The 72,089-nt window shown below is 49.6% G+C and overlaps 1 protein-coding gene across 1 annotated transcript; it reads left to right on the forward strand.

Annotated features, from left to right (window-relative positions):
• Window positions 1–12,576: 12,576 nt before the first annotated feature.
• Window positions 12,577–39,207, forward strand: AP1S1 (adaptor related protein complex 1 subunit sigma 1). The gene is made up of 5 exons (XM_066593767.1): window positions 12,577–12,735; window positions 25,552–25,730; window positions 29,461–29,569; window positions 34,638–34,775; window positions 37,972–39,207. Exons 1-5 carry the CDS (start codon window positions 12,733–12,735, stop codon window positions 38,017–38,019), a joined length of 477 nt encoding a protein of 158 aa, XP_066449864.1. The 5' UTR covers window positions 12,577–12,732; the 3' UTR covers window positions 38,020–39,207.
• The last annotated feature ends 32,882 nt before the right edge of the window (window positions 39,208–72,089 follow it).

Consider the following 72,089-nt stretch of genomic DNA (forward strand, 5'->3'; position numbering starts at 1 on the left):
AACGTTATTCTGCGGGTAGGCACCTGATAACGTTATTCTGCGGGTCGGCACCTGATAACGTTATTCTGTGGGTCGGCACCTGATAACGTTATTCTGCGGGTCGGCACCTAATAACATTATTCTGTGGGTCGGCACCTGATAACATTATTCTGCGGGTCGGCACCTGATAACGTTATTCTGGGGGTCGGGACCTGATATGATTATTCTGCAGATTGGCACCTGATAACATTATTCTGCGGGTCGGCACCTGATAACGTTATTCTGCGGGTTGGCACCTGATAAGATTATTCTGCGGGTCTGCACCTGATAACGTTATTCTGCGGGTCGACACCTGATAATGTTATTCTGCGGGTCGACACCTGATAATGTTATTCTGCGGGTCGGCACCTAATAGCATTATTCTGCGGGTCGGCACCTGATAACATTATTCTGAAGGTCGGCACCTGATAACGTTATTCTGGGGGTCGGCACCTGATAACGTTATTCTGCGGGTCGGCACCTCATAACGTTATTCTGCGGGTAGGCACCTGATAACGTTATTCTGCGAGCTGGCACCTGATAACGTTATTCTGGGGGTCGGCACCTGATAACGTTATTCTGCGGGTCGGCACCTGATAACGTTATTCTGCGGGTCAGCACCTGATACGATTATTCTGCGGATCGGCACCTGATAACATTATTCTGCGGGTCGGCACCTAATAACATTATTCTGCGGGTCGGCACCTGATAAGATTATTCTGCGGGTCGGGACCTGATAACGTTATTCTGGGGGTCGGCACCTGATAACGTTATTCTGCGGGTCGGCACCTGATAACGTTATTCAGCTGGTCGGCACCTGATAACGTTATTCTGCGGGTCGGCACCTGATAACGTTATTCTGCGGGTCGGCACCTGATAACGTTATTCTGCGGGTCGGCACCTGATAACGTTATTCAGCTGGTCGGCACCTGATAACGTTATTCTGCGGGTCGGCACCTGATAACGTTATTCTGTGGGTCGGCACCTGATAACGTTATTCTGCGGGTCGGCACCTGATAACGTTATTCTGCGGGTCGGCACCTGATAACGTTATTCTGCAGGTCGGCACCTGATAACGTTATTCTGCGGGTCAGCACCTGATAAGATTATTTTGCGGATCACCACCTGATAACATTATTCTGCGGGTCCGCACCTAATAACATTATTCTGCGGGTCGGCACCTGATAACGTTATTCTGGGGTTCGGCACCTGATAGCGTTAGTCTGCGGGTCGGCACCTGATAACGTTATTCTGGGGGTCGGCACCTTATAACGTTATTCTGCGGGTCGGCACTTGATAATATTATTCTGCGGGTCGGCACCTGATAACGTTAATCTGGGGTTCGGCACCTGATAGCGTTAGTCTGCGGGTCGGCACCTGATAACGTTATTCTGGGGGTCGGCACCTTATAACGTTATTCTGCGGGTCGGCACTTGATAATATTATTCTGGGGGTCGGCACCTGATAACGTTATTCTGGGGGTCGGCACCTGATAACGTTATTCTGCGGGTCGGCACCTTATAACGTTATTCTGCGGGTCGGCAGTTGATAATGTTATTCTGGGGGTCGGCACCTGATAACGTTATTCTGGGGGTAGGCACCTGATAACATTATTCTGCGGGTCGGCACCTGATAACGTTATTCTGCGGGTCGGGACCTGATAACGCTATTCAGCGGGTCGGCACCTGATAACGTTATTCTGGGGGTCGGCACCTGATAACGTTATTCTGCGGGTAGGCACTTGATAACGTTATTCTGCGGGTCGGCACCTGATAACGTTATTCTGTGGGTCGGCACCTGATAACGTTATTCTGCGGGTCGGCACCTAATAACATTATTCTGCGGGTCGGCACCTGATAACATTATTCTGCGGGTCGGCACCTGATAACGTTATTCTGGGGGTCGGGACCTGATAAGATTATTCTGCAGATTGGCACCTGATAACGTTATTCTGCGGGTTGGCACCTGATAACGTTATTCTGGGGGTCGGCACCAGATAACGTTATTCTGGGGGTCGGCACCTGATATCGTTATTCTGCGGGTCGGCACCTGATAACGTTATTCTGCGGGTCGGCACCTGATAACGTTATTCTGCGGGTCGACACCTGATAACGTTATTCAGCTGGTCGGCACCTGATAACGTTATTCTGCGGGTCGGTACCTAATAGCATTATTCTGCGGGTCGGCACCGGATAACGTTATTCTGCGGGTCAGCACCTGATAATTTTATTCTGCGAGTCGGGACCTGATAACACTATTCAGCGGGTAGGGACCTGATAACGTTATTCTGCGGGTCGGCACCTGATAATATTATTCTGGGGTCGGCACCTGATAACGTTATTCTGCGGGTCGGCACCTGATAACGTTATTCTGCGGGTCGGCACCTGATAAGATTATTCTGCGGGCCGGCACCTAATAACATTATTCTGCGGGTCGGCACCTGATAACGTTATTCTGGGGGTCGGCACCTGATAACATTATTCTGGGGGTCGGCACCTGATAACATTATTCTGGGGGTCGACACCTGATAACATTATTCTGCGGGTTGGCACCTGATAACGTTATTCTGGGGGTCGGCACCTGATAACATTATTCTGGGGGTCGGCACCTGATAACATTATTCTGGGGGTCGCACCTGATAACGTTATTCTGCGGGTCGGCACCTGATAACATTATTCTGCGGGTCGGCACCTAGTAGCATTATTCTGCGGGTCGGGACCTGATAACGCTATTCAGCGGGTCGGCACCTGATAACGTTATTCTGGGGGTCGGGACCTGATAACGCTATTCAGCGGGTAGGCACCTGATAACGTTATTCTGCGGGTCGGCACCTGATAACGTTATTCTGCGGGTCGGCACCTGATAACGTTGTTCTGGGGGTCGGCACCTGATAACGTTATTCTGCGGGTCGGCACCTGATAACATTATTCTGCGGGTCGGCACCTGATAACGTTATTCTGGGGGTCGGCACCTGATAACGTTATTCTGGGGGTCGGCACCTGATAACGTTATTCTGCGGGTCGGCACCTGATAACATTATTCTGAAGGTCGGCACCGGATAACGTTATTCTGCGGGTCGGCACCTGATAACGTTATTCTGCGGGTCGGCACCTGATAACATTATTCTGAAGGTCGGCACCTGATAACGTTATTCTGGGGGTCGGCACCTGATAACGTTATTCTGCGGGTCGGCACCTAATAACATTATTCTGCGGGTCAGCACCTGATAAGATTATTCTGCGGGTCGGGACCTGATAACGTTATTCTGGGGGTCGGCACCTGATAACGTTATTCTGCGGGTCGGCACCTGATAACGTTATTCAGCTGGTCGGCACCTGATAACGTTATTCTGCGGGTCGGCACCTGAAAACGTTATTCTGCGGGTCGGCACCTGATAACGTTATTCTGCGGGTCGGCACCTGATAACGTTATTCTGCGGGTCGGCACCTGATAACGTTATTCAGCTGGTCGGCACCTGATAACGTTATTCTGTGGGTCGGCACCTGATAACGTTATTCTGCGGGTCGGCACCTGATAATGTTACTCTGCGGGTCGGCACCTGATAACGTTATTCTGCGGGTCAGCACCTGATAAGATTATTTTGCGGATCAGCACCTGATAACATTATTCTGCGGGTCGGCACCTAATAACATTATTCTGCGGGTCGGCACCTGATAACGTTATTCTGGGGGTCGGCACCTTATAACGTTATTCTGCGGGTCGGCACTTGATAATATTATTCTGGGGGTCGGCACCTGATAACGTTATTCTGCGGGTCGGCACCTTATAACGTTATTCTGCGGGTCGGCACCTGATAACGTTATTCTGCGGGTCGGCACCTGATAACGTTATTCTGCGGGTCGGCACCTTATAAGGTTATTCTGCGGGTCGGCAGTTGATAATGTTATTCTGGGGGTCGGCACCTGATAACGTTATTCTGGGGGTAGGCACCTGATAACATTATTCTGCGGGTCGGCACCTGATAACGTTATTCTGCGAGTCGGCACCTGATAACATTATTCTGCGGGTCGGGACCTGATAACGCTATTCAGCGGGTCGGCACCTGATAACGTTATTCTGGGGGTCGGCACCTGATAACGTTATTCTGCGGGTAGGCACCTGATAACGTTATTCTGCGGGTCGGCACCTGATAAGGTTGTTCTGTGGGTCGGCACCTGATAACGTTATTCTGCGGGTCGGCACCTAATAACATTATTCTGCGGGTCGGCACCTGATAACATTATTCTGCGGGTCGGCACCTGATAACGTTATTCTGCGGGTCGGCACCTGATAACGTTATTCTGGGGGTCGGCACCTTATAACGTTATTCTGCGGGTCGACACCTGATAACGTTATTCTGCGGGTCGGCACCTGATAACGTTATTCTGCGGGTCGGCACCTAATAACATTATTCTGCGTGTCGGCACCTGATAACGTTATTCTGCGGGTCGGCACCTGATAACATTATTCTGCAGGTCGGCACCGGATAACGTTATTCTGCGGGTCGGCACCTGATAAGATTATTCTGCGGGTCGGCACCTGATAACGTTATTCTGGGGGTCGGCACCTGATAACATTATTCAGGGGGTCGCACCTGATAAGATTATTCTGGGGGTCGGCACCTGATAACGTTATTCTGGGGGTCGGCACCTGATAACGTTATTCTGCGGGTCGGCACCTGATAACATTATTCTGCGGGTCGGGACCTGATAACGTTATTCTGCGGGTCGGGACCTGATAATGTTATTCTGCGGGTCGGCACCTGATAACGTTATTCTGCGGGTCGGCACCTGATAAGATTATTCTGGGGGTCGGGACCTGATAACGTTATTCTGGGGGTCGGCACCTGATAACGTTATTCTGCGGGTCGGCACCTGATAACGTTATTCTGCGGGTCGGCACCTGATAAGATTATTCTGGGGGTCGGGACCTGATAACGTTATTCTGCGGGTCGGCACCTGATAACGTTATTCTGCGGGTCGGCACCTGATAACGTTATTCTGCGGGTCAGCACCTGATAATATTATTCTGCGGGTCGGGACCTGATAACACTATTCAGCGGGTAGGGACCTGATAACGTTATTCTGGGGGTCGGCACCTGATAACATTATTCTGGGGTCGGCACCTGATAACGTTATTCTGCGGGTCGGCACCTGATAACGTTATTCTGCGGGTCGGCACCTGATAAGATTATTCTGCGGGTCGGCACCTAATAACATTATTCTGCGGGTCGGCACCTGATAACGTTATTCTGGGGGTCGGCACCTGATAACATTATTCTGGGGGTCGGCACCTGATAACATTATTCTGGGGGTCGACACCTGATAACATTATTCTGCGGGTTGGCACCTGATAACGTTATTCTGGGGGTCGGCACCTGATAACATTATTCTGGGGGTCGGCACCTGATAACATTATTCTGGGGGTCGCACCTGATAACGTTATTCTGCGGGTCGGCACCTGATAACATTATTCTGCGGGTCGGCACCTAGTAGCATTATTCTGCGGGTCGGGACCTGATAACGCTATTCAGCGGGTCGGCACCTGATAACGTTATTCTGGGGGTCGGGACCTGATAACGCTATTCAGCGGGTCGGCACCTGATAACGTTATTCTGGGGGTCGGCACCTGATAACGTTATTCTGCGGGTCGGCACCTGATAACGTTGTTCTGGGGGTCGGCACCTGATAACGTTATTCTGCGGGTCGGCACCTGATAACATTATTCTGCGGGTCGGCACCTGATAACGTTATTCTGGGGGTCGGCACCTGATAACGTTATTCTGGGGGTCGGCACCTGATAACGTTATTCTGCGGGTCGGCACCTGATAACATTATTCTGAAGGTCGGCACCGGATAACGTTATTCTGCGGGTCGGCACCTGATAACGTTATTCTGCGGGTCGGCACCTGATAACATTATTCTGAAGGTCGGCACCTGATAACGTTATTCTGGGGGTCGGCACCTGATAACGTTATTCTGCGGGTCGGCACCTAATAACATTATTCTGCGGGTCAGCACCTGATAAGATTATTCTGCGGGTCGGGACCTGATAACGTTATTCTGGGGGTCGGCACCTGATAACGTTATTCTGCGGGTCGGCACCTGATAACGTTATTCAGCTGGTCGGCACCTGATAACGTTATTCTGCGGGTCGGCACCTGATAACGTTATTCTGCGGGTCGGCACCTGATAACGTTATTCTGCGGGTCGGCACCTGATAACGTTATTCTGTGGGTCGGCACCTGATAACGTTATTCTGCGGGTCGGCACCTGATAACGTTACTCTGCGGGTCGGCACCTGATAACAATATTCTGCGGGTCAGCACCTGATAAGATTATTTTGCGGATCAGCACCTGATAACATTATTCTGCGGGTCGGCACCTAATAACATTATTCTGCGGGTCGGCACCTGATAACGTTATTCTGGGGGTCGGCACCTTATAACGTTATTCTGCGGGTCGGCACTTGATAATATTATTCTGGGGGTCGGCACCTGATAACGTTATACTGCGGGTCGGCACCTTATAACGTTATTCTGCGGGTCGGCACCTGATAACGTTATTCTGCGGGTCGGCACCTGATAACGTTATTCTGCGGGTCGGCACCTTATAAGGTTATTCTGCGGGTCGGCAGTTGATAATGTTATTCTGGGGGTCGGCACCTGATAACGTTATTCTGGGGGTAGGCACCTGATAACATTATTCTGCGGGTCGGCACCTGATAACGTTATTCTGCGGGTCGGCACCTGATAACAGTATTCTGCGGGTTGGGACCTGATAACGCTATTCAGCGGGTCGGCACCTGATAACGTTATTCTGGGGGTCGGCACCTGATAACGTTATTCTGCGGGTAGGCACCTGATAACGTTATTCTGCGGGTCGTCACCTGATAAGGTTGTTCTGTGGGTCGGCACCTGATAACGTTATTCTGCGGGTCGGCACCTAATAACATTATTCTGCGGGTCGGCACCTGATAACATTATTCTGCGGGTCGGCACCTGATAACGTTATTCTGCGGGTCGGCACCTGATAACGTTATTCTGGGGGTCGGCACCTGATAACGTTATTCTGCGGGTCGACACCTGATAACGTTATTCTGCGGGTCGGCACCTGATAACGTTATTCTGCGGGTCGGCACCTAATAACATTATTCTGCGGGTCGGCACCTGATAACGTTATTCTGCGGGTCGGCACCTGATAACATTATTCTGCAGGTCGGCACCGGATAACGTTATTCTGCGGGTCGGCACCTGATAAGATTATTCTGCGGGTCGGCACCTGATAACGTTATTCTGGGGGTCGGCACCTGATAACATTATTCTGGGGGTCGCACCTGATAAGATTATTCTGGGGGTCGGCACCTGATAACGTTATTCTGGGGGTCGGCACCTGATAACGTTATTCTGCGGGTCGGCACCTGATAACATTATTCTGCGGGTCGGGACCTGATAACGTTATTCTGGGGGTCGGGACCTGATAATGTTATTCTGCGGGTCGGCACCTGATAACGTTATTCTGCGGGTCGGCACCTGATAACGTTATTCTGCGGGTCGGCAGCTGATAAGATTATTCTGGGGGTCGGGACCTGATAACGTTATTCTGCGGGTCGGCACCTGATAACGTTATTCTGCGGGTCGGCACCTGATAACGTTATTCTGCGGGTCGGCACCTGATAAGATTATTCTGGGGGTCGGGACCTGATAACGTTATTCTGCGGGTCGGCACCTGATAACGTTATTCTGCGGGTCGGCACCTGATAACGTTATTCTGCGGGTCGGCACGTGATAACGTTATTCTGCGGGTCGGCACCTGATAAGATTATTCTGGGGGTCGGGACCTGATAACGTTATTCTGCGGGTCGGCACCTGATAACGTTATTCTGCGGGTCGGCACCTGATAACGTTATTCTGCGGGTCGGCACCTGATAAGATTATTCTGGGGGTCGGGACCTGATAACGTTATTCTGCGGGTCGGCACCTGATAACGTTATTCTGCGGGTCGGCACCTGATAACGTTATTCTGCGGGTCGGCACCGGATAACGTTATTCTGCGGGTCGGCACCTGATAAGATTATTCTGGGGGTCGGGACCTGATAATGTTATTCTGCGGGTCGGCACCTGATAACGTTATTCTGCGGGTCGGCACCGGATAACGTTATTCTGCGGGTCGGCACCTGATAACGTTATTCTGCGGGTCGGCACCTGATAACGTTATTCTGCGGGTCGACACCTGATAACGTTATTCTGGGGGTCAGCACCTGATAACGTTATTCTGCGGGTCGGCACCTGATAACGTTATTCTGCGGGTCGGCACCTGATAACGTTATTCTGGGGGTCGGCACCTGATAACATTATTCTGGGCGTCGCACCTGATAACGTTATTCTGGGGGTCGGCACCTGATAACATTATTCCGCGTATAATGCAGATTGGGGACACCCAGCCCCCCCCCTCCTGCGTGTATAATGCAGATTGGGGACACCCAGACCCCCCCCCCCCCCCCGCGTATAATGCAGATTGGGGCACCCAGACCCCCCACGTATAATGCAGATTGGGGACACCCAGACCCCCCACGTATAATGCAGATTGGGGACACCCAGACCCCTTATGTATAATACAGATTGGGGACACCCAGACCCCCTATGTATAATGCAGATTGGGGACACCCAGACCCCTCGCGTGTATAATGCAGATTAGGGACACCCAGACCCCCCGCGTATAATGCAGATTGGGGACACCCAGACCCCCCGCGTATAATGCAAATTGGGGACACCCAGACCCCCCGCGTATAATGCAGATTGGGGACACCCAGACCCCCCGCGTATAATGCAGATTGGGGACACCCATACCCCTCGTGTATAATGCAGATTGGGGACACCCAGCCCCCCCCCCCCCCCCCGCGTATAATGCAGATTGGGGACACCCAGAACTCCACGTATAATGCAGATTGGGGACACCCAGCCCCCCCGTGTATAATGCAGATTGGGGACACCCAGACCCCCTGTGTATAATGCAGATTGGGAACACCCAGAACTCCACGTATAATGCAGATTGGGGACACCCAGCCCCCCTGTGTATAATGCAGATTGGGGACACCCAGACCCCCTGTGTATAATGCAGATTGGGGTCACCCAGCCCCCCCGCGTATAATGCAGATTGGGGACACCCAGACCCCCTGTGTATAATGCAGATTGGGGACACCCAGACCCCCCGTGTATTATGCAGATTGGGGACACCCAGCCCCCTCTGTGTATAATGCAGATTGGGGACACCCAGCCCCCCCGTGTATAATGCAGATTGGGGACACCCAGCCCCCTCACCCCCCCGCGTATAATGCAGATTGGGGACACCCAGCCCCCCTGTGTATAATGCAGATTGGGGACACCCAGACCCCCCTGTGTATAATGCAGATTGGGGACACCCAGACCCCCCATGTATAATGCAGATTGGGGACACCCAGACCCCCCTGTGTATAATGCAGATTGGGGACACCCAGCCCCCTCTGTGTATAATGCAGATTGGGGACACCCAGCCCCCCTGTGTATAATACAGATTGGGGACACCCAGACCCCCCTGTGTATAATGCAGATTGGGGACACCCAGACCCCTCGTGTATAATGCAGATTGGGGACACCCAGACCCCCCGCGTATAATGCAGATTGGGGACACCCAGACCCCCCGTGTATAATGCAGATTGGGGACACCCAGACCCCTCGTGTATAATGCAGATTGGGGACACCCAGCCCCCCCCCCCCCCGCGTATAATGCAGATTGGGGACACCCAGACCCCCTGTGTATAATGCAGATTGGGGACACCCAGAACTCCACGTATAATGCAGATTGGGGACACCCAGCCCCCCCGTGTATAATGCAGATTGGGGACACCCAGCCCCCCTGTGTATAATGCAGATTGGGAACACCCAGAACTCCACGTATAATGCAGATTGGGGACACCCAGACCCCTTGTGTATAATGCAGATTGGGGACACCCAGCCCCCCCGTGTATAATGCAGATTGGGATCACCCAGACCCCCGTGTATAATGCAGATTGGGGACACCCAGACCCCCCGTGTATTATGCAGATTGGGGACACCCAGCCCCCCTGTGTATAATGCAGATTGGGGACACCCAGCCCCCCTGTGTATAATGCAGATTGGGGACACCCAGACCCCCCATGTATAATGCAGATTGGGGACACCCAGCCTCCCTGTGTATAATGCAGATTGGGGACACCCAGACCTCCCCCGTGTATAATGCAGATTGGGGACACCCAGCCCCCCCCCCCCGTGTACAATGCAGATTGGGGACACCCAGCCCCCCCGTGTATAATGCAGATTGGGGACACCCAGCCCCCCGTGTATAATGCAGATTGGGGACACCCAGACCCCCCTGTGTATAATGCAGATTGGGGACACCCAGCCCCCCCCCCCCCCCGTGTATAATGCAGATTGGGGACACCCAGCCCCCCCGTGTATAATGCAGATTGGGGTCACCCAGACCCCCCTGTGTATAATGCAGATTGGGGACACCCAGCCTCCCTGTGTATAATGCAGATTGGGGACACCCAGCCCTGTGTATAATACAGATTGGGGACACCCAGACCCCTTATGTATAATGCAGATTGGGGACACCCAGCCCCCCCGTGTATAATGCAGATTGGGGTCACCCAGACCCCCCTGTGTATAATGCAGATTGGGGACACCCAGCCTCCCTGTGTATAATGCAGATTGGGGACACCCAGCCCTGTGTATAATACAGATTGGGGACACCCAGACCCCTTATGTATAATACAGATTGGGGACACCCAGACCCCCCGTGTATCGATACGACATCAGCGGCAGTAGAGCACAGTTTTGTCCTTGGCCACCAATATGGAAGCCCTTGATGTTCACATCCGCCCTTACTAGGGATGATAAGGGTTCAGTTGCTGATCTGAATCACGGGGTTAGGGGGGGGGCAGTCCTCCCGGGGTTAGGGGGGCAGTCCTCCCGGGGTTAGGGTGGTCAGTCCTCCCGGGGTTAGGGGGGCAGTCCTCCCGGGGTTAGGGTGGTCAGTCCTCCCGGGGTTAGGGGGGCAGTCCTCCCAGGGTTAGGGGGGCAGTCCTCTCGGGGTTAGGGGAGCAGTCCTCCCGGGGTTAGGGGGGCAGTCCTCTCGGGGTTAGGGGGGCAGTCCTCCCGGGGTTAGGGGGGCAGTCCTCCCGGGGTTAGGGGGGCAGTCCTCTCGGGGTTAGGGGGGCAGTCCTCCCGGGGTTAGGGGGGCAGTCCTCCCGGGGTTAGGGTGGTCAGTCCTCCCGGGGTTAGGGGGGCAGTCCTCCCGGGGTTAGGGGGGCAGTCCTCCCGGGGTCCCTTCGCCATTCCGATAGACGCTGATGGGGAAGAGTCAAGGATTGTATGACACACCTAAAAGTAGTCCTGAAGCCCATCCCCCTAGATGCCTTGGGGGTCTGTAACTCCATGCTGTACCCTGCAGAGGGGGGGGGGGGGGGAGTTTGGAGTGGGACAATCCCTTTAACCCCTTCATGGCCCATGTTCTGCTGTAGGAGGGCTGGGTTTTTTAAGGACAAGTTATTTATTTTAACGGCCGCACTCCGGGGTCCATATAATGGGTTGTAGAATTTAGATTACATATTTTGGGGGGCTGGAAATATTCCCCAGGAATTCCAGCATTGTTTTGGGGTTTTGTTTTTACAGCATTCGCTATTCGTTAAAAGAATCACTTTATCTCGCTCGCCCATGTGTGGGTAGCCTTACGGTACAGCTATGCTCAGTGGTATAATGCAGATTGGGGACACCCAGCCCCCACGTATAATGCAGATTAGGGACACCCAGCCCCTACGTATAATGCAGATTGGGGACCCCCAGACCCCCTGAGTATAATGCAAATTGCGGACACCCAGACCCTCTATGTATAATGCAGCGTGAGTCTGAGATCCATCTGCTGTCCAATCAGAAGTTCTGTCCCCAATGCTTTACACTGCAGCACAACTCTATTGGAACACCTCTATGACTGCATTGTCTATTGGGGTGTGTGGTAGTGCTCTCTTATTAGGGCACTATTTGACAGGCATATTTCATGCTAATTGGCACACTGCCCTGTAAACCAGCTCAGACACAAAGAAAATTAGAACTACAACTTCTCCCACCGAGAAAATGGCGGCTCACTTCGCTGAGACCAGGCGCATATTATACAACACTTCTGCTCAATTCAACCCAAACAACCAATCACTGTGAATCAGCCAACCCAAACAACCAATCACTGTGAATCAGCCAACTCAAGCAACCAATCATTGTGAATCAGCCAACCCAAACAACCAATCAGGTTGTGAATTGAGCAGAAGTATTGTGGAATATAGATGTATGCAGCCCGGGCACAGACAAGGGGATAGTGACTAATAAGCTCCGCCCACATGCTCTCAGGTGATTCGTCCCATCTGTTTCTATAGAAACTGAAACAACATAGCCCCGCCCATAAGCATGGATGCCGCTCGGGCAGAGGAGATTGTGCCTCGTGAGCTTCCGTAACTCACTGGACGCATGCGTAGAGTAAAATCCTGAAGCCGCGCATGCGCATTCGTCCTTCCCGTTCCTCCTCCCTCCGGGGTGAGGCCGGGGGGAGGAGGCACCGGGTACGGACACGGAACCACGACAGGCCGGGGACCGAGGCCTGAAAAGAGGCCGAAGCGCGGGGAGAGGCGGTCCGCAGAGCAGGCAGCAAGATGGTGAGAGTGAGGGGAAGGGCTGGGAGCCGCGCCACCATAAAGCAGTGGTGTGTGAGGAGGTGACAGGTGGCGTCCTGAGGAGACCCGGATATAATAACCTGCAATGTAGGCTCATGTTATCACAAGTGGTCTGGTCACATGGTACCGACCGCAGCGTGGAAACCGCCGAGCGGTGCCATATGGACGGTTATCGGGCGACCAACAGAAGAGCCGAGCCAGGGTGGGACGTGCAATTAATAATGTCGACACCGTAACGGAGCGCGGAGCCCCCTAGAATGGCGAACCCCCCGGTAACGGAGCGCGGAGCCCCCTAGAATGGAGAGCGCCCCCTGTAACGGAGGACGGAGCCCCCTAGAATGGCGAGCGCCCCCGGTAACGGAGCGCGAGCCCCCTAGAATGGAGAGCGCCCCCGGTAACGGAGCGCGGAGCCCCCTGTAATGGAGAGCTCCCCCGATAACGGAGCGCGGAGCCCCCTAGAATGGCGAGCGCCCCCGGTAACGGAGCGCGGAACCCGCTAGAATGGAGAGCGCCCCCGGTAACGGAGCGCGGAGCCCCCTGTAATGGAGAGCTCCCCCGATAACGGAGCGCGGAGCCCCCTAGAATGGGGAGCGCCCCCGGTAACGGAGCGCGGAACCCGCTAGAATGGCGAGCGCCCCCGGTAACGGAGCGCGGAACCCGCTAGAATGGCGAGCGCCCCCGGTAACGGAGAGCGGAGCCCCCTAGAATGGCGAGCGCCCCCGGTAACGGAGCGCGGTGCCCCCGGTAACGGAGCACGGGGCCCCCTAGAATGGCGAGCGCCCCCGGTAACGGAGCACGGGGCCCCCTAGAATGGCGAGCGCCCCCGGTAACGGAGCACGGGGCCCCCTAGAATGGCGAGCGCCCCCGGTAACGGAGCACGGGGCCCCCTAGAATGGCGAGCGCCCCCGGTAACGGAGCGCAGAGCCCCCTAGAATGGCGAGCGCCCCCGGTAACGGAGCGCGGAGCCCCCTAGAATGGCGAGCGCCCCCGGTAACGGAGCGCGGAGCCCCCTAGAATGGCGAGCGCCCCCGGTAACGGAGCGCGGAGCCCCCTAGAATGGAGAGCGCCCCCGGTAACGGAGGACGGAGCCCCCTAGAATGGTGAGCGCCCCCGGTAACGGAGCGCGGAGCCCCCTGTAATGGAGAGCTCCCCCGATAACGGAGCGCGGAGCCCCCTAGAATGGGGAGCGCCCCCGGTAACGGAGAGCGGAGCCCCCTAGAATGGCGAGCGCCCCCGGTAACGGAGAGCGGAGCCCCCTAGAATGGCGAGCGCCCCCGGTAACGGAGCGCGGAACCCGCTAGAATGGCGAGCGCCCCCGGTAACGGAGAGCGGAGCCCCCTAGAATGGCGAGCGCCCCCGGTAACGGAGAGCGGAGCCCCCTAGAATGGCGAGCGCCCCCGGTAACGGAGCGCGGTGCCCCCGGTAACGGAGCACGGGGCCCCCTAGAATGGCGAGCGCCCCCGGTAACGGAGCACGGGGCCCCCTAGAATGGCGAGCGCCCCCGGTAACGGAGCACGGGCCCCCTAGAATGGCGAGCGCCCCCGGTAACGGAGCGCAGAGCCCCCTAGAATGGCGAGCGCCCCCGGTAACGGAGCGCGGAGCCCCCTAGAATGGCGAGCGCCCCCGGTAACGGAGCGCGGAGCCCCCTAGAATGGCGAGCGCCCCCGGTAACGGAGCGCGGAGCCCCCTAGAATGGCGAGCGCCCCCGGTAACGGAGCGCGGAGCCCCCTAGAATGGCGAGCGCCCCCGGTAACGGAGCGCGGAGCCCCCTAGAATGGCGAGCGCCCCCGGTAACGGAGCGCGGAGCCCCCTAGAATGGCGAGCTCTCCGGTAACGGAGCGCGGAGCCCCCTAGAATGGAGAGCGCTTCCCCCCCTTATATGACGGGACATGAGGTCCCTATTGTGCAGAGTGCCAGCGCCTCCCCCTCCCCCATATATGACGGCACGTGAGGCCCCTATAGTGTAGAGCGCCTCCTCACCCCCCATATATGACGGTGCGTGAGGCCCCTTATAGTGTAGAGTTCCCCCCCCCCATATATGACGGCGCGAGACCCCTATAGTGTAGAGCACCTGCCCTGCCCCCCATATATGACGACGCGTGAGGCCTCTGTACTGTAGAGCACCTCCCCACCCCCCATATAGGACGGCGCGTGAGGCCCCTATAGTGTAAAGCGCCTCCCCCCATATATGACGGCACGTGAGGCCCCTATAGTGTAAAGCGCCTCCCCCATATATGATGGCACGTGAGGCCCCTATAGTGTAAAGCGCCTCCCCCCATATATGACGGCACGTGAGGCCCCTATAGTGTAAAGCGCCTCCCCCCATATATGACGGCACGTGAGGCCCCTATAGTGTAAAGCGCCTCCCCCATATATGATGGCACGTGAGGCCCCTATAGTGTAGCGCGCCTCCCGCCATATATGACGGCGTGTGAGGCCCCTATAGTGTAGAGCGCCCCCCCCCCATATATGACGGCGCATGAGGCACCTATAGTGTAGAGCGCCAGCGCCTCCCCCTCCCCCATATATGACGGCGCGCGAGACCCCTATAGTGTAGAGCACGTCCCCACCCCCCATATATGACGACGCGTGAGGCCCCTATAGTGTAGAGCACCCCCCTCAAATATGACAGCGCGTCAGGCCCCAGTAATGTAGAGCATCTCCCCCATATATGATAGCGTGTAAGGCCACTATAGTGTAGAGCGCCTCCCCCCCCTCCATATATGACGGCACGTGAGGCCCCTATAGTGTAGAGAGCCTCCCCCCATATATGACTGCGCATGAGGCCCCTATAGTGTATAGCGCCTCCCCACCCATATATGACGACGCGTGAGGCCCCTATAGTGTAGAGCACCTCCCCACCCCCATATATGATAGCGTGTAAGACCCCTGTAGTGTAGAGCACCCCCCCCCCCATATATGACGGCGCGAGACCCCTATAGTGTAGAGCACCTGCCCTGCCCCCCATATATGACGACGCGTGAGGCCTCTGTACTGTAGAGCACCTCCCCACCCCCCATATAGGACGGCGCGTGAGGCCCCTATAGTGTAAAGCGCCTCCCCCCATATATGACGGCACGTGAGGCCCCTATAGTGTAAAGCGCCTCCCCCCATATATGACGACACGTGAGGCCCCTATAGTGTAAAGCGCCTCCCCCATATATGATGGCACGTGAGGCCCCTATAGTGTAAAGCGCCTCCCCCCATATATGACGGCACGTGAGGCCCCTATAGTGTAAAGCGCCTCCCCCCATATATGACGGCACGTGAGGCCCCTATAGTGTAAAGCGCCTCCCCCCATATATGACGGCACGTGAGGCCCCTATAGTGTAAAGCGCCTCCCCCATATATGATGGCACGTGAGGCCCCTATAGTGTAGCGCCCCCCCCATATATGACGGCGCATGAGGCACCTATAGTGTAGAGCGCCAGCGCCTCCCCCTCCCCCATATATGACGGCGCGCGAGACCCCTATAGTGTAGAGCACGTCCCCACCCCCCATATATGACGACGCGTGAGGCCCCTATAGTGTAGAGCACCCCCCTCAAATATGACAGCGCGTCAGGCCCCAGTAATGTAGAGCATCTCCCCCATATATGATAGCGTGTAAGGCCACTATAGTGTAGAGCGCCTCCCCCCCCTCCATATATGACGGCACGTGAGGCCCCTATAGTGTAGAGAGCCTCCCCCCATATATGACTGCGCATGAGGCCCCTATAGTGTATAGCGCCTCCCCACCCATATATGACGACGCGTGAGGCCCCTGTAGTGTAGAGCACCCCCCCCCCATATATGACAGCGCGTGAGGCCTCTGTAGTGTAGAGCACCTCCCCACCCCCCATATCGCGTAAGGCCCCTATAGTGTAAAGCGCCTACCCCGAATATATGACGGAACGAGAGGCCCCTATAGTGTAGAGCACCTACCCCGAATATATGACGGAGCGAGAGGCCCCTATAGTGTAAAGCGCCTACCCCGAATATATGACGGAGCGAGAGGCCCCTATAGTGTAAAGCGCCTACCCCGAATATATGACGGAGCGAGAGGCCCCTATAGTGTAGAGCGCTTCCCACCCTCCACCCCATCCATGACGGAGTGTGAGGCTCTGTAGTGTAGCCCCCCCCGCTATATGATGGAGCGTGAAGTCCCTATAATATAGAGCGCCTACCCCACCCCCCTGTAACGGAGCGCGGAGCCCTCTAGAATAGAAAGCGCCCCCGTCATGGAGCGCGGCGCCCCCTCCCCCATAATGGAGCCCCCTAGAACGGAGAGAGCCCCTTTCCCCGTGACGGAACGCGGAGCCCCCCCCCCCCTCCATGTATGACGACGCGTTAGGCCCCTATAGTGTAGAGTGCCTCACCCATATATGACGATATGACGGAGCGTGAGGCCCCTATAGTGTAGAGCGCCCCCCCCCCCCAATATATGACGGATCGTGAGGCCCCTATAGTGTAGATCGCCTACCCCCCATATATGATGGCACGTGAGGCCCCTATAGTGTAGAGCTCCTCCCCCGCATATATAACGGCGCGTGAGGCCCCTATACTGTAGAGCTCCTCCCCCGCATATATAACGGCGCGTGAGGCCCCTATACTGTAGAGCTCCTCCCCCGCATATATGACGGCGCATGAGTCCCCTATAGTGTAGAGCTCCTGCCCCGCCCCCCATATATGACGACGCGTGAGGCCCCTATAGTGTAGAGCATTCCCCCCCATATATGACGGCGCGTGAGGCCCCTATAGTGTAGAGCGCCTCCCGGCCCCCCCATATATGACGGCGCGTGAGGCCCCTATAGTGTAAAGCGCCTCCCCCCCCCCAACATATATGACGGCGCGTGAGGCCCCTATAGTGTAAAGCGCCTCCCCCCCCATATATGACGGCGCGTGAGGCCCCTATAGTGTAGAGCTGCTCCCCCCCCCCCCCATATATGACGGCGCGAGACCCCTATAGTGTAGAGCACCTGCCCCGCCCCCCATATACGACGACGCGTGAGGCCCCTATGGTGTAGAGCGCCTCCCCCCCATATATGACGGCGCATGAGTCCCCTATAGTGTAGAGCTCCTGCCCCGCCCCCCATATATGACGACGCGTGAGACCACTATAGTGTAGAGCATTCCCCCCCATATATGACGGCGCGTGAGGCCCCTATAGTGTAGAGCGCCTACCGGCCCCCCCATATATGACGGCGCGTGAGGCCCCTATAGTGTAAAGCGCCTCCCCCCCCATATATGACGGCGCGTGAGGCCCCTATAGTGTAGAGCTGCTCCCCCCCCCATATATGACGGCGCGAGACCCCTATAGTGTAGAGCACCTGCCCCGCCCCCCATATACGACGACGCGTGAGGCCCCTATAGTGTAGAGCGCCTCCCCCCCATATATGACGGCACATGAGGCCCCTATAGTGTATAGCGCCTCCCCACCCATATATGACGACGCGTGAGGCCCCTATAGTGTAAGCACCTCCCCACCCCCCATATATGACGATGTGTGAGGCCCCCATAGTGTAGAGCGCATCCCCCCATATATGACGGCGCGTGAGGCCCCCATAGTGTAGAGCGCCCCCCCCATATATGACGGCGCGTGAGGCCCCTATAGTGCAGAGCTCCCCCCCCCCATATATGACGACGTGTGAGGCCCCCATAGTGTAGAGCGCCTCCCCCCCCATATATGACGGCGCGTGAGGCCCCTGTAGTGTAGAGCATCTCCCCCCCCCCCCCTCCCATATATGATAACGTGTAAGGCCCCTGTAGTGTAGAGCACCCCCCCCCCCCCATATATGACGGCGCGCAAGGCCTCTGTACTGTAGAGCACCTCCCCCCCCATATATGACGGAGCATAAGGCCCCAATAGTGTAAAGCGCCTCCCCCCCATATATGACGGCGCGTGAGGCCCCCATAGTGTAGAGCGCCCCCCCCATATATGACGGCGCGTGAGGCCCCTATAGTGCAGAGCTCCCCCCCCCCATATATGACGACGTGTGAGGCCCCCATAGTGTAGAGCGCATCCCCCCATATATGACGGCGCGTGAGGCCCCCATAGTGTAGAGCGCCCCCCCCATATATGACGGCGCGTGAGGCCCCTATAGTGCAGAGCTCCCCCCCCCCATATATGACGACGTGTGAGGCCCCTATAGTGTAGAGCACCTACCCCGAATATATGACGGAGCGAGAGGCCCCTATAGTGTAAAGCGCCTACCCCGAATATATGACGGAGCGAGAGGCCCCTATAGTGTAAAGCGCCTACCCCGAATATATGACGGAGCGAGAGGCCCCTATAGTGTAGAGCGCTTCCCACCCTCCACCCCATCCATGACGGAGTGTGAGGCTCTGTAGTGTAGTCCCCCCCGCTATATGACGGAGCGTGAAGTCCCTATAATATAGAGCGCCTACCCCACCCCCCTGTAACGGAGCGCGGAGCCCTCTAGAATAGAAAGCGCCCCCGTCATGGAGCGCGGCGCCCCCTCCCCCATAATGGAGCCCCCTAGAACGGAGAGAGCCCCTTTCCCCGTGACGGAACGCGGAGCCCCCCCCCCCCCCCTCCATGTATGACGACGCGTTAGGCCCCTATAGTGTAGAGTGCCTCACCCATATATGACGATATGACGGAGCGTGAGGCCCCTATAGTGTAGAGCGCCCCCCCCCCCCCAATATATGACGGATCGTGAGGCCCCTATAGTGTAGATCGCCTACCCCCCATATATGATGGCACGTGAGGCCCCTATAGTGTAGAGCTCCTCCCCCGCATATATAACGGCGCGTGAGGCCCCTATACTGTAGAGCTCCTCCCCCGCATATATAACGGCGCGTGAGGCCCCTATACTGTAGAGCTCCTCCCCCGCATATATGACGGCGCATGAGTCCCCTATAGTGTAGAGCTCCTGCCCCGCCCCCCATATATGACGACGCGTGAGGCCCCTATAGTGTAGAGCATTCCCCCCCATATATGACGGCGCGTGAGGCCCCTATAGTGTAGAGCGCCTCCCGGCCCCCCCATATATGACGGCGCGTGAGGCCCCTATAGTGTAAAGCGCCTCCCCCCCCCCCAACATATATGACGGCGCGTGAGGCCCCTATAGTGTAAAGCGCCTCCCCCCCCCCCCCATATATGACGGCGCGTGAGGCCCCTATAGTGTAGAGCTGCTCCCCCCCCCCATATATGACGGCGCGAGACCCCTATAGTGTAGAGCACCTGCCCCGCCCCCCATATACGACGACGCGTGAGGCCCCTATGGTGTAGAGCGCCTCCCCCCCCATATATGACGGCGCATGAGTCCCCTATAGTGTAGAGCTCCTGCCCCGCCCCCCATATATGACGACGCGTGAGACCACTATAGTGTAGAGCATTCCCCCCCATATATGACGGCGCGTGAGGCCCCTATAGTGTAGAGCGCCTACCGGCCCCCCCATATATGACGGCGCGTGAGGCCCCTATAGTGTAAAGCGCCTCCCCCCCCCCCATATATGACGGCGCGTGAGGCCCCTATAGTGTAGAGCTGCTCCCCCCCCCCATATATGACGGCGCGAGACCCCTATAGTGTAGAGCACCTGCCCCGCCCCCCATATACGACGACGCGTGAGGCCCCTATAGTGTAGAGCGCCTCCCCCCCATATATGACGGCACATGAGGCCCCTATAGTGTAAGCACCTCCCCACCCCCCATATATGACGATGTGTGAGGCCCCCATAGTGTAGAGCGCCCCCCCCCCATATATGACGGCGCGTGAGGCCCCCATAGTGTAGAGCGCCCCCCCCATATATGACGGCGCGTGAGGCCCCTATAGTGCAGAGCTCCCCCCCCCCATATATGACGACGTGTGAGGCCCCCATAGTGTAGAGCGCCTCCCGGCCCCCCCATATATGACGGCGCGTGAGGCCCCTGTAGTGTAGAGCATCTCCCCCCCCCCCCCTCCCATATATGATAACGTGTAAGGCCCCTGTAGTGTAGAGCACCCCCCCCCCCCCCATATATGACGGCGCGCAAGGCCTCTGTACTGTAGAGCACCTCCCCCCCCATATATGACGGAGCGTAAGGCCCCAATAGTGTAAAGCGCCTCCCCCCCATATATGATGGCGTGTGAGGCACCTATAGTGTAGAGCGCCCCCCCATATATGACGGTGCATGAGGCACCTTATAGTGTAGAGCTCCTCCCCCCCCCCATATATGACGGCGCGAGGCCCCTATAGTGTAGAGCACCTGCCCTGCCCCCCATATATGACGACGCATGAGGCCCCTATAGTGTAGAGCACCTGCCCCGCCCCCCATATACGACGACGCGTGAGGCCCCTGTAGTGTAGAGCGCCTCCCCCCCATATATGACGGCGTATGAGGCCCCTATAGTGTAGAGCACCTCCCCACCCCCCATATATGACGATGTGTGAGACCCCCATAGTGTAGAGCGCCCCCCCCATATATGACGGCGCGTGAGGCCCCTATAGTGTAGAGCACCTCCCCCCATATTTGACGACGTGTGAGGCCCCCATAGTGTAGAGCGCCTCCCCCCCCCATATATGACGGCGCGTGAGGCCCCTATAGTGTAGAGCACCTCCCCACCCCCCATATTTGACGACGTGTGAGGCCCCCATAGTGTAGAGCGCCTCCCCCCATATATGACGGCGCGTTAGGCCCCAGTAGTGTAGAGCATCCCCCCCCCCCTCCCATATATGATAACGTGTAAGGCCCCTGTAGTGTAGAGCACCTCCCCCATATATGACAGCGCGTGAGGCCCCTATAGTGTAAAGCGCCTCCCCCCCCCCTCCTCCATATATGACGGCGCTTGAGGCCCCTATAGTGTAAAGCGCCTCCCCCCCATATATGACAGAGCGTAAGGCCCCTATAGTGTAAAGCGCCTCCCCCCCATATATGACAGAGCGTAAGGCCCCTATAGTGTAAAGCGCCTCCCCCCCATATATGACGGAGTGTAAGGCCCCTATAGTGTAGAGTGCCTCACCCATATATGACGGAGCGTGAGGCCCCTATAGTGTAGAGCGCCCCCCATATATGATGGAGCATTAGGCCCCTATAGTGTAGAGCACACCCCCCCCCAATATATGACGGATCGTGAGGCCCCTATAGTGTAGATCGCCTCCCCCCATATATGACGGAGCGTGAGGCCCCTATAGTGTAGAGCGCCCTCCATATGACGGAGCATGAGGCCCCTATAGTGTGGAGCGCCCTCCCCCCATATATAACTGAGCGTGAGGCCCCTATAGAGTAGAGTGCCTCCCCCTCCCCAAATATGACGAAATGTGAGGCCCCTATAGTGTAGAACACCTTCCCCCCATATATAACAGAGCATGAGGCCCCTATTGTGTAGAGCGCCCCCCTATATGATGGAGCGTGAGGCCCCTGTAGTGTAGAGCTCCCCCCTCCCATATAGGACGGCACGTGAGGCCTCTATAGTGTAGAGTGCCGTGAATCCTCCACATATATGACAGAGCGTGAGGCCCCTTTAGTATAAAGCACCCCCCAATATATGATGAAGTGTTAGGCCCCTATAGTGTAGAGCGCCTCACCCCGGCCCCCATATATGACTGAGCGTAAGGCCCATATAGTGTAAAGCGCCTCTCCCGATATATGATGGAGCGAGAGGCCCCTATAGTGTAGAGCGCCTGCCCCACCCATATATGACAGAGCATAAGGCCCCTATAGTGTAAAGCGTCTCCCCCCCCCCCCCATATATGATGGCGCGTAAGGCCCCTATAGTGTAAAGCACCTCCCCTCATATATGACGGAGCGTAAGGCCCCTATAGTGTAGTGTGCCCCCTCCTCATATATGAGGGAGCGAGAGGCCCCTATAGTGTAGAGCTCTCCACCCCCCCCCATCCCCGCGAAGTCCCTATAATATAGTGCCTACCCCACCCCCCTGTGACGGAGTGCAGAGCCCCCTAGAATGGAGATCGCCCCCGTAATGGATCGCGGAGCCCACTAGAATGGAGAGAGCCTCCCTTCATATATAGAGGGCACGTTGGGCCCCTATAGTGTAGAGCGCCTACCCCCTCATATATGATGGTGTGTGAGGCCCCTATAGTGTAAAGCGTCTCCTACCATATATAACGGAGTGTGAGGCCCCTATAGTGTAAATCGCCTCCCCCATATATGACGGAGCATTAGGCCCCTATAGTGTAGAGCGTCTCCTACCATATATGATGGAGCATGAGGCCCCTATAGTGTAGAGCGCCCCCTATATGATGGTGTGTGAGGCCCCTATAGTGTAGAGCGCCTCCCCCCATATATGACGGAGCGTGAGGCCCCTATAGTGTAGAGCGCCCCCCCCCCATATATGACGGAGCATTAGGCCCCTATAGTGTAGAGCGCCCCCTATATGATGGAGCGTGAGGCCCCTATAGTGTAGAGCACCCCCACCATATGATGGAGTGTGAGGCCCCTATAGTGTAGAGCGCCCCCATATATATGACGGAGCGTGAGGCACCTATAGTGTAGAGCGCCCCCTATATGATGGAGCGCGAGGCCCCTATATGATGGAGCGCGAGGCCCCTATATGATGGAGCGCGAGGCCCCTATATGATGGAGCGCGAGGCCCCTATATGATGGAGCGCGAGGCCCCTATATGATGGAGCGCGAGGCCCCTATATGATGGAGCGCGAGGCCCCTATAGTGTAGAGCGCCCCCTATATGATGGAGCGTGAGGCCCCTATAGTGTAGAGCGCCCCCAATATATGATGGAGCCAGAGGCCCTTATAGTATAGAGCGCCCCCTTCACTACTAGTTATATATTTGTAGCCATGGAGAGTTTCATTTCTACAGTTTCCGCTTGCTGTCAGTGAACGGGAAGCTTCGTGCTTGGATTCATTGGCTGAAGCCCACTGTAGACCCCTCACAGCTGGGGGTTTGTTACAGTCCTGTGATCTCCTGCCCACTTGTTACAACGTATCAGCCTGGAGTCCCCGATACATATGTAACAAACCCTCTGCTGTGAGAAGTATATCGCCATGGAAACAGATGAGTGGCAGTCACAGGGGTGTGCGGTACTTGGATGTAGCAGAGCAGAGTTTGTCATTAGGCCTCTGATGTGTAGTGAGGGGTGGTGCTGCACCAGGCTGTTAGATCCCTGCCGGTTCATAGGAGGCGCAGTATTCAGATGTAGCAGAGCTGGGTGTGCTGGGAGTTGTGGGCTCTGGATTATCAGATTCCGGATCAAGGGGACCTTACTGTAAGTAGTGGCTGCAGTGCAGGGGGTCCGTCACAGGGTAAGGGCGCAATACATCACCGGGGGGGGGGGGGGGGTCCCCTTCAGGCCCAAAACGCTTCCAACGCCCCAAGATCTTATCCTGCCTGTTATACACGGGCGACAGTCGGGGGGCGACGGCATGTGGTGGGCTGATGTCACCGAGGTCATCGGTGCCCGTGCGGAGTGTTTACATTGCCAGCGTTTACACGAACGGCGAGCCGCCATCCAGCGCCGGTCTTTATGCTGACGAGTTGCGACCCGCTAGTAAACGCCTGGACTGACACGGCCCGAACGTCCATCAGTTTGGTCCGTTTGAACACATTTTGAGCGATAATCTTCCGGTTGGTCGTCTAGTAGGAGGATTGTCAGGAAGGCGATAATCTGACGCCCCTCCGATAGCGCTGGCCAGGATATCCCTGCGGCCCGGGACACCGGGGGGATATTAACCCCTTCCTGCAAGACTATTGGCCCTCGTTCACGGTCGGCTGATGACACCGCTCAGGTCGCTGGCGCTCACGCAGAGCGTTTACACTGGAGGGCTTCACCGCTGGGTCGCGGGGTTCTCAGCGCTTCACCTTCTATGGGGAGCGTTTACACGGAGCGACGAGCCGCCATCAAGCCCCGGTTTGTATGCTGACTGGAAGCCACCGATGACGACAGACGAGGGATTCATTCTTGCCTTTGCACTTACACTGAGCGATTATCACTCTAATTTCTGGTTTGAGCGCTGATCGTTCGTGTAAACGGGCCCCAAGTCATACAACTATAACTCTGCACTGAGCATTCATGGCTGATGGAATACAAGCCGGGGGCTACAAATGGCCAATTACGTTATCACCGCAGCCGGGGGCCTTTTCCGTGTGCCTTGGTTAGTCATGTGATGGCAGAACAAGGGTTTTATTTGAACAGAATGAAAATCGGCAGTGTGGACTGCCACATGGAAGCAGTGAAGGGGGATATTTGGGATTGCAGTGACATTCCTGGTTAGGGGAGACAATTCCTCATATATATATATATATATATATATATATATATATATATATATATATATATATATGTGTTATTCCCCAGCCCCCTTCCTGCTTTTACCACCGCTACACACGTGTAAAGGATGTGGCCGCTGTGAATTCACACAATTACATTGTCCAATGACCGGGCGTCGCTCCGCCATCTTCAACCTACTTCCTAAAGGGACACTACATCTCTTTGTCTGAGTTTTACTGATTGCACTCTGTTGTCCTCTGTTGTCAGCCATTTCATAGCGACTGTACATATGGCAGCGTCGCAGCATTAATGTGCTTTTACACAAACGATTACCCCCGTGCGGCTTATTTATACAGGCAGGTAAGTCGCTCGCTGCGACGGTGAATGAGAACGACTGGATTAACGATGATTCTCACACTTGCATGAAATGAGCAATAAGCGAATTATCGTTCGTGCTACATGGCTGATAACAGGGAACAATAGCGTTTACTCTTGGGTGGACAATAAAGCGCTTTAGGAAATAGTTTAAAGGGAAACTGTGAGAATGAAGCCGTGGCTGCAGTAACCGTGGCTGTCCACTAGGGGCTGCTGCTCCTCCATCAGTGACTCCTGTGCTTCTCTCCCCTCAGATGCGATTCATGCTGCTGTTCAGCCGGCAGGGGAAGCTGCGGCTCCAGAAGTGGTACGTGGCCACCTCCGAGAGGGACAAGAAGAAGCTGGTGCGGGACCTCATGCAGACCGTGCTCAGCCGCAAGCCCAAGATGTGCAGCTTCCTGGAGTGGAAGGACCTCAAGGTGGTGTATAAAAGGTGAGAGCGCCCCCTGTGTCTGAGCCCCCAGTCCTGATATATCCCTGCGGCTACAATATACGGATATAGGGTGATACGTCACACTTTCCAGGAAGTCGGGGGATGGGAGGCGCTGGGGGGGGGGCTTCGCTATGCTGTTTATGGAACTGCGTCCTCAACCGCGAGTTATGGAAATGGCGTAGCTCACTCCGCTGTTTGCGTAACTCCCATTGACTTCTGCGGCATAGCGCAGCCCCACGGTTGGCCACCTCCGTTCTGGTGGTGGTCCTACGGCAGCCATGTTTTCCTAAAGCATCATTTTCCTGTAGGGTAGGTTCACACGTTGTGTATTTTGGTGCGGATCTGCAGATCTTTTGCCGCAGTTTTTGACTCGGTTCCGCATCAGAATTCGCACTAATTGTTGAGGTTTTGAACAGTTTGAGTGCAGATTTTGCAGTGCAGAAAAGCCGCACAGTTTCGGCTGCACATGAACTTACCTTACAGGGACCCAGTGGTCCCAGCGGTCGGACCCCCACCCATCTAGCAGTTTCCATAACTCCAGTCATGGGTTGAAAGCCGGAACACCCCTTAAAGTAAAAGTGCGTTTACACGGAACGATAAACACGACCAGCGAAGAATTCATTAACATTTTGTTCGTCATTCATTTCATGCGTGAAAATCATCGTTGGTTCATTCGGTTTAAATACTGATCGTTCAGTCGTTCTCATTCACCAATACAGTGAATGAGAGCGACTGAATGATTTGCGTGCGACTGATACATCTGCCAGTATAAACTGGCTGCGCGAGTGAATGCCGAATCCGTGTAAATCACCCAATTTACGAAGGCGCCCCTCAGAGTTGATCTACATCTGCGCTGCCGGCTGCGTGCAGTGTCTCCGTCGTAGATTTCTGTTAACCCTTAACGCTATATGACGGAAGTCTGTGTCCTGGCAGGGGGGTACCTAACACACCAGGACTTAAACTTACATCATGTGGATGGTGCGGGATCACAAGCGAGCCGACTCCGTCCTGCAGCTGCAACATGGGAGATCGATGAGAACATTGATCACTGCTGTGTTATCCCTATACATGCCCGATATACATAGATTGCGGCATGTAAAGGGTTCACAAAGGCAGAGCGCTCCATCTGTGACGTCATCAGCCCTCTGCAATGTAATTGCGGAGGGCTGATGGGTTGCCGTGGCAACAGGATGCCAGATACTAATGTGCCCGCTTGCTATTGCCTATAATCACAGTCGTAAGCGTTAAGGCGTTGCGGTACTGAAGTCCTGCAGTGTATTATTATAATGATCATAGCTGCTATGGTTCAAGTCCCATAATGTAAAAAAAAAATATAGTGTAAAGAAAATTACAAAGACCTTTTTTGCGCACTTTCTCTAATTTGTATAAAAAAGATCCTGCATACTTGGTGTCCTCTTATCTGTAACGACCCGTACAATACATTGAACCCAGGATTAATCCTGCACGGCAAACATCATACCCCCCCCCCCCCCTTAAAAATGGAGGCGAAGTGCTTGTTTTGTTTGTTTTTTCTTACGAAAAAGGCAATAAGTGATCATAAAGGCCGTATGTACCCCAAAATAGTACAAGTAAGAATTACAGCTCGTCGCGCAAAAAACAAACCCCGCAGAACTCTGGACATAGAACAGAAACAGCTCTGACTTTTGGAAAGTGTAGATGAAAATCCCCCAAAAATCATTGCATCCTTATGGCCAAAATAGGCCGTGCACTAAGGGGTTAACATCTGGGACCAAGTAGTGCTGCTGCATGCAGCGCTGTTATGTCCAGGACAATGGCGGAGGGCGTAACTGACTCCGAGCGGACCACGTTATAGTCGCTGAGGCACTTCTGCCCTAGGACGGAGATGAACAGCGGAAACGCATAGCGCCATTGTGAGCGAGCCCTCAGCGCCGCAGTATGTTGTGTCACCTGAGCACCCCCACGATGCACTGCTCCGAGTTCAGCTCTGCCTGTGAATGGAGGCGAAGACATCCAGTTGTTGTAGTAGACATGTAGATTAGATGCAGTAAAGTTTAACCCCTTGGGTCCGAAATAGGACGCGTCACTAAGTATGGGACTATTTTTTGAGTTTGTATTATGTCCACTTTTCAAAAGCCATAACTTCTGTATTTTTCCGTGGACGGAGCGCTGTGAGGGGTGTTTTTAGCGTGAAGAACTGTAATTTTTTTTTAGTGGTAGCACTTTGGGGAAATTGGCTTTTTTTGATCACTTTCATGGCATTCGTTTGGGAGGCAAAATGATCAAAAGCGGCTTTCTTTTTGTATGTTTATAGCTTAAAAAGTGTGTTCGGTGCTCTAGTATGGGTTGTTATGGATGCCGCGGTACCAGATGTGTTACCAGGGGAAAGTGCGCAAAAGTGTTGCATTTGTCACCCCTGTAAATATCCGCTGTCAGAACTGACAACGGCATTTAGATCCCCTGATAGGTTTTGCGGGGTCCGGAACAGCCCCCCCACAATGAGATTGCGAGGTGCCGATCAGTTGCCATGGCAGCCTGGGACCTATCAAACCATGCCTGTAGCGTAGCGTGATTGACTGCCTGTCAGATCGCGGTATAAGGTAATACTATGGTATTACATTATACTGCAGGAGCCATCAAAGCATCGCAAGCTCAAGGCCCCCATTAGGACTAGAAGAAAGTAAGAATTAGTTTGAAAAAGTTTTATTAGAAAATAAGAAGTGAGAAGTAAAAAAAAAAATAAAAAATCACTTCTTATCTTTACAATAAAACAAACGTATTTGGAGAAGCCGCGGCAGTAAAAGCCCCGCCTATCAGTCACGTAATAGTTATACCGCGCGGTGAACGCCGTCCGGGAGAAGAGACGCACAACACCAAGAAGAGATGTAATAAAAAGTGATCAAACAGTCGTACGCCCTCCGACATGGTACCAATAGAAACTACGGGACGTCCGCAACCATCCTGAGCGCAGCTCTGTCAACGGAAAGATAAGAGCCGCGGCCGTCAGAACACGGCGGCGATAAATAATTGTTTTTTTAAAGATTTTATTTTTTAAAAATTAGTAGCGGCCGAAAATAAAGTTAGTTATGATGTTTTTACTGCAGTCTGTGTGTCATTAAAACAAGATGCAACCCCTCCCCCTCCCCAAAGATGGCGGAATTTCATTCCCCCCCCCCCCCCCCCCCCCATCTCCACAAGGTTTTCAGTACATTACATGGTACCAGTGAAAAATACAACTCATCCCGCAAAACACAAGCCGTCCGACAGCGGCCGATAAACAAGACTTAAAGGGCCACGTTAATAAGGGGTTAGAGTAGCTGCCACAAGTATGCTATATACGCCTAGTCTAGGGCACACGTATACCACATGATGGACCCTCCACGGCATCGGGCACCGCTATGCAGCAGGGGTACTTAAAGGAAGTGCTTGGTTCGACGGATCACACCCCTCCCTCACACCAAATGTTGCAGCATTGTGTTTAACGATGAACTTCAGCGCCCATCTATCGTGCCTGGCATCCTGCCCACTCTCCTGGCATCATCATTCGCTTGGCGGGTAGATCTAGCCCGCGGCTAGATGCAGGTTGTGTGTGATAATGCTGCATGTCTGCAGGCTTTATGTGGATGCCATCACGTCTCAGGAAGGCGTACGACGCCCACTGGATCTCACCCCCTGTTGGCACATGATAGATGCCCTAGTTTACCATGGCTATTGGTGGTGACAGATGTGTACTTTGCTCTCTCCTCTCCAGATACGCCAGTCTGTATTTCTGCTGCGCGGTGGAGGATCAGGATAACGAGCTGCTGACCCTGGAGCTCATCCACCGATACGTGGAGCTGCTGGACAAGTATTTCGGCAGCGTAAGTTTATCTGCCAGACACGCTCAGCCGGAGGGAGCTACAGGGGGCGCCGCTGCCTCCCCCCCCCCATATTTACCTCAATAACTCATCCCACTTGACGAGTATTACTCCATGCTGTGTTAATTAGGTTTACCAGCGATCACAGGCAGCGTGTGTAATCCTCCAAGCCAGGAGGCTGTAAGCAGTTTGTCACGTGTCACTCAGCCCGCTGCTTCAGTCTGCACTACTTCACTGTACAGTGTGGCCGGTCTGGTCTACCAGAAGGGGTACCCAACATACGCTGGCTTACACTATCTTCACACTACATCTATCCCTCTGCTCATCACTCTCAGTCTCAGGTTTTCATTCTTTATGTCAAAAAAGACATTAAGACCGAGACCTGGAAGCAACTGGGGGGCAGTATACTGTTTGACACAGAGACCGTTTTGTTCTCAATTTAAAGGGTTTCAAAAGAAAGGTATATTGGGCAGTGCTATCCAATTGTGAGAAAATATACTAACTGTGTCAGAAACGTTAAGAACAGAACTACTTTAATACTGCCCCCTATGTACAAGAATATAAGTACTATAATACTGCCCCTTATGTACAAGAATATAACTACTATAATACTGCCTCCTATGCACAAGAATATAACTACTATAATACTGCCCCCTATGTACAAGAATATAACTACTATAATACTGCCCCCTATGTACAAGAATATAACTACTATAATACTGCCCCCTATGTACAAGAATATAACTACTATAATACTGCCTCCTATGTACAAGAATATAACTACTATAATACTGCCCCCTATGTACAAGAATATAACTACTATAATACTGCCCCCTATGTACACGAATATAACTACTATAATACTGCCCCCTATGTACAAGAATATAACTACTATAATACTGCCCCCTATGTACACGAATATAACTACTATAATACTGCCCCCTATGTACAAGAATATAACTACTATAATACTGCCCCCTATGTACAAGAATATAACTACTATAATACTGCCCCCTATGTACAAGAATATAACTACTATAATATTGCCCCCTATGTACAAGAATATAACTACTATAATACTGCCCCCTATGTACAAGAATATAACTACTATAATGCTGCCCCCTATGTACAAGAATATAACTACTAGAATACTGCCCCCTATGTACAAGAATATTATTACTAGAATACTGCCCCCTATGTACAAGAATATTATTACTAGAATACTGCCTCCTATGTACAAGAATATAACTACTATAATACTGCCCCCTATGTACAAGAATATAACTACTATAATACTGCCTCCTATGTACAAGAATATAACTACTATAATACTGCCCCCTATGTACAAGAATATAACTACTATAATACTGCCCCCTATGTACACGAATATAACTACTATAATACTGCCCCCTATGTACAAGAATATAACTACTATAATACTGCCCCCTATGTACAAGAATATAACTACTATAATACTGCCCCCTATGTACAAGAATATAACTACTATAATACTGCCTCCTATGTACAAGAATATAACTACTATAATACTGCCCCCTATGTACAAGAATATAACTACTATAATACTGCCCCCTATGTACACGAATATAACTACTATAATACTGCCCCCTATGTACAAGAATATAACTACTATAATACTGCCCCCTATGTACACGAATATAACTACTATAATACTGCCCCCTATGTACAAGAACATAACTACTACAATACTGCCCCCTATGTACAAGAATATAACTACTGTAATACTGCCCCCTATGTACAAGAATATAACTACTATAATACTGCGCCCTATGTACAAGAATATAACTACTATAATACTGCCCCCTATGTACAAGAATATAACTACTATAATACTGCCCCCTATGTACAAGAATATAACTACTATAATACTGCCCCCTATGTACAAGAATATAACTACTAGAATACTGCCCCCTATGTACAAGAATATAACTACTAGAATACTGCCCCCTATGTACAAGAATATTATTACTAGAATACTGCCCCCTATGTACAAGAATATTATTACTAGAATACTGCCCCCTATGTACAAGAATATAACTCCTATAATACTGCCTCTTATGTACAGGAATAGAAATACTATAATACTGCCCCCTATGTACAAGAATATAACTACTATAATACTGCCCCCTATGTACAAGAATATAACTACTATAATACTGCCCCCTATGTACACGAATATAACTACTATAATACTGCCCCCTATGTACAAGAATATAACTACTATAATACTGCCCCCTATGTACAAGAATATAACTACTATAATACTGCCCCCTATGTACAAGAATATAACTACTATAATATTGCCCCCTATGTACAAGAATATAACTACTATAATACTGCCCCCTATGTACAAGAATATAACTACTATAATGCTGCCCCCTATGTACAAGAATATAACTACTAGAATACTGCCCCCTATGTACAAGAATATAACTACTAGAATACTGCCCCCTATGTACAAGAATATTATTACTATAATACTGCCCCTATGTACAAGAATATAACTCCTATAATACTGCCTCTTATGTACAGGAATAGAAATACTATAATACTGCCCCCTATGTACAAGAATATAACTACTATAATACTTCTCCTATGTACAAGTATATAACTACTATAATACTGCCCTCTATGTACAAGAATATAACTACTATAATACTGCCCCCTATGTACAAGAATATAACTACTATAATACTGCCCCCTATGTACAAGAATATAACTACTATAATACTGCCTCCTATGTACAAGAATATAACTACTATAATACTGCCCCCTATGTACAAGAATATAACTACTATAATACTGCCTCCTATGTACAAGAATATAACTACTATAATACTGCCTCCTATGTACAAGAATATAACTACTATAATACTGCCTCCTATGTACAAGAATATAAATACTATAATACTGCCCCTATGTACAAGAATATAACTACTATAATACTGCCCTCTATGTACAAGAATATAACTACTATAATACTGCCCCCTATGTACAAGAATATAACTACTATAATACTGCCCCCTATGTACAAGAATATAACTACTATAATGCTGCTCCTATGTACAAGAATATAACTACTATAATACTGCCTCCTATGTACAAGAATATAACTACTATAATACTGCCCCCTATGTACAAGAATATAACTACTATAATACGGCCTCCTATGTACAAGAATATAACTACTATAATACTGCCCCCTATGTACAAGAATATAACTACTATAATACTGCCCCCTGTGTACAAGAATATAACTACTATAATACTGCTCCTATGTACAAGAATATAACTACTATAATACTGCCACCAATGTACAAGATTATAACTACTATAATACTGCTCCCTATGTACAAGAATATAACTACTATAATACTGCCCCCTATGTACAAGAATATAACTACTATAATACTGCCCCCTATGTACAAGAATATAACTACTATAATACTGCTCCTATGTACAAGAATATAACGACTATAATACTGCTCCTATGTACAAGAATATAACTACTATAATACTGCCCCTATGTACAAGAATATAACTACTATAATACTGCCCCCTATGTACAAGAATATAACTACTATAATACTGCCCCCTATGTACAAGAATATAACTACTATAATACTGCCTCCTATGTACAAGAATATAACTACTATAATACTGCCCCTATGTACAAGAATATAACTACTATAATACTGCCCCATGTACAAGAATATAACTACTATAATACTGCCTCCTATGTACAAGAATATAACTACTATAATACTGCCCCCTATGTACAAGAATATAACTAGTATAATACTGCCCCCTATGTACAAGAATATAACTACTATAATACTGCTCCTATGTACAAGAATATAACTACTATAATACTGCTCCTATGTACAAGAATATAACTACTATAATACTGCCCCTATGTACAAGAATATAACTACTATAATACTGCCCCCTATGTACAAGAATATAACTACTATAATACTGCCTCCTATGTACAAGAATATAACTACTATAATAGTGCCCCTATGTACAAGAATATAACTACTATAATACTGCCCCATGTACAAGAATATAACTACTATAATACTGCCTCCTATGTACAAGAATATAACTACTATAATACTGCCTCCTATATACAAGAATATAACTACTATAATACTGCCCCCTATGTACAAGAATATAACTACTATAATACTGCTCCCTATGTACAAGAATATAACTACTATAATACTGCTCCTATGTACAAGAATATAACTACTATAATACTGCCTCCTATGTACAAGAATATAACTACTATAATACTGCCCCCTATGTACAAGAATATAACTACTATAATACTGCCCCTATGTACAAGAATATAACTACTATAATACTGCCCCCTATGTACAAGAATATAACTACTATAATACTGCTCCCTATGTACAAGAATATAACTACTATAATACTGCTCCTATGTACAAGAATATAACTACTATAATACTCCCCCCTATGTACAAGAATATAACTACTATAATACTGCCCCCTGTGTACAAGAATATAACTACTATAATACTGCCCCCTGTGTACAAGAATATAACTACTATAATACTGCCCCCTGTGTACAAGAATATAACTACTATAATACTGCCTCCTATGTGCAAGAATATAACTACTATAATACTGCCCCCTATGTTCAAGAATATAACTACTATAATACTGCCTCCTATGTACAAGAATATAACTACTATAATACTGCCCCCTATGTTCAAGAATATAACTACTATAATACTGCCCCCTATGTACAAGAATAGAACTACTTTATGCCGTTTTGTGTACACAGCTGCTGTGTAGTCTTATATGTCTACATGGTTCCCGGCTAGGTCCAGCCCGTGTAGCGCTGTATGGCCGTCATACTGTGCTGTCCTCTTGTATGTCTGTCTGCAGATAGATGAGGGGCAGAGTAAGGCTGTGGGTAAGGGCTGTGTACACAATACGATTGGCTATGAAGATGCCCTTTAGAGACTGACTGTCCCCGCCCGCGTGTCGCCCCCTACAGGTGTGTGAGCTGGACATCATATTTAACTTCGAGAAGGCTTATTTCATCCTCGACGAGTTCCTGATGGGGGGTGAAATCCAGGACACGTCCAAGAAGAGCGTCCTGAAGGCCATCGAGCAGTCGGACATGCTACAGGAGGTAAGTCTGTGGCTGGCAGTCTCGGCGGCGTCTCTTTCTTCCTTTGTGTCTCCCTCGCTCGCGCTCCCTCCCTTTCTCTGCAGTGGATGAATCACCCATCTCTGGTCCTGTCACAGCTCACTGACTCCCACCCACTCACTTTCATCACAAGAAATTTCCACACTGGAGATAGAGTGGGAGGGAGGGGAGATAAAGAGAGCGTGCGGTGGGGAGATTACCAGCGGAGGAGCGAGTGGGGGGATTAAATGGGATGGGGGGGCAATGCCTCGGTAGTAGAGACGAGCGCCGGATCGGGTGCACGCGCCTCTCAGAGCTTGAATGAGATGATGAATGGGAGTCGGGTCATTAATGATCGGGGATAGGGAGGGGGGCGCTGCAGATTCATAAGAAAGGGGGAAAACGAAGGCAGCGGTGATGATGATGATGTATGGCCCAAGCGGAGGGGCCGTCAGTGATAAATGATGGAACCAGGGGGCTGATAGGACTGCAGAAACCGGCAGCGAAATGCTGATCTGTAGCTATAGGGTGATGAGACAGGAGTGGGGTGTGATGAAGAGCTGGACTGTCAGAGGAAACTTAAAAGACCCTGAGCCCTGTCATTCTAGATGCTGGTCGGACCCCCAGTGATCATACACGCTTTTTAATGGCAGTGTCACTCTCACTTCCCCTACCTCCCAAATCACCCCGCATATGCTTGCCTCGGCTGCTGCAGGAGCTCGCGGGGCACGCCTCGGCTGCTGCAGAGCCTCATTAAGCACGCCGCGGCTGCTGCAGGAGCTCGCGGAGCACGCCACGGCTGCTGCAGGAACTCGCGGGCCACGCCTCAGCTTCTGCAGAGCCTCATTAAGCACGCCGTGGCTGCTGCAGGAGCTCATGGGGTACGCCGCGGCTGCTGCAGGAGCTATTTTCCTTGTGCTGATCCTGAGTCATATCCTGTATTATGCTCCAGAGCTGCACTCACTATCCTGCTGGTGGGGGCACGGTGTGCATACATTACTTATCCTCTACTGCTCCTGAGTTCCATCCTGTATTATACTCCAGAGCTGCACTCACTATTCTGCTGGTGTTGTCACTGTATACATACATTACTGATCCTGAGTTACATCCTATATTATACTCCAGAGCTGCACTCACTATTCTGCTGGTGTAGTTACTATGTACATACATTACTTATCCTGTACTGCTCCTGAGTTACATCCTGTTTTATACTCCAGAGCTGCACTCGCTATTCTGCTGGTGGAGTCACTGTGTACATACATTACTTATCCTGTACTGACCCTGAGTTACATCCTGTATTATACTCCAGAGCTGCACTCTCTATTCTGCTGGTGGAGTCACTGTACACATACATTACTTATCCTGTACTGATCCTGAGTTACATCCTGTATTATACTCTAGAGCTGCACTCACTATTCTGCTGGTGGAGTCACTGTATACATACATTACTTATCCTGTACTGATCCTGAGTTACATCTTGTATTATACTCCAGAGCTGCACTCACTATTCTGCTGGTGGAGTCACTGTGTACATACATTACTTATCCTGTACTGACCCTGAGTTACATCCTGTATTATACTCCAGAGCTGCACTCACTATTCTGCTGGTGGAATCACTGTGTACATACATTACTTATCCTGTACTGACCCTGAGTTACATCCTGTATTATACTCCAGAGCTGCACTCTCTATTCTGCTGGTGGAATCACTGTGTACATACATTACTTATCCTGTACTGACCCTGAGTTACATCCTGTATTATACTCCAGAGCTGCACTCACTATTCTGCTGGTGGGGTCACTGTGTACATACATTACTTATCCTGTACTGATCCTGAGTTACATCCTGTATTATGCTCCAGAACTGCACTCACTATTCTGCTGGTGGAGTCACTGTGTACATACATTACTTATCCTGTACTGATCCTGAGTTACATCCTGTATCATACTCCAGAGCTGCACTCACTATTCTGCTGGTGGAGTCACTGTGTACATATATTACTGATCCTGAGTTACATCCTGTATTATACCCCAGAGCTGCACTCACTATTCTGCTGGTGGAATCACTGTGTACATACATTACTTATCCTGTACTGACCCTGAGTTACATCCTGTATTATACTCCAGAGCTGCACTCTCTATTTTGCTGGCGGAGTCACTGTGTACATACACTACTTATCCTGTACTGACCCTGAGTTACATCCTGTATTATACTCCAGAGCTGCACTCTCTATTCTGCTGGTGGAGTCGCTGTGTACATACATTACTTATCCTGTACTGCGCCTCAGTTACATCCTGTATTATACTCCAGAGCTGCACTCACTATTCTGCTGGTGGAGTCACTGTGTACATACATTACTTATCCTGTACTGATCCTGAGTTACATCCTGTATTATACTCCAGAACTGCGCTCAATATTCTGCTGGTGGGGTCACTGTGTACATACATTACCTATCCTGTACTGATCCTGAGTTACATCCTGTATTATACTCCAGAGCTGCACTCACTATTCTGCTGCTGGAGTCACTGTGTACATACATTACTTATCCTGTACTGATCCTGAGTTACATCCTGTATTATACCCCAGAGCTGCACTCACTATTCTGCTGGTGGAGTCACTGTGTACATACATTACTTATCCTGTACTGATCCTGAGTTACATCCTGTATTATACTCCAGAGCTGCACTCACTATTCTGCTGGTGGAGTCACTGTATACATACATTACTTATCCTGTACTGCTCCTGAGTTACATCCAGTATTATACTCCAGAGCTGCACTCACTATTCTGCTGGTGGAGTCACTGTGTACATACATTACTTATCCTGTACTGATCCCGAGTTACATCCTGTATTATACCCCAGAGCTGCACTCAATATTCTGCTGGTGGGGTCACTGTGTACATACATTACTTATCCTGTACTGATCCTGAGTTACATCCTGTATTATACTCCAGAGCTGCACTCACTTTTCCATATTCTTCACTTTAATGCAGGGGGGCAATTAGTTTTCCTTGTGCCGGAGTGCTGTACATCCGGGATCAGGCTGATGAGATGTAACATGTATGTGATGCCCATGTGTCCCGGGGGCAGACCTCTAAGGCTGTGCTGCTGATAACCTGTGTCCTGGGGTTTGTGGGTGGCTCACGTTGCCGCATTGTCTCCCCCGGCTCGCTGACCCCCGTCTTCTGTTTCTCTGCAGGAGGATGAGTCACCGCGCAGCGTTCTAGAAGAGATGGGCCTCGCTTGATAAACAAAGGACCCTTCCCCCATTTTTTTTTTATTTTTTCTTTCTCGACCAAACCCCCTTTTTACATTCCTCTTCCCCAAAATGCACCAACCCCCCGTCCTCCTTTACAATCACTGCAAGAACTCTCTTATGTACATGACCGGCACGCGCACCGACCACCTAGGAAGCGCCGTAGTTACGTGTTTATGTGCGCCGCTGCCCATGTCCTCCACTTTCTGTACAGTTTCCAAGCAATGATGAAAGAAAGGGACCAATTGCACTTTCTCAATCAGCTGCCCCTCCCCCACCCTGCAAAAGGCGTAGGGACACATTTTTGTACACGGCTGGTTGCGGCACGCCGTAGTTAGTTATTTTGGTGTTTTTTGCACACTTTGGTGATGGACACTTCCCTGCCTGTTTCCGCTTTGTATCTTATGAGTCGCCGGCTTCTTCGGGGGAAAAAGAAAAAGTCGGGACGGAGGGAGGAAAGTCTTCTCCCCATCAGCATCCTTCACACGGACATTCTCAACGCCCCCCCCTTCCTTCCCGCCACTACAACCGCGCAAACTGCCGGAATAAAACATGAGTGCTGCTAAATGACCCCCGCTCTGTTCGTTCACCCCACCCGTCAGTCACCGGAAACAGTCGACAATCTGCGGTAGTCTAACGAAGAATTGTGAAGTCCACGGCGTGCGTCCGTCCCTACCTACTGAGGTGAAATCTACCCAACCCGCTAAGTGTGTGGCTGATAGGCAATAACAGATCCGTCAACGGCAACCGCTTGATGGTTTCCAGGTAGTCATTTGTATCTTTTTGTAAACTGCACAAGACAAACAAGAACGACAAAAAGAATCCTGATGTGGAATGTATCGTGTCATCGACTAAGTCGAGGGTCGTAAGAAGAATGGGAAAATCATCAGTCACTGCTTGCTGATGGTTTCCAGGTATAATCCTTTTCTCCCCCAAATTTGCAGAAGATAAACTTAGGAACATCCAAATGCAACGCCGGATGTAGTGTGTTCTGGTGGTTTGGCCGTACCTAAATGTTTCTAGTTGCTTATCGTTCTATGTACTATAATAGTTCGCAACACTTTATTTTTCTCGACTGCTATGACTAAAACTACCGTCATATTTGCACTAGCGTTGACACATGATCCACTACCTGTAACTTCTCAAATGCAAAAATTAAAAGCTGTTTGGTTGCCAAGAGTGATTGGACTGGTTTGTGCGCCGACGTCGATGGAAAAGCGGATGCAGTCTACATTAAAGAATGACTCAAGAAGACTTCTGCTGACGGATCTCATCGGGTTGGCTCCATTGCCGGCCGGTGTTGGTAGTATTTGCAGTGCTCCTCATTAGTCTAATTGAGACGATGACTGTGTTACGACCAACAGGAATTCTACTGCTGGATCGTCGTGTCCTGCTTTCTAACGTGGTGGTGGTTGTTGTGTAACTGTTGGGTCAGCTGACCTTGCTGCTTGGCCAGCCTAGTTTAGGGAGTTGATCTTCACTGGCTAGCCACCCTTTAAGTATCTTTGCCTTCTGCAGTGCAGTTGCTGGTGATAGCAGTAACAATGTGCATTTAATCCAGTATACCTTGTTTAGTTTTACCATGTTGTTCTTGTCAGTGTGGTATTGTGCCTAAAGTTGTCTACTTCACTCTTGTTTTCTAGCCTCTGCTCTTTGTCTGCTCCATTCCTCGTTTGTATCGCCCTAGCTTTGGTTCATCATTCAGCTTGCTTGTTTTGGCTTCTTTTCTGGGTTTTCAGGGATAGTACTTTAGACAGGGTTTTCAGTAGGGATAACAGTTGTTTAGGGACAGTGGTGTCTAGAGTTAGGGTCAGTTTTAGGGTGCAATCGGGGAAGACTTCTGAAAACTAGAGTTAGGGAAAATATTATTCTGTTTCTTTCTATTCCATACCATCTGCTTCAATTTCATTATTTTCATCACAGCTTTCTGCCCCATCATCTAAGGGCGAGTCTCTGGTTTTGTATTGATGTTTCGGCTGTGTTGATTAGTGCTTCATCTCTCTTATTCTGCCGGCTTGTTGCGCTGTTTGACTCTACTGTAAGTCCTGAGGGTATCTGAGTTCTGGGAGAGACTGTTGGCACTCAGGGAAGGTGACTACTATTGGTCAAGTCAAGTTCTGCCATTTAGAAGGCATCATTGCAGGCCATCCTCTTTAGGAAACCTCTCATCAGCTTACAGGTAAACGCTTTATGGTGGTTGGAAGCCAAACCGCTTATAACCACTCACCAATCCAGAGGGGGTAACAGCTGCTTCCTTATGAGGCCATTGAATAATATGTCATCGCAAGCACAACGCGAAGAAAATGGCTTTTAGGGTTTTGTGTACCATGTTATCAAATATAAGGCATAGATGACTGAGTATTGCAACCCATCACCCCCCCCCCCCCCTCATTAGAATCAGTAGTCCTGGATTGTAGGTGTAACCATTTGCTTCTCATAGGATATGCAACTAGAGATGGAGAGACCCTCAGTAACGCCACCTATTGGAGGGTAGGTTGCCTGTAAGTCAATGTCTCAACTCGCAACAGTCCTTACAACACAGGTGTAAACCAAACCAGTGTTCTCCATAACAGAAAGACACCCATGTACAGACTGACTGTTGGAGGGTTTTTGCCCCCTTAATTTTTAACAGTCGATGAGGATCTAGGCTCCCGAACATTTCAGGAGGTCACCAGGACGGCCTACCTTGTGTCTATAGAAACCATTGATCTGATGGGCGTCCACCTGCAAAACCTTGTCCTCATAAGACTTGCCTCTACTCTACAAGTTCTCTCAGCTTACTAGACTATGGACCAGTGTCGTCCTTCCCGGTTTGAGCGGGTTTTACACCTGTCTGCAAGAAATATTGGTCATCCGCACCATCAAGTCTTTGAACGAAAGGGACAACCCTTCTGTACACCTTTCATGCCACGAGCACACAGATCCCCTAATCGGTTATCGCCAAGGATATTAATTGCAGTTTTGTGGCTCACCACCCTGACGGAGGATATGTCGTTATTCGGGGAAGACCCTTTTACTCCAAATGTCCTCAAAGGACATGAGATGGATCATCCACAGGGGCTACCTTGTTTAAGGAACAGTCTGAGCAAAATTGGTACTCTGGTTTGCCTGGTGCTAGGCTTCAGGGAGCGTTCCATGACACAGAGGCAGGACAACCAAAAGTAAATACCCTTCTATGTAGACCATGTGTTAGTATTAAAGGGGTTTTCCGGGAGTAGAGTATTGGTGCCCTATCCTCAGGATATTTCATTAATAGTTAATTGGTGGGTGTTCCGAGCTATGGACTTCCCCTCCCCCTCACTCCAATCAGCTCATTGATGTGACAGTGGTGCTCAGGTGAACGCCACTGTCATCTCTGTTCATAGCAGGCACAGCGCTGTCCATTGCATAGCTGCTGTGCCTAGTATTACAGATCATTCCAGTTGAGGCCTTGTGATGGATGAACATGACATCACAGGCCATGGAAGAGGCTGAAGCACTCCCCTGAGTGCCCTAGCCTCTTCAATCACCTGCTCATGGGATTTCCAAGCGGCAGACGCCGACCAAATATTGACCTTTCCTTAGAATAGATCCTCAATAGTGTAGTCCTGGAGAATCCTCTTACTGACTGCCGCACCATCATTGGCCTGTGTAAAACGACCTTTGTAATCTAGGGTCATGCTCCCCCCCTCAGGCCTGTCATAGTGCCTTGACTTTTCTTGCTGTGTTCCTTTAACCCTTTCCAATCCACTGTCTGATGACTGAAGACATTATGATTTGAGGCTGCACAGCTCCGATGTTTGAAGACGTCCATTAGGGTTCTCTTACTGTATATTGCCAGCGCCTCTGCTGTCAGAGCCTATCCAACATATCACCTCATGCAGTACTGGCTTTAGCCAGCAGATAGCGCCATTGTATAATGGCAGAAAAAGTGTAAGCCCCCTAGGAAAACTAGGATACAAATTTGATTGGAAAGGGTTAAACTCCAGTTGCGCCTCATTCATATTGTAAGAAATCTGCCCGGTTACTGCGTATTTCTGAGATGGATCCACATGCTTAATAAGTCCCATTCAGTGAGGCTAACCTGCATGTGGATTTTCTAACGTGCGCCAAGACTGACCACACCAGTTTTTGTTGTTTTTTTGCAGAACGGATTTCAAATCCGTATAAACTACAGCATAGAGTCCCATTGAAGTCAATGGGATGGTGTAAAGTTGTAGATTTTGAGATGGACTCGGCATTGCAAAAAAAAAAAAATGAATGGTGGCTTTGCAGGATTCATCCAGTTTTATGATTAAGATAGGCCATCGATAGAGGATTGATGGGGACCTGCTGCCCTGTACCCCCGATGATCAGGTGTTCACTGGGCTGGTACACTAAAATGATTTCTGCAGGAAGTAGACAGCTCTGTTCCTACTATAGTGGCCAGGCTTGGTACTACAGGCCATTTGCTGTAATTGAAACTTTGCATGTAATACCAAGCCTGGCCACTGCAGTAGAAATTAGCCCAGTGCAGGAGCACATTGACCTGGCGAATATCTTATCTTTGGGATACTGGGCAGCAAACCACCACTGATCTACTATTGATGGCCCATCTTGTGGATAGTGCATAAATGGTTTTAAAACGGGACAACCCTTTTAGTTATTGTATATTGCAAAGTTCTCCAACTTTCTAATAGACTGTACATTGTGTTTTTCATTCCCCACAGTTTTAAGGATCTTGGCTTGCTCTTAGTGAAGTGGTTTGTATTCAAAGACTAGTAACAGTGGTTGTGGTGGTGCCACTTACTAATATAATATAGTGAGAGGTATTGGTGTTGGTCACAGGTTCTAAACCACCAGAGCCGGACAGCGGCTGTGTGCTTAGAGAACCTGTGATGATGTCTCCGTCATGTGGTCAGTCGCTGGGGCTCTGAGCTCCACCTCTGATCACATGATGGTGAAATCATCACAGATCCTGTAAGCACATGGCTTCTGTCAGGCTCTGCATGTTTTAGGACCTGTTATGATGTCACCATCATGTGATCAAGGGCGGCGCTCAGAGCCCGGTGACTGAGTTACATGTGATGTCACCGTCATGTGATCACACAGGTGGTTGTTAGTATTTTGACTGAACACAAGTCCTTAATAACAAACACTAATATGAGAACGACTACATCAAAATAGGCAAGGGCCTGGGGGCTAAACACAACAGGATCTATGCTGTACAGGTGCAGGGAACCCGCTGCTGCTTGAGTAATAAGTCAGGACTAGTCTTCAGCCCCCTCATACTCTATAGTCCAGGCTTTTAGCTTTTGCCTACACTGAAAGTCTTCAGACCCCCCCCCCCCCCCCCCCTTTTTTTTTTTTTTACATTTCATGTTGTGGCCTTGTACAGATTTAAGAAAAAAATTCATGTTTTTTTCCCGATCAATACCACATAATAAAGTGATAGACTGTTAGTGTTTCATTTTTTTTAATTACAGAGGTTTCTAACATTTTGCACTGATGTAATTTTTTTTCACACCCTTTGGTTGAAGTTTAGATCAGAGGCATCCAATTTCTCTTGATCACCTTGATTGAAGTCACCTTGGGTAAATTCAGTGCATTGGAAATAAGCCACACCCTCCTGTCTATATAAGGTCTCAGAGCTCACAACCCATATTCGAGCCAAAACCAAGCCATAAGGAGGAAAGACCTATCTGTAAAGCTCAGAGACCGGATTGTGTGGAGGCATACACCACCTTCCATGAAAGGTTCCAAGAGCCGAGCCGCCTCCATAATTCTTACATAAAAGAAGTTTGGAACAACCAGGACTCTTCTTAGAGCTGCTGACCCACCAAACTAAGTAACGGAGGTAACCAAGAACCCAACTGTCACTGTGTCTGACCTGTTAAGATCCTATGTGCAGAGGAGAGAAACTTCCAGAAGGTCAACCATCACTTGACCAATCCAGGCCGTATAGCAGAGGGGCCAGAAAGAAGCCACCTCTGTAAGATACATGAAAGCTGCCTGTGAGGAACAAGATTATGGGGTCTGATGAAACCAAGATGGAACTTTTTGGCCTCAATACTAAGTGTTATTGGATGAAACCAGGCGCCTAATACTATCCCTACAGTGAAGCCTGGTGGTGGCAGCAAAATTTTTTTGGGGGGGAGGCTATTCAGGGTTGGTGGAAAGCTGAATGGAGCATAGAGATAATGAAAACCTGAATCGGGACACCAGGGACCTCAGATTGGGCAGAAAGGTCTCCTTCCAACAAGACAATGACCCTCAGCACACGGCTGAGACCTCGTAGGGTTGGCTTAGAGAGAACTCTGTGAATGTCCTTGAGTGGCCCGGCTAGAGCCCTGACTAGTACCCAATCCAGCATCTCTATAGAGACCTGAAGATGTCTGTCCACAGCCGGCCCCCATATCACCTGACAGAGCTAGAGAGGATCTGCAGAGAGGAATGGCAGAAAATCCCCAAATCCAGGAGTGCAAACCTTGTGGCATCATCCCAAGAAGACTGGAGGCTGTAACCACTGCCAAAGGGGGCTCCAACTCGGTGCTGAGTGCAGGGTGTGAATACTAATGTCAATGCAAATATTAGTTTTTTCTTGTTTAAAACCCCCTGCAGCTTTCTAACATTGTGATGTCACTTTGTCATTATGGGGTACTGAGCGCAGAATGCCACAACATAACAGGTGTGACGGGGTGTGAAGACTGCCCGGTCTGCTGTATATAGGAGGTGTAACTGAGCAGCACGGGGGCCCGAAGAGTAGTAACCCATACATGTAGGAAAGAAGGTTCAGCCTTAATGTCTGCCTGACATCTCTGCCTACTTTGAGCTACAAAGTACTTCCAGAAAGTTTCATGAAGCTTCTCTGTATGGGGACGGACGTGTTTATTCCGAACTCATATTGTGGGAGGCATTTATATAGCAGATGGGTAACCTGCGGTTCAGATCGCGCAGCGGGAGCTTCAGTATAGGAAGAAGAATAGAAATGAGCATCGCGGTGTCCTCGGTACGAGGCAGATTGTGTGGATGTTTCTATTCCTGCCTCAGTGCTACAGCAAATTGAGGTCTTTATGTAGCTGCTATCAGGAGAAATCTGCGTCCTCCTCCGTGAAACACTATTATGTAGCACAGCGTCACTCAGTAACCAATCATAACTAACCTGCCAGCGAACAAGACGGAAGCTGATCAGTGCTGGCAACAGCATCACTGCTATATAACAAGCCATGGCCGACATACCATCACCTGTACAGAGGGGGCAGTATTATAATAGTTGTATACGTATACATAGGGGCGGTATTATAGTAGTTATATTCTTGTACATAGGGGGCAGTATTATAGTAGTTATATTCTTGTACATAGGGGTCAGTATTATAGTAGTTATATTCTTGTACATAGGGGGCAGTATTATAGTAGATATATTCTTGTACATAGGGGGCAGTCTTATAGTAGTTATATTCTTGTACATAGGGGGCAGTATTATAGTAGCTATATTCTTGTACATAGGAGCAGTATTATAGGAGTTATATTCTTGTACATAGGGGGCAGTATTATAGTAGTTATATTCTTGTACATAGGGGGCAGTATTATAGTAGTTATATTCTTGTACATAGGAGCAGTATTATAGTAGCTATATTCTTGCACATAGGAGCAGTATTATAGGAGTTATATTCTTGTACATAGGAGCAGTATTATAGTAGTTATATTCTTGTACATAGGGGGCAGTATTATAGTAGCTATATTCTTGTACATAGGAGCAGTATTATAGGAGTTATATTCTTGTACATAGGGGGCAGTATTATAGTAGTTATATTCTTGTACATAGGGGGCAGTATTATAGTAGTTATATTCTTGTACATAGGGAGCAGTATTATAGTAGTTATATTCTTGTACATAGGAGGCAGTATTATAGTAGTTATATTCTTGTACATAGGGGGCAATATTATAGTAGTTATATTCTTGTACATAGGGGGCAGTATTATAGTAGTTATATTCTTGTACATAGGAGCAGTATTATAGTAGTTATATTCTTGTACATAGGAGCAGTATTATAGTAGTTATATTCTTGTACATAGGGGGCAGTATTATAGTAGTTATATTCTTGTACATAGGGGGCAGTATTATAGTAGTTATATTCTTGTACATAGGGGGCAATATTATAGTAGTTATATTCTTGTACATAGGAGCAGTATTATAGTAGTTATATTCTTGTACATAGGGGGCAGTATTATAGTAGTTATATTCTTGTACATAGGGGGCAGTATTATAGTAGTTATATTCTTGTACACAGGAGGCAGTATTATAGTAGTTATATTCTTGTACATAGGGGGCAGTATTATAGTAGCTATATTCTTGTACATAGGAGCAGTATTATAGGAGTTATATTCTTGTACATAGGGGGCAGTATTATAGTAGTTATATTCTTGTACATAGGGGGCAGTATTATAGTAGTTATATTCTTGTACATAGGAGCAGTATTATAGTAGCTATATTCTTGTACATAGGAGCAGTATTATAGTAGCTATATTCTTGTACATAGGAGCAGTATTATAGGAGTTATATTCTTGTACATAGGAGCAGTATTATAGGAGTTATATTCTTGTACATAGGGGGCAGTATTATAGTAGCTATATTCTTGTACATAGGAGCAGTATTATAGGAGTTATATTCTTGTACATAGGGGGCAGTATTATAGTAGTTATATTCTTGTACATAGGGGGCAGTATTATAGTAGTTATATTCTTGTACATAGGGAGCAGTATTATAGTAGTTATATTCTTGTACATAGGGGGCAGTATTATAGTACTTATATTCTTGTACATAGGAGGTAGTATTATAGTAGTTATATTCTTGTACATAGGAGCAGTATTATAGTAGTTATATTCGTGTACATAGGGGGGGCAGTATTATAGTAGTTATATTCTTGTACATAGGGGGCAGTATTATAGTAGCTATATTCTTGTACATAGGAGCAGTATTATAGTAGTTATATTCTTGTACATAGGGAGCAGTATTATAGTAGTTATATTCTTGTACATGGGGGCAGTATTATAGTAGTTATATTCTTGTACATAGGGGGCAATATTATAGTAGTTATATTCTTGTACATAGGAGCAGTATTATAGTAGTTATATTCTTGTACATAGGAGGCAGTATTATAGTAGTTATATTCCTGTACATAGGGGGCAATATTATAGTAGTTATATTCTTGTACATAGGGGGCAGTATTATAGTAGTTATATTCTTGTACACATGAGGCAGTATTATAGTAGTTATATTCTTGGACATAGCGGGCAGTATTATAGTAGTTATATTCTTGGACATAGGGGGCAGTATTATAGTACTTATATTCTTGTACATAGGGGCAGTATTATAGTAGTTATATTCTTGTACATAGGAGGCAATATTATAGTAGTTATATTCTTCTACATAGGAGCAGTATTATAGCAGTTATATTCTTGGACATAGGGGGCAGTATTATAGTAGTTATATTCTTCGACATGGGGGGGCAGTATTATAGTAGTTATATTCTTGCACATAGGAGGCAGTGTGTATATATATATATATATATATATATATATATATATATATGTATACGTGTGTGTGTGAAAGCCCTCAGTGACTCGCCACTCATTCTCTAACTTTCCAATGTCGTACAAACATTAAATTTGGGATGATCATTCTTTAGGTCCTACGTAGGAAAATAAAGGGGTCACAACTTGATTATTCAATGATAAGTGCAAAAGTATTAGCACCCCCTATGTAATGTAACTTCCCGGTGTCATACATACATGAAATTTGGCAGACGCATTATTTAGGCTCTAAATAGGAAAAGCAAAGTATTCGAGGAGAGTGGGATGGGTGGCATATTCTGCAGAGGGACATCAGTACATGCAGCCTGAGGAGAATGTAACGCTGCTCTATGTGTATGTATAATTTATTTCTCGGTTACTCTAAATTAACCTTGACGTCATAAAATTTTCCGTGCAAACCACACGTAAACACCTGTATCAAATTAACTTGGTTGAGGCCGGGTATATCAGCTAGTAGTAGTTATATTCATGTTCATTCTGGGCAGTTGTATAGCAGTTAGCGTGTTGGCTATATAATAATCTTTATTTGTATTGTGCCAACCTATTCCGCAGCACTTTCAAGCATGGGAGAACAGAGACAATACAACAATTACATGTGGTTTACAATCAGTGTGAAACAACCGGGGGGGGGGGGGGGGGGTGATACAGGAGGTACGGGGGGGGGCACGGGGAAACACAGGCAGTACGGAAATTGCATGTGGATATCGGTTATTAAGAAGCAAACGGGGTGGGGGGTGTAAGGAGGTGCAGGGGTAGAGGTCGTATGCGATAGGCAGGGTGGAAGGTGTGGGGAGCCATAGGGAGGAGTAGGGGAATTCAGGGGATTTGGTGTGCCTCCCTGAAGAGGTGCGTTTTTAAGGCACGTCTGAAGTTTTGTGCATTGGGAACTGTCCGGATGACTTGGGGTAGAGCGTTCCAGAGGATGGGTGTGTTGCCGGATCAGAGTGTTTGGGCTGGGTGGTGGATGGACAGAACGGCAGCGATGTACGGTGGTGCAGTGCCATGGAGAAGTTTGAGGGTGAGGAGTTTAAAGTTGTTGTGCAGTGGAAGGGCAGCCAATACAACGACTGGCATGATGCAGAGGCCTCTGAGAAACGGCTGGATAGAAAAATGAGCCTAGCTGCTGCATTTAGTATGGATTGGAGTGTAGCGAGTCTGGTGCGGGAAAGGCCGATAAATAGAAAGTTGCAGTAGTCTAGTCGATATATCGGGGTATGTTCACATGACTGGTTGTTTACCACATCTCCATAGCAGATCCGCGTTCCTTTTCTTCCAGTGTGAATTCACACCATATTCTTAGGATTTTTTTGCAATGGATTTAAAATCTGCATTCAGGATAAAAAGAGCCCTGCCCCATTTGTATTCTGCTGCCACGTCCGTATTCTGCTGCCACGTCCGTATTCTGCTGCCACGTCTGTATTTTGCTCCCGCATCAGGAATTCCGCATGTGGATTTGCCGATTGAGAAGGGCTAAATCTCTGCGGATCTGCTGGGCAATATTTGCACGGCTGCGGCAGAACTCCACGGCTCGGCTCTCTGCTATGGGTTTTAGATCCCACACGGACAAATCCCGGTTAGATTTGACCCTTATTGCTCCCTTCCCCCACTCCTATTAGTGGCTCAAACAACATGTATTGCCTATAAAGCGGTGACAATGACGCAGAATTATGGGTATTTCTGTCCGTCTGCGCTCTGTAGTCATTGTGCGTCACTCACGGTGATATCGGTTGTAACTGGAATTGCCCTTTTAGGGAGAAAAAAAGTGTCATATTGAGCCTCGGTGATGAAATCTTTGTTGTATTAATGAGTATTCCCTGCCTCTTCCCCTGGGTAAGGATTACTCGCCCCGCGGGTGCATATTGGCCGTATCTAGCCAGCGGTGTGCCCGCAGGGTGTCTGCGCTCAGTACAAGTCACTCTATCCTCAGAGATTAATTGTGCCTAGCTGAAGGGAATAGATTTACCTTGCTTAGGATTTACCTTATCCCCTCGCACAGGCTCTGAGCAAAGCTGCAACATTTCAACGCTTTTCCTAATTTAGCCGGGATAAAACCGCGGCTGCTGCGTACGTGTTAACTCATTTAGAGAAACTATGAAGAACACCCCCCCCCTTCCCCTTGTGAATTCTCACCCGTAATGATGATGTCTCTGCCGTCTCTTATAAGTTTGGGTTATAATACGCTATGCTGACAGACGTATTGGGACGCACGTAGAAGGGGATGAAATTCAGTTTTATTCACATTCCTCATTCTGGTGTTGGGCCACCTTTGGCCTCAATGACTGCAGTCGCCCTCCTCGGCTGCTTCCCACCAAATTCCCATAGATGCGTGAAGGAATTTGCCTCCATTCCTCGAGGAGCTTCAGATAATGATGCGGGATGATGGGTGTGTTGGTCGTGCACAGATACACGGTCTAGTTTGGCCCAGTGATGCTCGATGGGATTGGCATCCACACTTTGGGTTGGCCAATGAAGTTTGCAGATATTCTACTCCTCAAACCAAACGTCAACACAGTGTGCTGTAAGACATGTGGGCGAAGACACGGAGCTGTACAAGAGCATTACCACAGGGAGGTGGTGGCACATTGTTCAAAATATCTCTGTACCCATTGGTGGTGATGGTGGACTTCACTATAACCATTGTCCCTCATCTGTCCCAGCAGAACCCCTTCCCCCACCACCACCACCCAACCCCACCATAACAGAACCTCCTCCGAACTTCACTGTTGGGACGATGCAGTCATATAGAAACCGCTCTCCAGGCCACCGCCACCTCCAAGACCTGTGATTCAGCTCCACAACACTTGCTTCCACTCACTTACAGTCCAACGCTCCAAGCACCATCGAAGGCGTCGCTGTGCATTCACTACTGTGATGTTATGTGTAGCTGCTCAAAGGCAACCCTTCACACGGATGGTTATGGTAGTAATGGATGCTCCAATGTCACGTGAGACCCCCTGAGCGAGGGCAGATGATATGTGTGTGGTGTCTTCACAGTTCCTATAAGGCTTCGTTGTTCATGTTCTGTCAGTTTACGAGGTCTCCCTGAACGTGGCGGCACCGCACACACCTGGCGGTCTCCATCTCCCAATAACATGGCGAACAGGGGACTCGGGATCGTCCAGAAGCTGCAATGTCTGTACTGATTACTTTGTGACATCCCACTACCAGACCCCGTTGTCAGCTCTACACCTGGTGACATCCCCCACAATACCTCGTTGTCAGCTCCACACCTGGTGACATTCTCCCCCGCCCCACCAGACCTTGTGGACAGCTCTACACCTGGTGAAATCCCCCCACTAGACCCCATTGTCAGTTCTACACCTGGTGACATCCCCCCACCAGACCCCATTATCAGCTCTACACCTGGTGACATCCCCCCCAAGACCCCCTTCTCAGCTCTACACCCGATGACATCCCACTCCCAGACCCCGTTGTCAGCTCTACACCTGGTGACATCCCCCCACCAGACCCCGTTGTCAGCTCTCCAACTGGTGACATCCCTCTATCAGACCTACTTGTCAGGTCTACACCTTGTGACATCCCCCACCAGACCCCGTTGTCAGCTCTACACCTGGTGACCTCCCCCCCCAGACACCCTTGTCAGCTCTACACCCTGTGACATCCCCCCCCCACCACAACCCGTTGTCAGCTCTACACCTGGTGACATCCCACTACCAGACCCCATTGTCAGCTCTACACCTGGTGACATCCCACTACCAGATTCAGTTGTCGGCTCTATCCCTGGTGACATCCCCCCATCAGCCCACGTTGTCAGCTCTACACCTGGTGACATCCCCCCCCCCCAGACCCCTTGTCAGCTCTACATCCGGTGACATCCCACCACCAGACCCTGTTGTCAGTTCTACACCTTGAGACATCCCACTGCCAGACCCTGCTGTCAGCTCTTCACCTGGTGACATCCCCCCACCAGACCCCTTGTCAGCTCTACACCCGGTGACATCCCACCACCAGACCCTGTTGTCAACTCTACACCTGGGGACATCCCACTACCAGACCCTGCTGTCAGCTCTTCACCTAGTGACATCCCCCCACCAGACCCCGTTGTCAGCTCTACACCTGGTGACATCCCACTACCAGACCCCATTGTGGACTCTACACCTGGTGACATCCCACCACCAGACACTGTTATCGACTCTACACCTGGTGACGTTCCCCCACCAGACCCCGTTGTCAGCTCTACCCCTGGTGACATCCCACTACCAGACCCCGTTATCAACTCTACACCTGGTGACATCTCTTCACCAGACCCCGTTGTCAGCTCTACACCTGGTGACATCCCACCACTAGATCCCATTGTCGGCTCTACACCTGGTGGCATCCCCCCACCAGACCCCATTTTGTCAGCTCTACACCTGGTGACATTCCCCCACCAGACCCCGTTGTCAGCTTTACACCTGGTGACATCTCACTAGCAGACCCTGTTGTCAACTCTACACCTGGTGACATCACTTCACCAGACCCTGTTGTCAGCTCTAAACCTAGTGACATCCCGCTTGTCAGGTCTACACCTGGTGACATCCCACCCCCAGACCCCTTGTCAGCTCTACACCCGGAGACATCTCACCACCAGACCCTGCTGTCAGCTCTACACCTGGTGACATCCCTCCACCAGACCCCGTTGTCATCTCTACACCTAGTGACATCCCCCCACCAGACCCCGTTGTCAGCTCTACACCTGGTGACATCCCACTTCCAGACCCCGTTGTCGACTCTACACCTGGTGACATCCCACCACCAGACACTGTTATCGGCTCTACACCTGGTGATGTTCCCCCACCAGACCCCGTTGTCAGCTCTACACCTGGTGACATCCCACCACCAGACACTGTTGTCAGCTCTACACCTGGTGACATTCCACCACCAGACCCCATTGTCAGCTCTACACCTGGTGACATTCCACCACCAGACCCCGTTGTCAGCTCTACACCTGGTGACATCCCCCCACCAGACCCCATTGTCAGCTCTACACCTGGTGACATCCTCTCACCAGACCCCATTGTCAGCTCTACACCTGGTGACATCTCCCCCACCAGACCCCGTTGTCAGCTCTACACCCGGTGACATCTCCCCCACCAGACCCCCGTTGTCAGCTCTACACCTGGTGACATCCCCCCACCAGACCCCGTTTTCAGCTCTACACCTGGTGACATCCCCCCACCAGACCCCGTTGTCAGCTCTACACCTGGTGACATCCCCCCACCAGACCCCGTTGTCAGCTCTACACCTGGTGACATCCTCTCACCAGACCCCATTGTCAGCTCTACACCTGGTGACATCTCCAACACCAGACCCCGTTGTCAGCTCTACACCCGGTGACATCTCCCCCACCAGACCCCCGTTGTCAGCTCTACACCTGGTGACATTCCACCACCAGACCCCGTTTTCAACTCTACACCTGGTGACATCCCCCCACCGGACCCTGTTGTCAGCTCTACACCTGGTGACATCCCCCCACCAGACCCCGTTGTCAGCTCTACACCTGATGACATCCCCCCACCAGACCCCATTTTGTCAGCACTACACCCGGTGACATCCCCCCACCAGACCCCGTTGTCAGCTCTACACCTGGTGACATCCCTTCACCAGACCCTGTTGTCACCTTTATACCCGGGGGCATCTGATGGCTTCTATACTGGGATCTCCTATGTGATCCTCTCCTTCATACCTAATGCTTACACATCACCTGACCGCACCGCACTGCTGGGGGTCCCAATACGTTTGTCAATATAGTATAATAGGCAGAATATTCTTGGACCGTTTTGTAGCACCCAGCCTCGATGACACACTGATATTATTATCACATCATCAGTGATGTCTGGCTGGAGTTTGCAGACTGCCTGTGACCTGCTGCATGCTGCTGCACACTGCGCAGCCTCTCTTAGGCCTAATCCTTCATCTGGATCTGTGTTCACGGCATCCTTCTCACTATTTGGAATTTTCTAGACATTACTGCTCGTTAATTTCACACCCCCCAGATCTAATGAGCGTTCTATGTGTGTTTTGCACGGCAATAAATCTGCCTGCTCTATTGAACCCTTTCAGCACTCATTTAATTATATTTATACATTTACTGCTCATTAATTTAGAAAAAATTGGTTGTGATGAACATGGATTTATTTATTCAAATAAACATGTCTGATACTGCTACACATTGTATGAATGAAGCCTTGGCTTACTTAAAGTGGTTGTCCAGTTGTAAACTGTTTTTGGCCTATCCTCAGGAATAGTACATCGGCAGGGGTCCATTGCCCAGGATCTCCACTGATCAGCTGTTTGCTGGACCAATAAATTCCTGCACTGAGCTGATTTCTGCAGGAAGCAGACAGCTCTGCTCCCACTGCAGTGGCCAAGGTTGGTATTACAGACAAAGTTCCCATTGAAGAGAATAGCAACTTTGCTTGCCATACCAAGCCTCACTCCTGCAGTTAGAGCAAACTTGTCCACTTCCTTCAGAAATCAGCATAGTGCATGAGTACACCGACCTCAGCTGAGCAGTGAACACCTGAGTGCTGGACTCCAACTGATCTATTACTGATGACCTGTCCTGAGGATAGGCCATAAATAGTTCACAACTGGACAATCCCTTCGTCCTCTGTGATGTACATGTATGTCACAGAGGTGCGGCGTGGGTAAGAAGTGGGCTTCGGAAGCGAGCCTGCTGCAGATCCCCCTCTTGCTTAGGAGGCGAGCCCGTTGCATATCCTGCTGTTGCTTAGGAGACGAGCCTGCTGCAAAATCCGCTGTTCCTTAGGAGGCGAGCCCGCTGCTTATTCAGCTGTTGCTTGGGAGGCGAGCCCGCTGCGTATCCAGCTGTTGCTTGGGAGGCGAGCCCGCTGCGTATCCAGCTGTTGCTTGGGAGGCGAGCCCGATGCATATTCAGCTGTTGCTTGGGAAGCGAGCCCGCTGCATATCCCGCTGTTGCTTAGGAGGCGAGCCCCCTGCATATCCCGCTGTTGCTTAGGAGGCGAGCCCCCTGCATATCCCGCTGTTGCTTAGGAGGCGAGCCCCCTGCATATCCCGCTGTTGCTTAGGAGGCAAGCCCGCTGCGTATCCCGCTGTTGCTTAGGAGGCGAGCCCGCTGCTTATTCAGCTGTTGCTTGGGAGGCGAGCCCGCTGCGTATCCAGCTGTTGCTTGGGAGGCGAGCCCGCTGCGTATCCAGCTGTTGCTTGGGAGGCGAGCCCGATGCATATTCAGCTGTTGCTTGGGAAGCGAGCCCGCTGCATATCCCGCTGTTGCTTAGGAGGCGAGCCCCCTGCATATCCCACTGTTGCTTAGGAGGCGAGCCCCCTGCATATCCCGCTGTTGCTTAGGAGGCAAGCCCGCTGCGTATCCCGCTGTTGCTTAGGAGGCGAGCCCGCTGCGTATCCAGCTGTTGCTTAGGAGGCGAGCCCGCTACGTATCCCGCTGTTGCTTAGGAGGCGAGCTCGCTGCATATCCCGCTGTTGCTTAGGAGGCGAGCCTGCTGCTTATCCCGTTGTTGTTTAGGAGGCGAGCCCGCTGCGTATCCAGCTGTTGCTTGGGAGGCGAGCCCGCTGCATATCCAGCTGTTGCTTGGGTGGAGAGCCCGCTGCATATTCCGCTGTTGCTTAGGAGGCGAGCCCGCTGCATATCCAGGTGTTGCTTGGGAGGCGAGCACCGCTGCATATCCAGCTGTTGCTTGGGAGGCGAGCCCGCTGCATATCCAGCTGTTGCTTGGGTGGAGAGCCCGCTGCATATTCCGCTGTTGCTTAGGAGGCGAGCCCGCTGCATATCCAGGTGTTGCTTGGGAGGCGAGCCCGCTGCATATCCAGCTGTTGCTTGGGAGGCGAGCCCGCTGCATATCCAGCTGTTGCTTTGGTGGAGAGCCCGCTGCATATTCCGCTGTTGCTTAGGAGGCGAGCCCGCTGCATATCCAGGTGTTGCTTGGGAGGCGAGCCCGCTGCATATCCAGCTGTTGCTTGGGTGGAGAGCCCGCTGCATATTCCGCTGTTGCTTAGGAGGCGAGCCCGCTGCATATCCCGCTGTTGCTTGGGAGGCGAGCCCGCTGCGTATCCAGCTGTTATTGCCTGTTTGTTACAGCTGCCAGCCACCACAATCAGCTATGATCAGCTCTAGCTCCAAATGCAGCTGTTTGACAGCTTTCATGTTCACTCAGTCCTGACCGCGGCATGTAAGCTGTTGGCTAGAGGATGGAGGTCCCGTCTGCAACTCATCATCGGCGCCCTGTGATCTGATTTCAGGGTGTCAATGATTGCCTTGGCAGCCCTGTGTCGAGTGAAGGCTCCCACTTCTGCCATGTATCTATATTATGCCTGCCTATGGCAGGACTTAATACGTGATCATTAATGTTACAATACACTGCAATACTGAAGTATTGTAACAGATTGTAAAAACTTGCTACAGTGTGAAAAACAATACATCTTGAACTCATTAACCTAACTGGCCATTGCAATAGCTGAGAGCGGCGGTGTGTGTGTGTTTTTTTTTAGAGGGCGCAATTGCGCACGACGTGCATGTGAAAAATAGTAGTAAAATCTCGCGCACGCCAGATGCATAAAACCGCGTCTCAAATGCATGCGCAGAAACACATACGCTTGTGTGGCGCAGGCCTAAGGGGCTGGGAAAAAACAGACTCAGTTAATTTGTAAATAATGTGTATGGGGCAAAACACGTTGATTTGCCTAAATAAATCTGTTTATTGCAGTTGGCTGCATTTGTTCATTTCTGAAAAATCAGTGATTTGGGTGGCGTAAATGTATAAATGCGAGGCGTGCGGAAAGTGTTTATAGCAGCAGGTGGACTCATTCCTGTGCAAAACACATGAATCATATTCATCCCTCACAGGGAAAGTAACGAGTCTGGGGGTGTATGGGCACTAACGAGCCGCACTGTACTCTCATAGGTGCTGAGAGCTGTAGTACAGCCTTACCTGTGCCATGCGTCGAGAAGCTAGAAGAACGCTACAGTAGGGGTGCAATGGTGCAAAATCAGCATCAAAACTGCATCCATTCTGCATCACTGATGCGATGTTTATGCGGATCTCCAGCAGACTTTACCCCTTCAAGGCCTGAAATCTAAAGCGCATCTGCAACAAAAAGCATGTAAAAATTTGCAGACTGTCTGGTTTTTGACGCCGTTTGGATGTGGATTTTGCACTGCATTAAATCTGCACTATTTCTGCTATATGTGAACATAACCTTAAGGCGGCGGACCAACGCTGTAACTCTTATAAGGTAAGCGAGAAGCAGCGTGGGGAGCAATAGAAGAAGACTGTGAGACCAGGATCCTGCCAGGAGGAGTTGTCGGATGACCGCTGGACTCTGGCTCTACTAGCCGGTATCAGCAGTGACTCTGATTTTAATTGTTCAACCCCTTTGGTGCTGCGGCCAAAAACAACTGCCCTATCATAAAGGCTAGGAGAGGGAGGGGGCTACCTATATCAAATTTACCCCCCCTCAGACCTCTCCTCTCCTTTGCCTTTGGTAACGAAATTACGGGATGATGATGAGTTACTATGGCATTCTGAGGCCTAGCAATGGTCTTCGGATCTGGAGACTATTAGGCCCAGCAATAGGGAGGGTCAGATAGTCTACTGTAATACACGGCAAAAATGCAGTATTGTAGGAAAGATCATGTCTCCTTGTAGAACGAAAATATGCAGAGTTTAATGAAAATATATACTTATAAATAAGGGCGGGGGGGCACATTATTTATCTGGCACCGGACGCATTATGAAAACATCATTACTAGAGATGAGCGAGCACCAAAATGCTCAGGTGCTCGTTATTCGACTCAAGCTTTTCGTAGTATTCGAGAGCTCTATTCGAGTAACGAACCCCATCGAAGTCAATGGAAGACTCGAGCTTTTTCGTAGTGGACCCGTTGGGTACCGAGCTTCTGTTTTTTCTTTTTTTTTTTCCTTCTCCCTCTCCCTCTCCCCTCACAGCAGGAAGTGGTAATTCGGGGCGGGGTCGAACACGGCGTGGTACTCGCTCAAGTAAGGAGCACCATCGAATATGCTAATACTCGGACGAGCATGTTCACTCAACTCTCTATTCATTAATCTTGCATATTGTGCCTCATAAAGAAATGGAATAAAATGTGATCAGAAGTCCCATGAAGCACCAAATGGTACCATTGAAAAGTACAGCTTGTAATCCCTCACAAACCTCCGGCGACAGCAAAAAAAAAAGTTACAGGTAGTTGAATGTTGCAGAAGAAGAGCATTTTTTAAAGTTTTTGTAGTGTGCAAAAGTAAGTAAAACACACAAAAAACTACTTTGGTATTAACGGAATACTGAACACTGTTTTAAAAAAAGGAAGAGTTGCTAATTTTGCCCACTGAAAATGGAATAAAAAGTGATCAAATGACTTAGTATCCACGAAAACTGACGCTCGTCTCGCAAAAACAAACTCTTATTGGGCTTTATCAATGGAAAAACTGGGTGTGTTGGGGTTCTTGGGAGGCCAGGACACAACAAATATGGGAAGTGGTTTTATTGTACAAAAGTAGCAAACATAAAAAAACTATAATCACCCCGAAAATAACATTATTTATTTCACATGGTGTGATCGATAAAAGTGAAACTGAAAAAAATGGTGCAATATGTTGAGATAGTGCCCCTAAAAATAACCGTGCCAAATAGGCGGTGCCCCATGGTGGGTATCGCACAGTAGTAGTGCCGTCTATTATACTCCACAAAGTAAAGTAACTCCCTTTGTGGCCCAATGGGGGTTCTGCTCTCATGCCCATATCACTCCCAATGACCCCCCTCTGTTACACAGACAGTTCATTATGCCCCCTTCTCTCAAACAGACCACTTCTCAGTGTCCCCTACTTACCCGCCTGGCTTGTTGCTGAAAGCTGAACATTGATGGTTCAGCTTCTAATTTCCTCCCTGCACATGATTGCAGGAAGGGGATAGAGAGGACTACTATACAGCTGCACAGCTCTCTCTATGATCGGGCAGAGTACTTCAAAAGCGCTCTGCTTGATCATACAGGAAGGAGGAAGGGTCATGCTGCTTGGCTGTGGTGCTGAGCAGCTTAAAGGGAACCTGCCATAACCTTTGAGCCCATAAACTATGTTATGGGGCTCAAAGCTCCAGGAACGGGGGCTCCAGGGAGTGCTGTTTCATGTTCCAGTACTGGGTGCCTGTGAAGTTTGCCCGCACTCTTTCTGCATGCGCTTCTCCCATAGGGATGAATTCCAATAGATGTGTGTAGGGATTTGTCTCCATTCCCCAAGGAGAGCTAAAGGCAGTGATGCCGGGGATAGCGGGCGTGTTGGCGCTGCCCAACTACGGCATTCTAGTTCGGCCCAGTGATGCTCGATTGGATTGAGATCTGGACTTCGGCCCGGTCAATGAAGTTTGCAGATACCCTGTTCCTAAAACCAATCCTCAACATCGCGTGCCGTATGACATGGCGCTCGGTCATGTTGGTAGAGACACGGAGCGGTACCCAAGTATTACCACAGGGTAGGTGATACCACATTGTCCACAATGTCTCTGTACTCATTGAGGCTGGACTTCACTATAACCAACGGCTCTAGTCCTTCCCCCCACCATAACAGAACCTCATACAAATATCACTGTTGGTACGATGCCGTGGTGTAGCATCCGCTCTCCAAGTCCGATCGGAAGATGGTGTACAGCTCTCCACAACACTTGCTTCCACCCATCTACAGACCAAGCACCATTGCAGACACCTCTACACCGGGGGGGCATCTGTACTGGGGTATATACCCATGTGATCCTGTCCTTCATACCTAATGCTCACACCACCGGACTGCTGGGGGGCCAATACATAAGTTAATATAGTGTATCTACCTCTCAGTAGGTGGCATTGTCACAAGGTAATCAGTGATTGGGATCTTCTATACTCTGTATATTTCCATCATCTCACCCCGCTACGTTACACAAGAAGAGAAGTGCAACAAGGAAAAGTACATCAAGTTGGCGTCCCTTTAAGAAGACTATAAATCCGCAGTTAGAAAAGTGTTAGTATGACTGAAGCGGTGAGTGACGAGTCTGAAATTACTCAGAGCGGCTGGTCACATACCCGGAGAACGCTATTATCTCTCTGTCAGGGAATTGTGAGGGGAGCAGAGGGTTAGTCATAAATGTCTCCAGAGAGTGATTAGAAAAGTAATAGTCTGCAAATTATTGTTAAGGTAGAAGAAAAAGAATCCATTCAGATTAAACTAACGCTGCACTTCTAAGCTTTCTTCTACTCCAAGTTCAAAGTCTTGTTTCCGGAACTCGTGAGGGTGGCAAGTTCTTTCATCCGCGCCGCCGCGTAGAGGGAATGAAGGTCATTTTTTATAAGCTCTGCATAATTGAACCCATTTGACTGCAGTTTATGTCGTCAGGAAAAGTTGCTGTACTTCCTAATAGGTCAGAGATATCCCCGATGCCCAAACCCATCCATGGACCCTTCTACCCTAGTATGCCCCTCGGGTGGACTCCTACCATGTTGGAATCCTGCATTGATACGCACCATCCATTGGAAAGAGAAGAAAGGATTTGAACCAAAATGCCCTTTTATCACCTATCCCGTATCCCCCCTCTCCTCACTGCGAGCTCGCTGCAACTCCTGAGCAAGAGGATGAACGCAGCAGCGGTGTCACTCTACCCATCTTCAATGGGACTGCCGGAGATAGCCGAGCGCTTGTACTCCGCTGGCTCTGTCAGCCTCTTTGAGACGAAGGGAGCGGCGCCCCTGTATATGCAGATTTCTGAGTGCTGATGGGAGGGACAGAATTTGGCACAAGCAGCATGAAACGCTGACCCCTTCCTGTCAACATGTCAGCACCTTCATCTAATTTGCGGCAACTACAAGAAGCTTCCTTCCGATATTCCTGCAGGATGATTTCATTACCCAGTAGTATCTACGCTGTTGCGAATGGCAGCTCTGAAGTCCAAAGGAGTCCAACGTGCTGCTAGATGGGGTCTCTTTATAACCTGGCCATTCGGTGTAGGTTGCAGTCTAGTTGACGACTGCGCAAAATAGGTAAAGCATGGGGTCTTTAATATCCAAGAGCAGCATTTTAAGACACTGGATGTTTTGGGAGTCTTCACAGAAGCTGGAGGCTGGCGGGCCGTCCCCATATTCCTTAAGGATCTCGGTGTTCTACAAGACCCGCACCACACAGGGAGCCTTTCTTCGGGTAAAACTCACTACAAAATCTTTGAGGGGGTGAAGCACGAGAAAGGGATTGTAAGAAAACCCAACTGCACTCCTTGTAACAATGCGGGAGCAGGCAATATCACTGAGTCATGAGGCACAATGCACCTCACGTTTCTCCATTATCACTCCGTCTCAGCGAATTAATAGGCTAAATAGCGGCTGTGCCCACCAATTCACTGTGTGGGCGGCAGGTACACTTTAAAACCTCGGAGGCTCAGTCGACTGCAAAATTCCTTTCTTTTAATCCAAAAAGAAAAAAAAAAAAAATGAATGAAAAAGATGTCAGCACATTAGTCGCATGATTTGGAATAGCAATACCGATCGTTATTGAAGTCATGACTCACGGCTGTGGGCAGGATGAGGGATTTTTTTTTTTTTTTTTTTGTGCTCAGAAGCAGACAGAAAATGTATTAAGTCACAGCAAATAAAGAAACACTCAGAAGCCAATGTCCTCGCACAAGCCCGAGGCCGCAGGAAAAGCCGTCTTTTTCATCTTTCATTCCTAGGATGTTTTTTCTTAAAGCCACCTTATTGTAACGCGCTGAACCAGCTTTTGTTGCAAACAATGATTAAGCCGCGGTCCCCGGAGCGGTCTACGACGCGCCTTCTAGTGGGTACTGTCTAAGTAATGCTGATAGTAGTGTATGTGACTGTGTGCCAGTCTACCCATCACAGGGGGCACACCATGTCACACATGAAAGCAGAATCAGTAGTAGTCCTCTTCCTCTTCTTCAAATGGCCTATTTGTTTTCCTTGACACCTTCCAAAATACCTCGAAAACAAATGTTTATTTAACCCCTTCGCACCCCATGTACATCACAGGCAGGAGGGGGTTGGCGTGACATACAACACATTTACGGCCTGTAGATGGCACAGGCTCAAGGGATGACTGACACCCCTTAACTGACAGCCCGTGTCCCACTACAACAGCAAGATTCAGCAAGTACACCGATTCCCGCAGTTAATGCCCCACAGGCTGCAATCACTGTATGTACAAAGTTCGTGGCAGAAGGAGTGCCCTCTATGACATCATTGGCTCTCCACCATATGGATTGGCTGATGTGTTTATATGGCAATTGGAAGCGTAACAGTTGCTTCCGGGTCTGCCATAGTAAATACTGGAAAGTAAATCACATAATACACTGCAGTACAGAAGTAATGCAGTGTATTATCTGAGCAATCATAAGAACGTACTTTCAAGACCTAGAAAAATGTGAAAAAAAGAGTAATAAGACAAAAATCCATGTTAAAATGCAATAAATAAAAATCACATTTGGTATCACATCCGTAACGACCCACGCAATACCTTGAACATGCTTTCTATCCCAATCAGCGAACGTGAATGTAAAGAAGTAGCTGCCAGAATGCATTATTTTTGTTCATTTCGCCCCCAGAAAAACACAAATACAAGGGATGAAAAAAAGTCATTTGTACTCCAAAGCGGTAAAAGACTAAAAGACAGGTTGTCGCGCAAAAGATAAGTCCTCACACGGCTCCGTCCATGGAAAGATACTAAAGCTCTGGGTCTCTGACTACAGCATTGCAAAAAAAGTATATATTATCCAAAAAAAAAAGGGGGTTTATTGTACAAAAACAGAAAAGCCTAAATAAAGTACGTAATCCTGGTAGCATCTAATGACCTGCAGGAAAAATCACGTCACTCATACTGCCTAAATATTACCATAAGAACTGATGGCAGAGAGGATGCGCTCCTCCACCCTGCCCCCCGGAAATCAATGCAAGTTACACAACACACTATATGTGCCCCAATAAAAACTACAACTGGTCACGCAAAGAACAAGCCCCCGTATGGCCGAGTCAGCAGACAAGTAAAACAAGTTATGACTTGAAAAGGGGGGATATAAATGCTAAAGAATCGTCATGTCCTTCAAGGGGTTAAAGGTTTGCTCTAATTAGACTATCCCATGCTCAGAAGGTAACCAGACTGAACACAAGCCGATTACCATAGACGCAGCTGCTGAAAACCCTCATGATAGCCTAACATTGCCTGAGGAGGTTCGGTGCTGCTTTTTAGCATTTGGTCCCTTATATGCAGGGAAGGGGTAAGGGGGGGGGGGGGAGGGGCGATACACATCACCGCTGTAATATGCAGGGACCATGTAATACATGTTCAGCTATGGTGGAGAGTTAGATTTGCTCTTCTCATTGGCTCTCTGCTCTGACTAGTAGGGGTAGTGATGGGTGGAGTACAACCCTCTACAATACAGGTGATTAGACACCCCTCTAAATTATTGTGTTCATGTGATTCAACCACATCTACTGCAAGACAGAGGCATAAAATCAAGCACACATCCCTGCAATCTCTATGGACATACATTAGCAGTAGTATGAGTCATATTGAAGAGCTCGGTGACATTAAGCACATTAATGCCACTATGTTGACAAAAGTATTGGCCCCCACCAATCTCGTGCGGTCCGGTGATGTGTGAGCATTAGATATAAAGGAGAGGATCAAACAGGAGATCCCGGTACAGAAACCATGAGATGCCTCCAGGTGTAGAGTTGACAACGGGGTCTGGTGGGGGTATGTCACCAGGTGTAGAGCTGACAACGGGGTCTGGTGGTGGGATGTCGCCAGGTGTAGAGCTGACAACAGAGTCTGGTGGGGGGATGTCACCAGGTGTAGAGCTGACAACGGGGTCTAGTGGACGGATGTCACCAAGTGTAGAGCTGACAACGGAGTCTGGTGGAGGGGATGTCAGCAGGTGTAGAGCTGACAACGGAGTCTGGTGGGGGGATGCCACCAGGTATAGAGCTGACAACAGGGTCTAGAGGGGGGATGCCACCAGGTATAGAGCTGACAACCGGGTGTAGAGCTGACAACAGGGTCTGGTGGGGGATGCCACCAGGTGTAGAGCTGACAATGAGGTCTAGTGATGGGATGCCACCAGGTGTAGAGCTGACAGTGGGGTCTGGTGGTGGGATGTCACCAGGTGTAGAGCTGACAACGGGGTCTGGTGGGGGGATGTCCCCAGGTGTAGAGCTGACAACGGGGTCTAGTGGGGGGATGTCACCAAGTGTAGAACTGACAACGGAGTCTGGTGGGGGAATGTCACCAGGTGTAGACTGACAACGGGGTCTGGAGGGGGGATGTCACCAGGTGTAGAGCTGCAAACGGGGTCTGGTGGTGGGATGTCACCAGGTGTAGAGCTGCAAACGGGGTCTGGTGGTGGGATGTCACCAGGTGTAGAGCTGACAACAGGGTCTAGTGGGGGCATGCCACCAGGTGTAGAGCTGACAGCCAGGTGTAGAGCTGACAATGGGGTCTGGTGGTGGATTGTCACCAGGTGTATAGCTGACAACCGGATCTGGTGGTGGATGTCACCAGGTATAGAGCTGACAAAACAAGGTCTGGTGGGGGGGATGTCACCAGGTGTAGAGTTGAAAACGGGGTCTGGTGGTGAGATGTCACCAGGTGTAAAGCTGACAACAGGATCTAGTGGGGGGATGTCACCAGGTGTAGAGCTGACAACTGGATCTGGTGGGGGTATGTCACCAGGTGTAGAGCTGACAACTGGGCCTGGTGGTGGGATGTCATCAAGTGTAGAGCCGACAACAGGGTCTGGTGGAGGGATGTCTCCAGGTGTAGAGCTGCCAACGGGGTCTTGTGGGGGGATGTCACCAGGTGTAGAGCTGACAACGGGGTCTAGTGGAGGGATGTCTCCCGGTGTAAAGCTGACAACGGGGTCTGGTGGGGGGATGCCATCAGGTGTAGAGCTGACAACAGGGTATAGTGGGGGGATGTCACCAGGTGTAGAGCCGGCAATGAGCTCTAGTGGTGGGATGTCACCAGGTGTAGAGCTGACAACGGGGTGTGGTGGGGGGATGTCCCCAGGTGTAGAGCTGACAACAAGGTCTGGTGGGGGGATGTCACCAGGTGTAGAGCTGACAACAGGGTCTAGTGGGGGGATGTCACCAAGTGTAAAGCTGACAACAGAGTCTGGTGGGGGGGATGCCACCAGGTGTTGAGCTGACAAAATGGGGTCTGTTGGTGGGATGTCACCAGGTGTAGAGCTGCCAACGGGGTCTGGTGGAGGGATGTCTCCAGGTGTAGAGCTGACAACGGGGTCTGGTGGTGGGATGTCACCAGGTGTAGAGCTGACAATGGAGTATGGTGGGGGGATGCCATCAGGTGTAGAGCTGACAACAGGGTATAGTGGGGGGATGTCACCAGGTGTAGAGCCGGCAATGAGGTCTAGTGGTGGGATGTCACCAGGTGTACAGCTGACAACAAGGTTGGTGGGGGGATGTCACCAGGTGTAGAGCTGACAACAGAATCTAGTTGGGGGATGTCACCAAGTGTAAAGCTGACAACGGAGTCTGGTGGGGGGATGTCACCAGGTGTAGAGCTGACAAAATGGGGTCTGTTGGTGGGATGTCACCAGGTGTAGAGCTGACAACGGAGTCTGGTGGGGGGGATGCCACCAGGTGTAGAGCTGACAATGGGGTCTGGTGGGGGGATGCCACCAGGTGTAGAGCTGACAATGATGTCTATTGGTGGGATGCCACCAGGTGTAGAGCTGACAACGGGGTCTGGTGGTGGAATGTTACCAGGTGTAGAGCTGACAATGGGGTCTGGTGGTGGGATGTGAGCAGGTGTAGAGCAGACAGCGGGCTCTGGTGGTGGATTGTCACCAGGTGTTGAGCTGACAACGGGGTCTGGTGGGAGGGATGTCACAAGGTGTAGAGGTGACAACCGGATCTGGTGGGGGATGTCACCAGGTATAGAGCTGACAAAACAAGGTCTGGTGGGGGGGATGTCACCAGATGTAGAGTTGACAATGGTGTCTGGTGGTGGGATGTCACCGACCAATCATTACGTGGTATCGCAGCTTCTGGGCCTTCCAGAGTCCACTGTTGGCCATGTTATTGGGAGAAGCAGGCCATCCGGTGTTTGCGGTGCCCCACGTTCAGCGGGACCTTGTAAACTAACAGAACATTGACAACGAAGCCTTGTAGGAGCTGTGAAGACATCACACATATCATCTGCCCTTGCTCAGGGGGTCTCACAGGACATTGGAACATCCATTAGCACCAGAACCAGGGAATGGCATGTGAAGGTTACCATGGACGAGCGGCTGCACACAACATCAGAGCAGTGACTGCACAGCGGCGCCTGCGATGAGGCTTGGAGTGTCGGACTGTAAGTGAGTGGAAGCAAGTGTGGAGCTGAATCACAGGACACCATCTACTGATCAGATGGCGGCACTTGGGTGTGTCGGTTAGCTGGAGAGCGGTTAGGTTAGTACAGTGAAGTTTGGAGGAGGCTCTGTTTTAGTATGGAGCTGTTTCAGTTCAGTAGAATTACAGGTGGTCCAAGTACAGGTGTACTCGGTAGGACTGCAAGAGATACCGGTACAGAGACCTGTCTCATAATAGGCTCTGCCTACTGTTCTGTCTCTCCTCATTCTTTACACTGCAGCTCTACTTGTGCTGAAAGCTGCATTGTGATTCGCTGTAACAGACAAGAGAGACACTTTTTTTGTAGGCAGCGTGCGGTGAAGTGACTAATATGCAGTAGTTAGTGTTGGGTTTGTGTACTCTGTATGTATCTACATTTTAATGTGGTGAGTTATCAAGGTAAGAGTTGGCACCCCTCATATTCATTGCTTAATCTATGTTAGGGGGGGCTTTACATGAATATTCGCTCAAAAGAGTGAATGCAACCGACAGTCGTTCTGTGCAAATGTAAGATGGTGACCGGGCTGGTCATCACCTTAACTATGTCTCATTGTTATTACTTGTAACGTTCATAGACTTAGAAGTACCCTCGGGGCTGGAGCACGGATTGGTGTAAAGGAGCCGCGAGCTGCAGTGGCAGGAATAGGCATTACTAAGCAGCACTGTCGGAGTTAATATAAAAGTATTGCTGGGTTTCAGTGTTAGGCCGGAGGTGATTAGTGAAGGAAGTAAGTTCTGCTTGATACACCGGCTCTGGTTTTCAGAAACCTGATAAAGAGATGCTTGCTGCAATCGTGATTCTGTTCACTCCTCCGGAGTGGTGAGCAAGCAGTCAGGACCGTTGCTGCACCTGAATCCTTCCATGCTTCTGTTCCTGGGAGAAGAGACAGACAAGCTACATTGACCAAAGTTCCTGTTCAGCTGCACAGTACCATGGAGCAGATTCCTTAATCATATGCTAAGCAGCAGGACCGGGCCTCGGAAGGCCATGCAATCATACTTCTGCTCGAAGGGTCCCGGGGGCTGCTACCTCCATGCCAGTAACAGCCGCTGCTCCCCGTCCTTCTACCATACTGGTGAGTGCAGCAGTGACTACTGACAAACCCTTAGCTCCATGGTGCCAAGATGGCCCTGCCTCAACATCTGCCTGCAAAAACATGACCACCAACAGAGTGACAAGCAATAGTATGCTCATAAAATGCTAGTTCTTTTGTTCCAGCTCACCAAAAGAATCAGATGTTGATGTAAAGTGACCTTGTGTAGAGTTGTAGTCATTCATATTGGAGAAAATTGGGAAATAATTATCATGGAGTCTCTCGCTAAAGTAACTATTCAGACAATAGTCATCCAGTGTAAGGCCACCCTTAGACTACTCACTCTATAGTTAACTGGTTCACGCCACTTGCCAATCCAGTGGCTTGGAGAGAACTGACAGATCGTTCGTCAGACTTTTTAACACAAATAGGGATCACGTCTAAATCTAGTCACTCTGTCAAGTATCCAAATTTGCCAGAGGACCTTTCCCACGTGGCGAAGAGCTTCCTTTACCAAACCTCCCAGACGTGTGACTCAGCAATGTTGGTTCCGATACTGATGAACAGGTCAAAGACAACATTGATTTAGATTGAACATTTCCAGTAAGCTGTGCTACCTTCTCTGCACCTCATCTACTAACACACAGGAATCTTAACAGTTTTGTCCTACATCTGAATTTGTCCAAAAACTGAGCTAAATTTTGGGTTCAAAGCTGAAAGATTGGAATCTTTTCCATCAAGACACTACAATACATCGTTCATAATGAATCAAAATATTTTATTTTTCTCAAGGACAATATGTTGTATCTTGACATGATGTGTGCTCTGTTATGGAAGCTCCCAGCCATCAGTATGGTCCATAGTAATGGGCTTTGCTATGAAAGCTCCCAGCCATCAGTATGGTCCATAGTAATGGGCTTTGCTATGGAAGCTCCCAGCCATCAGTATGGTCCATAGTAATGGGCTTTGATGTGGAAGCTCCCAGCCATCAGTATGGTCCATAGTAATGGGCTTTGCTGTGGAAACTCCCAGCCATCAGTATGGTCCATAGTAATGGGCTTTGCTGTGGAAGCTCCCAGACATTAGTATAGTCCATAGTAATGGGCTTTTCTGTGGAAGCTCCCAGTCATCAGTATGGTCCATAGTAATGGGCTTTGCCGTGGAAGCTCCCAGCCATCAGTATGGTCCATAGTAATAGGCTTTGCTGTGGAAGCTCCCAGCCATCAGTATGGTCCATAGTAATGGGCTTTGCCGTGGAAGCTCCCAGCCATCAGTATGGTCCATAGTAATGGCCTTTGCTGTGGAAGCTCCAGGCCATCAGTATAGTGCATAGTAATGGGCTTTGCTGTGGAAGCTCCCAGCCATCAGTATGGTCCATAGTAATGGGCTTTGCAGTGGAAGCTTCCAGCCATCAGTATGGTCCATAGTAATGGTTCTGCTATGGAAGCTCCCAGCCATCAGTATAGTGCATAGTAATGGGCTTTGCTGTGGAAGCTCCCAGCCATCAGTATGGTCCATAGTAATGGGCTTTGCTGTGGAAGCTCCCAGCCATCAATATGGTCCATAGTAGTGGGCTTTGCTGTGGAAGCTCCCAGCCATCAGTATGGTCCATAGTAATGGGCTTTGCTATGATAGCTCCCAGCCACCAGTATGGTCCATGGTAATGGGCTTTGCTGTGGAAGCTCCCAGCCATCAGTATGGTCCATAGTAATGGGCTTTGCTGTGGAAGCTCCCAGACATTAGTATGGTCCATAGTAATGGGCTTTGCTATGGAAGCTCCCAGCCATCAGTATAGTGCATAGTAATGGGCTTTGCTATGGAAGCTCCCAGCCATCAGTATGGTCCATATTGATGGGCTTTGCTGTGGAAGCTCCCTGCTATCAGTATGGTCCATAGTAATGGCCTTTGCTGTGGAAGCTCCCAGCCACGAGTATGGTCCATGGTAATGGGCTTTGCTGTAGAACCTCCCAGCCATCAGTATGGTCCATATTAATGGACTTTGCTGTGGAAGCTCCCAGAAATTAGTATGGTCCATAGTAATGGGCTTTGCTGTGGAAGCTCCCAGCCATCAGTATGGTCCATAGTAATGGGCTTTGCTGTGGAAGCTCCCAGCCACCTGTATGGTCCATGGTAATGGGCTTTGCTGTAAAAGCTCCCAGCCATCAGTATGGTCCATAGTAATGGGCTTTGCTGTGGAAGCTCCCAGCCATCAGTATGGTCCATAGTAATGGGCTTTGCTATGGAAGCTCCCAGCCATCAGTATGGTCCATAGTAATGGGCTTTGCTATGGAAGCTCCCAGCCATCAGTATGGTCCATAGTAATGGGCTTCACTATGGAAGCTCCCAGCCATCGGTATACTCCCAAAGACTGACACTTGTTTAATAATTCAGCGAAGGTACGTTTGAATGCTGTACTTCTTCACAATGAGAATAAGTTACTCTCCATCCCTTTAGTTCATTCAGCCAACATAAAAGAATGGTATGAAAATATGAAACTGCTATTAGATAAAAATTGAAATGCAAAGCATTCTTGGAATATCTGCTGGGATTTACTTACATCCAACCTGAACCTACTTGTTGTGTCCTAAAAGAATAAATACATATGCAGACAGTATGAACGTAGATAAAACAGAAATGTAAAAATGAAACACAAAACAGAGGAGAGGGGGAATCTAACCCTGTACCCTAAGATACGGGAATGCCCTACCTACTAGCAGAGTGGTCGCCCTGTTGAAGGCCAACCTGACTTTCCATAGATGGTGATAGGGAAAAGGGGTGGAGGTTAGATGACACTTACTGTATAATAAACCACAAGAGTACATGGAATAAAATGTTCAAACATCCCAGATAAATATGTAAATGATCAGCAGACTTAACAGGGATGCAGGCCAGGACAGGAAGCCTAAAACTGGACCAAAAACACCTTAAGACTAAAGCCCCATTCACACGAGATGAATATCAGGCAAACGATTCCCAACACTCTTCCCTGCATGTACTCGCTCCCGTCCTGTTGGAGCGAGTATCGTTGGCTTGCAGCGGGCGGCTGGAGGAGTTGTTACTCCTCACTCTCCCGCGCTCCTTTCACTTAATACAGCGACCGTTCAGTACTGAACGGCTGCTCTTTACACACAGAGTTTAGGATTTTATGCAGCCTAAACGATGAGTGATGATCTGAACGATGATTGTTCAGTGTAAATAGCAGCCGTTCATAACTGAATGGCTGCTGTGTTAAGTGAATGGAGAGCGGCGGGGAGAGCGAGGAGTGAAATCTCCTTAAGCCACCCCAGCCCCCTGCTGGTCACTCTGTCAGAGAGTCAGCGATACTCGCTCCTGTGTGACAGCACGGGAGCGAGTACACACAGGGATGAGTGTTGGGCTTCGTTTGCCCAACATTCGTCCCGTGTACGTGGGGCTTAAGAGAATAGATCTTCAAAAACTAAAGCTGATTGGCTGGCTGGGGTGCCACCTCTCAGCCAAACATTCTGTCCATAAACTGCCAGAGAAGTGTCCCCATAGGCATCTAGCAGCAAAATGACAGTGAGCATGAAGATTACGTGGACCAGGGTTGACTTCATGAAGTCACCTCAGTTCTCATTTGCGGCCTGTGAGCCATGACATTTGGAAGTAATTATCCTTTTGCTTGGTTTGCTACTTGGATATGGAACGTTTTATCGTTTCCAGTGTGAATAGGCTGTAGGAACAGAAAAAAATATTAGAAATGACTGTCCAAAACGACAATCCCTCATCCCAGAAAACAAAAATAGAGTTAACATGCCATTGGTCAACCCTAAAAAAAGTTTATTACTGCCACTGCACATCAGACTAGGACTGCTGAAGAATTCCATCATAGCAAAGGATCACAGTCACACTGGATTCATGTATCTGAAGAGCAAGAGTCCCGAAATCAGTGACGCCGAGATCAAAGAAAAAGTAGTTTTGAGAACCTATGCGGGATGGAGAATTTCAGAACAGGTTGAGAGTAGCAGAGATATCCACATGGTTCACCTTCAAGAATGTTACTGAACGTTTCGGGAATTTATAAAGCAAAAAGCATGAAATAGTAAGCAATCTGCTGACCGCATAGAAAACAGCGGGAGGGTTTGGGCTTTGCCAAATGTAAAGTTGTCCTGTATTTTTTATGTTTTTTCAAAAATGTAATAAAAATACAGTTTAAAGAAAACAATGGGATGCAATTTATCACTAAAAATCCATTTTTTGATTCCCAATTTCACATGCAGTGTGGCTTTAAGACTCCAGGGGGAGCCCAGGGTGGCAGTACCAATGTGGTTCACTGTTGGAAATGCAGGGCAACCCGCCGAATTATCATGGCGTCATTAATAGGTTGCTGGTCTGCATGGTGAACTACATATATCAGAATGGTCTGGCACCTTGTATTCACTATGTGTGGGAGTATACACCAAGCATCCACCCCCCTCATTATCAGGAGGCAGTGTGAGTGGCTGTCTCATCGGTGTCCTGCACAGGTGTTATTGGCTCCTCCATTTGGTAGTCAGCTACCTGCATGGTGAGAGGAGGATGCATCTATATGCACTCCTCAGTCAGTAAGTAATGGCCGTTTTCTGTGATGGTTTCCAATTTCCTTGTAAATCTCAGTGTTGTCAGCGATTTCACTAAGGCATTTCAAGTACGGTAAAACAGTACCAAGGAAAGTGGAGCACTAGTATGCTGCCTGACTGCTGTTAGACTCTCAAATAACATGTTCCAGAGGTAAAAAACTCCCTGAACTCAATCAAGTTACATTTCAGGTAACATAATTCCAATTACATTTTTAATACATATGTATATATTCTAGGGATTTTAAAGGGAATGTGTCATTAGAAAATGACCACTGTATAAATTAAGTTTTTTATGCTAAACATGGTTTGTTTTTTTTTGTTGCCACAATCTATATTTTTAAAATACACCAGGTTCTCCTTACCCGTTCATTTGCTTCTGCTTGCACCCTGTTTCATTTCTGTAAGTTCTGATTCTGATAGTCTTCTCATCCATCCTCCCAGTGGATGGCCATGGAATAAGGAGATAGAACAGGATTCTAGAGGTGAACAACTGGCTATGTCGGTG

Source organism: Eleutherodactylus coqui, chromosome 2, assembly GCF_035609145.1.
Source record: "Eleutherodactylus coqui strain aEleCoq1 chromosome 2, aEleCoq1.hap1, whole genome shotgun sequence".
NCBI classification, from domain to species: Eukaryota; Metazoa; Chordata; class Amphibia; order Anura; family Eleutherodactylidae; genus Eleutherodactylus; species Eleutherodactylus coqui.

Bases quoted from the DNA above. Each gene is read 5' to 3' on its own strand.
- AP1S1 (XM_066593767.1), top strand. The intron at 25,731-29,460 runs GTGAGAGCGCCC...TCTCCTCTCCAG, and splicing joins CTCAAGGTGGTGTATAAAAG to ATACGCCAGTCTGTATTTCT. The intron at 29,570-34,637 runs GTAAGTTTATCT...CGCCCCCTACAG, and splicing joins TGGACAAGTATTTCGGCAGC to GTGTGTGAGCTGGACATCAT.